We start from the raw sequence: 64,556 nt of genomic DNA, 5'->3' as shown, positions 1-64,556 counted from the left end.
AGAGAAACCAACCCACCACAAATAAGAGTCTGTTCTATGGAAATTGGCCTAAATTTACTAAAAATCTAAATATTTCAAAACTATAAAAGTCATGAACACAAAGTGTGCCATACTAGTCCAGCTCCAGCCGCACAAAATGATCTAACATATGTAACCCTATTGTCAAAACTGTTAGGCAGAGAGGCGGCGGGAAAATTTCTTCTAAAATAATATTATTTAAAAAACTATAATAATTATAAGCACCAAAAAGTCATAGCACACCATGTCCTGATCCAGCCGCTACAAAATGAGGGTATATATATGTGAAGCTTGTCTCAAAACTGCGGAGGTGATTAAGCTGCAAAAATTTCAAGTAGGAAACTGAATGATAATAATAATAATAATAATAATAAATCCGGCGAATAATAATATATTGTTGCCTCTTGTCATAGGCACACATAATAATAACTAAGCGAAATTTCAAGAAGAAATTTTATGTGTGCCTATGCCGCTGCTATTCGGTGTAGTTTGCCATTCATATATAGCTACCAGAGAGCAAAACTCAGAAAAGGCACCCATTCTCCACCGCGAACTATGGTGAAAAACAAACACAGCTCACGCTTCACAGATAACAGCTTACAGTTTTGTGTGAAAGATGAGATTGCCAGTACAGCGCCGATTTGCGGAGGCGGCTGTGCACACGGAATCATGAGCAGAAGTCCCATTGTACCACGGCAGATCCGACAATGTTTGCATGAACACGCTTTGAAAACATTACGTTATGGACCACTTTTCACACATGGTTGGGTGTGCCCAAACAGCCAGCTGTAGCTTTTTTCAACTCACAGCCCGACACACACCCAAAAACAGCGAGAGAGCTGAGACTAAGCCGAGGCGTGATTTGCGAAATGCCGGCTGGGTGGATTCCACCTCCTGCAGCGACACTGCAATTCACGCCCCGCCACACACATCAAATACGTGTTAAAAATAAATGTTTATGCACTTTTTGCATTCACTTTTTGTTTTATTATTTTACACAGTGTTCTGAATGATGAACAATGGTCTACAGCCAATCTTGTGTATATTATGCAAACTTTGGTTGTGAATTCAGATAACTATTTAATTAAAAGCTAAATATTTTATATATGAGAGTAAGAAAAAGAAAAAGTATATCTTTGTGTCCACCTTTCTCTGTTAATGCCCTACCTGGCCCCCTGGCCAGCTTTGCTAGATCAAGCCCCTGCACAGTTACCAGCTGTCAGCTACACAAAAAGGAGCCCAGTGTATGTTGTCTGTCAGGAAGCAACTCATAACTTCCCTTCAACTCATTTCATGTCACTAAAGGGTAAAACCTGTTTCTCCATCACCAGTTCCAGCTCTGGTAGTTCAGTAAGGACATCTCCTGATTTCATCTTCATGCTCCAGCAAACATCAGCTGTTGATACTAGAAATTAGAATCAAAAGAATTCTAACAACAACTGATCGAAAGCTTAAGCATGCTGCTGTTGTTTAGCCTTTGATAAACAAACAAGAGAAAAAGCCGATCATTGATCAGTTTCATGACTGAAGTTTCCAACAAGCGAGAGAATGACGGGAGAGGCTGTCATAAAGTTCAACATGTCGGTAGCTGTCGGTAACCGTAGCAGCACACAACTGTATACAAACTCCGTAGTGCTTTACAACTAACCGCGCCAATCACGAGGATTGTTGTAAAGTGATTAGAAAAAAGTCAGCGAAACGAAAATAAACTACACCCTAGCTTCGGTTTATATATATCGGCCCAAATAGAGTGCAGATCATAACTGCTTACCTGTGAAATTCAGTTCACCTCGCAGACTCCTGCCTTAACACCCCTGATCGCAGTTGACCTCCAGCGTTAGCAAACACCGGTCGATCGTACGGTAACCCTCACCACCGCCTTATGTAATGGATTAGCGGCATGTCCTTTCTGTCACCACACCGGTGGATAGCTGCCTATGTTGTGACTCCACCACCAAACAACTCAATTATTTTGCCACATGGAGCATCAGCTGATACTAGAAATTAAAGCAAATGAATTCCTGACAACAGCTGATCGAAACTAAACGATGCTGCTGTTGTGTAGCCCAGCGATAAATAAAGCGAACAACCCGATCATTGATCGGTTTCATGATTGGCGTTTCAACACGCGAGAAAAATGACGGGGAGGCCGTAACGAGCAGAATAGGCTCATAATGTTTTCTCTGAATGTGGGACGATTCCGTTTATCGCGGCCGCGACAACTCTATGAACTAACCCTAATGAATAAAATAAAGGTCCAACGTCAAAGGTAACTTAGTCGCTTACAGCTGTATATAAACTCCCGTGGCATTACGATTGCCAAAAGGTCCAGCGAAAATAAATTACACCTAAACTAGGTTTATGCTCGGTTTTTAACGAAGAAAATAAGTCCAGGTAAAACATATACAGCCGTGACGACGAGATTGCTGACGAGAGTTTCACCGCCTCAATACCAGTAGTACAGGGTGCTTTTCACGAAGAATTAAGCTAGCGGTAGCTGAGCTAACTATCTTCAAGCGGCGCTTCTTCTTCTTCCAACTATCAACAACTTTTATAAGAGAACTGCTGCTAAATAAACTACACCCCCTAAGCTTCCGGTTTATATCTGACCCAAATAGAGTGTGGGTCATAACTTCTTACCTGAAATTCAGTTCACCTCACGCTCCTGCGCTTCGCTTTCCCTGATCACGATTGACCTCCCGCGTTACTTAAACACAGGGGTCGTCAGGTGATCATGACATATCCCTTTCTGTCATACACCGTTGGATAGCTGCCCACTGTTGTAGCGCCGCATTATAGTACCGCAAACAACTCAGTTATTTTTCCACATCCAGCTGTAACTCCGATTCTGTGCGAGCATTTTGCGAGAACCGAGAAGGTGAAAGGAGAGAAAGTCCCCTCGCTTTGTCCATTTGCAGCGAAGTCGCGGCCGCTAGCTAGGTAACCCGGCTAGCTGTCGAGCAGGACCGGTGCGTCAAACATTGTGGCTAATATGGGATGTGTTGATAAAACAAGCAGATATTTGAAGTTTACACGCCTGTTCTCGCCTGAAAATGTCTTAAAGTTTATTTTGTGACCTAGAAACACTAATAAAGACATATAAAAGCGAAGTGGTGGCCGCCGTTGTTTAACTTTTCGGCGGTGTTGCTATGAATTGTGGGATATTGAGTTTTCCACCAAGCATTACCGTAACTTTTGAATGATTTGCGCCCAACCTTAAAAAATTCAATAGCTCCTGAAAGCTTAGCGGCGGCTGTGCGCACCGTTGAAGTTGTCATCGTGCTGACCAATCAAATAAGGGTAGACAGGCTGTACCACTCCCGGCATACCACTAGAGAAACCAACCCACCACAAATGAAGTCTGTTTATTTGGCTCCAAAGAGATGAATTGGCTAAATTTGCACTAAAATATTAATATTTAAAAAACTATAAAGTCATAAACACCAAAAAGTGTATACCATAGTAGTCCAGCTCCAACCGCACAGCAATTTCAGAAGAAATTTTATGTGTGCCCTATGCCGCTGCTAATCACTGTAGTTTGCCATTCATACGGCTACAGAGGCAAAACTCAGAAGAGCAGCCATTCTCCACCGCATGACTATGGTAAAAACAAACACAGCTCACGCTTCACAGATGACAGCTTACAGTTTTGTGTAAAGATGAAGTTGCCATTACAGCGCCCGATTGCAGGCGCTGTGCACACAGGTTCATGAGCAGAGTCCCATTGTACCACGGCAGACCCGACAATGTTTGCATGAACACGCTTTGAAGCATTACATTATGGACCACTTTTCACATGCATTCACTTTTTGTTTTTGTTATTTTACACAGTGTTCTGAATGATGAACAATGGTCTACAGCCAATCTTGTGTATTATTATACAAACTTTGGTTGTAAGATTCAGATAAGTATTTAATAAAAGCTAAATATTTTATATGAGGTAAGAAAGAAAAGTATATCTTTATGTCCACCTTTCTCTGTTAATGCCTACCTGGCCCCTGGCAAAAGCTTTGCTCGATCCGCCCCTGCACAGTTACCAGCTGTCAGCTACACAAAAAAAGAGCTTGGTGTTTACAGGGGTGCAGAATTATTAGGCAAATGAGTATTTTGTCCACATCATCCTCTTCATGCATGTTGTCTTACTCCAAGCTGTATAGGCTCGAAAGCCTACTACCAATTAAGCATATTAGGTGATGTGCATCTCTGTAATGAGAAGGGGTGTGGTCTAATGACATCAACACCCTATATCAGGTGTGCATAATTATTAGGCAACCTCCTTTCCTTTGGCAAAATGGGTCAAAAGAAGGACTTGACAGGCTCAGAAAAGTCAAAAATAGTGAGATATCTTGCAGAGGATGCAGCAGTCTTAAAATTGCAAAGCTTCTGAAGCGTGATCATCGAACAATCAAGCGTTTCATTCAAAATAGTCAACAGAATTGCATGAAGCGTGTGGAAAAACCAAGGCGCAAAATAACTGCCCATGAACTGAGAAAAGTCAAGTGTGCAGCTGCCAAGATGCCACTTGCCACCAGTTTGGCCATATTTCAGAGCTGCAACATCACTGGAGTGCCCAAAAGCACAAGGTGTGCAATACTCAGAGACATGGCCAAGGTAAGAAAGGCTGAAAAGACCACCACTGAACAAGACACACAAGCTGAAACGTCAAGACTGGGCCAAGAAATATCTCAAGACTGATTTTTCTAAGGTTTTATGGACTGATGAAATGAGAGTGAGTCTTGATGGGCCAGATGGATGGGCCCGTGGCTGGATTGGTAAGGGCAGAAGCTCCAGTCCGACTCAGGCGCCAGCAAGGTGGAGGTGGAGTACTGGTTTGGGCGGTATCATCAAAGATGAGCTTGTGGGGCCTTTTCCGGGTTGAGGATGGAGTCAAGCTCAACTCCCAGTCCTACTGCCAGTTTCTGGAAGACACCTTCTTCAAGCAGTGGTACAGGAAGAAGTCTGCATCCTTCAAGAAAAACATGATTTTCATGCAGGACAATGCTCCATCACACCGTCCAAGTACTCCACAGCGTGGCTGGCGAAAAGGGTATAAAGAAGAAAAAACTAATGACATGGCCTCCTTGTTCACCTGATCTGAACCCATTGAGAACCTGTGGTCCATCATCAAATGTGAGATTTACAAGGAGGAAAACAGTACACCTCTCTGAACAGTGTCTGGGAGGCTGTGGTTGCTGCTGCACGCAATGTTGATGGTGAACAGATCAAAACACTGACAGAATCCATGGATGGCAGGCTTTTGAGTGTCCTTGCAAAGAAAGGTGGCTATATTGGTCGCTGATTTGTTTTGGTTTTGTTTTGAATGTCAGAAATGTATATTTGTGAATGTGGAGATGTTATATTGGTTTCACTGGTAAAAATAAATAATTGAAATGGGTATATATTTGTTTTTGTTAAGTTGCCTAATAATTATGCACAGTAATAGTCACCTGCACACACAGATATCCCCTAAAATAGCTAAAACTAAAACTACTTCCAAAAACTTTCAGCTTTGATATTGAGTTTTTGGGTTCATTGAGAACATGGTTGTTGTTCAATAATAAAATTATTCCTCAAAATACAACTTGCCTAATAATTCTGCACTCCTGTATTTGTCTCTCAAAAATAGTTCATAACTTCCCTTCAACTTATTCATGTCACCTAAAGAGTAAACCTGTTTCTCCATCACCAGTTCAGCTCCGATGATTCAGTAAGGACATGTGCCGTTTTACAGCTGTAGCTCCAGCAAACATCAGCTGATACCAGAAATTAAAAGGAAATGAATTGAACAACAGCTGATCAAGCTTAAGCGTGCTGCTGTTGTTTCTTGCGATAAACAAACAAGAAAAGCGCCGATCATTGATCAGTTTCATGACTGAAGTTTCAACAGGCGAGAGAATGACAGGGAGGCTGTCATAAAGTTCAACATGCGCACACAGCTGTATAGAAACTCCGTCGTGCTAGCTAGAGCGCGATACGAGTTATTATAAGTGATTGAAAAAGTCAACTGCGAAAATAAACTACACCTAAACTCGGTTTATATCTGACCCGAAATAGAGTGCAGTTCATAACTTCTTACCAGAAATTCAGTTCACCTCACGCTCCTGCCTTCGCTTTCCCTGATCCATGATTGACCACCGCGTTAGCAATCGCCTGCCCGGCCTCATATGTCTCGTTGGCGGCATGTCCTTTCTGTCACACACGGTGGGTAGCTGCCCTCTGTTGTAGCTCCACCACCAAACAACTCAGTTATTTTTCCACATCCAGCTGTAACTCCGATTCTGTGCGAGCATTTGCGAGAGACCGGGGAGGTGAAAGCGACAGAGAGTCCCTCGCTATCCATTTGCAGCCAAGTCGGCGGCTAGCTAGGTAACCCGACTAGCTGTCAGGCAGGACCGGCGTAGTCAGAGCACTGTCGCTAAATATGGGATGTCTTGATAAAACAAGCAGATATTTGAAGTTTACACCTACATTCTCGCCTGAAAATATCTTAAAAGCTTATTTTGTGACCTAGAAACACGAATAAAAGACATATAAAAGCGAGTGGTGGCCGCCATTGTTCACTCTGTAGAAAGCGTGCTATGAATTGTGGGATATGGAGTTTTCAACACAAGGATAAATCTTTTTATTTGTACTACTCCCGGTATACCACTAGAGAGGCCAAGACACCACAAATGAAGTCTGTTTATTTGGCGCCAAAGATGAATTGGCCTAAATTTGCACTAAAATATTAATATTTAAAAAACTATAAAAGTTATAAACACCAAAAGTCATAACATAATAGTCCAGCTCAGCCGCACAAAATGATCTAACATATGTAACCCTAATGTCAAAACTGTTTGGCAGAGGGCGTGGGAAAATTTTCACTAAAATATTAATATTTAAAAACTATAAAATTCATAAACACCAAAAGTCATAGCACACCATTCCAGATCCGGCCGCACAAAATGAGGTAACATATATGAAGCTTGTCTCAAAACTGCGGGCGAGATTAAACTGCAAAATTTCAGGCGGAAACTGGAGAATAATAATAATAATAAATCAGGAATAGTAATATGTGTGCCTCTTGGCATAGGCACACATAATAAGAACTAAAAGAAAATTTCAGAAGAAATTTTATGTGTGCCTATGCCGCTGCTAATCACTGTAGTTTGCCATTCATACGGCTACAGAGGCAAAACTCAGAAGAGCAGCCATTCTCCACCATGAACTATGGTAAAAACAAACACCGCTCACGCTTCACAGATGACAGCTTACAGTTTTGTGTAAAGATGAAGTTACTTTGTACAGCGCCCGATTTGCAGGCGCTGTGCACACAGGTTCATGAGCAGAAGTCCCATTGTACCACGGCAGACCCGACAATGTTTGCATGAACACACTTTGAAGCATTACATTATAGACCACTTTTCACACATGCATTCACTTTTTGTTTTTGTTATTTTTACACAGTGTTCTGAATTATGAACAATGGTCTACAGCCAATCCTGTGTTATTATATACAAACTTTGGTTGTGAGATTCAGATAACTATTTAATAAAAGCTAAATATTTTATATGAGAGTAAGAAAGAAAAGTATATCTTTGTGTCCACCTTTCTCTGTTAATGCCTAGCTCCCCCCTCCCTAAAAGCTTTGCTAGATCCGCCCCTGCACAGTTACCAGCTGTCAGCTACACAAAAAGGAGCTTGGTCTTTGTCTCTCAGAAACAACTCATAACTTCCCTTCAACTCATTCATGTCACCTAAAGTGTAAACCTGTTTCTCCATCACCAGTTCAGCTCTGATGATTCAGTAAGGACATCTCCTGATTTCATCTTCATGCTCCAGCAAACATCAGCTGATACTAGAAATTAAAATCAAAAGAATTCTAACAACAGCTGATCAAGCTTAAAGCGTGCTGCTGTTGTTTAGCGCGATAAATAAGGCGAACAGCCGATCATTGATCAGTTTCATGATTGACGTTTCAACACGCGAGAGAATGACAGGGGAGGCTTCGTAACGACAGAATAAATCATAATGTTTTCTCTGAATGTGGGACGATTCCGTTTATGCGGCACGGCAACTCTATGAACTAACCCTAATGAATAAAATAAAGTCCAACGTCAGTAACTTAATGCGCACACAGCTGTATATAAACTCCCGTGGCATTACGATTGTAAAGGTCAACGAAAATAAATTAACCTAAACTCGGTTTATATCTGACCCAAATAGAGGCGACCGGGTGCTGACACGAGTTTCACCCGCCTCAATATAAGCCAAGCCTGGGTGCTTTTTCACGAAGGGTTGCTAGCGGTAGCGAGCTAACTATGCTAGCGGCGCTAGCTAGCTAACCGACTATCAGCAACACATAAGAGAACTGCTGCTAAATAAACTACACTAAACTCGGTTTATATCTGACCCAAATAGAGAGCGACCGGGTGCTGACACGAGTTTCACCCGCCTCAATATAAGCCAAGCCTGGGTGCTTTTTCACGAAGGGTTGCTAGCGGCGCGAGCTAACTATGCTAGCGGCTAGCTAGCTAACCGACTATCAGCAACACATAAGAGAACTGCTGCTAAATAAACTACACCTAAACTCGGTTTATATCTGACCCAAATAGAGTGCAGTTCATAACTTCTTACCTGAAATTCAGTTCACCTCACGCTCCTGCCTTCGCTTTCCCTGATCCATGATTGACCACCGCGTTAGCAATCGCCTGCCCGACCTCATATGTCTCGTTGGCGGCATATCCTTTCTGTCACACACCGGTGGGTAGCTGCCCTCTGTTGTAGCTCCACCACCAAACAACTCAGTTATTTTTCCACATCCAGCTGTAACTCTGATTCTATCACGAGCATTTGCGAGACCCGGGAGGTGAAAGCGACAGAGAGTCCCTCGCTATCCATTTGCAGCCAAGTCGCGGCAGCTAGCTGGGTAACCCGGCTAGCTGTCAGGCAGGACCGACGTGGTCAGAGCACTGTCGCTAAATATGGGATGTCTTGATAAAACAAGCAGATATTTGAAGTTTACACACCTACATTCTCGCCTGAAAATATCTTAAAAGCTTATTTTGTGACCTAGAAACACGAATAAAAGACATATAAAAGCAGTGGTGGCCGCCATTGTTCACTCTGTAGAGGCGTGCTATGAATTGTGGGATATTGAGTTTTCCACCAAGCATTACCGTAACTTTTGAATGATTTGCATAACCTTAAAAATTCCAATGGCTCCTGAAAGCAGCGGCGCTGTGCGCACCGTTGAAATTGTCATCATTACGGTAATCCAAATAAGGGTAGACAGGCTGTACCACTCCCGGCATACCACTAGAGAGAGCCAACACACCACAAATGAAGTCTGTTTATTTGGCGCCAAAAGATGAATTGGCCTAAATTTGCACTAAAATATTAATATTTAAAAACTATAAAAGTCATGAACACCAAAAGTCATGACATAATAGTCCAGCTCAACCGCACAAAATGATCTAACATATGTAACCCTAATGTCAAAACTGTTCGGCAGAGGAGCGGGAAAAATTTTCACTAAAATATTAATATTTAAAAACTATAAAATTCATAAAGACCAAAAGTCATAGCACACCATTCCAGATCCGGCCGCACAAAATGAGGTAACATATATGAAGCTTGTCTCAAAACTACGGGCGAGATTCGCTGCAAAATTTCAGGCGGAAACTGGAGAATAATAATAATAATAATAATAACTAGAAAGCGAAAATTTCAGAAGAAATTTTATGTGTGCCTATGCCGCTGCTAATCTGTGTAGTTTTCCATTCATACGGCTACAGACAGCAAAACTCAGAAGAGCAGCCATTCTCCACCATGAATTATGGTAAAAACAAACACCGCTCGCGCCTCACAGATGACAGCTTACAGTTTTGGGTAAAGATGAGGTCACTTTGTACAGCCCGGATTTGCAGGCGCTGTGCACACAGGTTCATAAGCAGAAGTCCCTCTGTACCACGGCAGACCCGACAATGTTTGCACGAACACACTTTGAACCAGTATGCGTTATGGACCACTTTTCACACATGGTTGGTGTACCCTCCCAGCCAGCTGTAGCTTTTCAACTCACAGCCCGACACACACCCAAAAAACAGCCGAGAGAGCACAGACTACGCCCGAGAGGTGTGATTGCAGATGCCCTCAGGTGGGTCCACCTCCCCTGCAGCGGCACTGCAGACCACGCCCGCCACACATATCAAACACGTAAAATAAATATTTATGCACTTTTGCATTCACTTTTTGTTTTTGTTATTTTACACAGTGTTCTGAATGATGAACAATGGTCTACAGCCAATCTTGTGTATTATTATACAAACTTTGGTTGTAAGATTCAGATAACTATTTAATAAAAGCTAAATATTTTATACAGGGAGTGCAAAATTATTAGGCAAATGAGTATTTTGTCCACATCATCCTCTTCATGCATGTTGTCTTACTCCAAGCTGTATAGGCTCGAAAGCCTACTACCAATTAAGCATATTAGGTGATGTGCATCTCTGTAATGAGAAGGGTGTGGTCTAATGACATCAACACCCTATATCAGGTGTGCATAATTATTAGGCAACTTCCTTTCCTTTGGCAAAATGGGTCAAAAGAAGGACTTGACAGGCTCAGAAAAGTCAAAAATAGTGAGATATCTTGCAGAGGGATGCAGCAGTCTTAAAATTGCAAAGCTTCTGAAGCGTGATCATCGAACAATCAAGCGTTTCATTCAAAATAGTCAACAGGGTGCAAGAAGCGTGTGGAAAAACCAAGGCGCAAAATAACTGCCCATGAACTGAGAAAAGTCAAGCGTGCAGCTGCCAAGATGCCACTTGCCACCAGTTTGGCCATATTTCAGAGCTGCAACATCACTGGAGTGCCCAAAAGCACAAGGTGTGCAATACTCAGAGACATGGCCAAGGTAAGAAAGGCTGAAAGAGCGACCACCACTGAACAAGACACACAAGCTGAAACGTCAAGACTGGGCCAAGAAATATCTCAAGACTGATTTTCTAAGGTTTTATGGACTGATGAAATGAGAGTGAGTCTTGATGGACCAGATGGATGGGCCCGTGGCTGGACTGGTAAAGGGCAGAGAGCTCCAGTCCGACTCAGGCGCCAGCAAGGTGGAGGTGGAGTACTGGTTTGGGCTGGTATCATCAAAGATGAGCTTGTGGGGCCTTTTCGGGTTGAGGATGGAGTCAAGCTCAACTCCCAGTCCTACTGCCAGTTTCTGGAAGACACCTTCTTCAAGCAGTGGTACAGGAAGAAGTCTGCATCCTTCAAGAAAAACATGATTTTCATGCAGGACAATGCTCCATCACACGCAGCGTCCAAGTACTCCACAGGCGTGGCTGGCAAGAAAGGGTATAAAGAAGAAAAAAACTAATGACATGGCCTCCTTGTTCACCTGATCTGAACCCCATTGAGAACCTGTGGTCCATCATCAAATGTGAGATTTACAAGGAGGAAAACAGTACACCTCTCTGAACAGTGTCTGGGAGGCTGTGGTTGCTGCTGCACGCAATGTTGATGGTGAACAGATCAAAACACTGACAGAATCCATGGATGGCAGGCTTTTGAGTGTCCTTGCAAAGAAAGGTGGCTATATTGGTCGCTGATTTGTTTTGTTTTGTTTTGAATGTCAGAAATGTATATTTGTGAATGTGGAGATGTTATATTGGTTTCACTGGTAAAATAAATAATTGAAATGGGTATATATTTGTTTTTGTTAAGTTGCCTAATAATTATGCACAGTAATAGTCACCTGCACACACAGATATCCCCTAAAATAGCTAAAACTAAACACAAACTAAAAACTACTTCCGAAAACATTCAGCTTTGATATTAATGTGTTTTTTGGGTTCATTGAGAACATGGTTGTTGTTCAATAATAAAATTATTCCTCAAAATACAACTTGCCTAATAATTCTGCACTCCCTGTATGAGAGTAAGAAAGAAAAGTATATCTTTGTGTCCACCTTTCTCTGTTAATGCCCTACCTGGCCCCTGGCAAAAGCTTTGCTAGATCCGCCCCTGCACAGTTACCAGCTGTCAGCTAAATAAAAAAGGAGCTTGGTGTTTATTTCTCTCAGAAACAGTTCATAACTTCCTTCAACTCATTCATGTCACCTAAAAAAAGGTAAACCTGTTTCTCCATCACCAGTTCAGCTCTGATGATTCAGTAAGGTCATCTCCTGGTTTCGACCAGCCGCTTCTACAGCTGTGGCTCCAGCAAACATCAGCTGATACTAGAAATTAAAATCAAATGAATTCTAACAACAGCTGATCAAGCTTAAACGTGCTGCTGTTGTTTAGCGCGATAAACAAACAAGAGAAAAAGCCGATCATTGATCAGTTTCATGACTGAAGTTTGAACAGGCGAGAGAATGACAGGGAGGCTGTCATAAAGTTCAACATCAGTAACTTAGCGGGCACACAGCTGTATAGAAACTCCATCGTGCTAGCTACCACGCGGTCACGAGTTATTATAACTGATTGTAAAAAGTCAACTGGCGAAAATAAACTACACCTAAACTCGGTTTATATCTGACCCAAATAGAGTGCAGGTCATAACTTCTTACCTGAAATTCAGTTCACCTCACGCTCCGACCGGCAGCCGCCTGCTTCTCCTGCCTTCGGTTTCCTGATCCACGATCTACCACCGGTCGATCGGCGGTCGCCTCGCCGCCTCGTTCCCGCATGTTCTTTCTGACACACACCGGTGGATAGCTGCCCTCGGTTGTAGCTCCGCGTCAGCGACTTCACCAAACAACTCAGTTATTTTTCCACATCGACCAGCATCTGGACAATCCACCGCCTTTCACTGTTTGTACCGTTACTAAAAAAAAAACCTCATCGGCTCATAAAAACGAAAAATAAGTCCAGCTATGACCCTGAGTCAAAAAAGACAGCCAGCTCGGGTTAGCTAGCTACCTGTCTAGCTCTTTGCAGGCACCGAAAACATCAGAGCTAATATGGGATGTCTTGGTAACACGAGCAGATATTTGAAGTTTACATCTGGCCAATCCACCACCTTTCACTGTTTATACCGTTACTAAAATGAATAAATAAATAAATCATCGGTCCATATAAGCGAAAAATAAGTCCAGCTAAAACACATACTGTCGGCGACGACCGGGTGCTGACACGAGTTTCACCGCCTCAATATAAGCCAAGCCTGGGTGCTTTTTCACGAAGGGTCGCTAGCGGTGCTAGCTAACTATGCTAGCGGCGCTAGCTAGCTAACCCGACTATCAGCAACACATAAGAGAACTGCTGCTAAATAAACTACACCTAAACTCGGTTTATATCTGACCCAAATAGAGTGCAGGTCATAACTTCTTACCTGAAATTCAGTTCACCTCACGCTCCTGCCTTCGCTTTCCTGATCCACGATTGACCTCCGCGTTAGCAAACACGGTCGATCGGCGGTCGTGACATGTCCTTTCTGTCATACACGGTGGATAGCTGCCCACTGTTGTAGCTCCGCGTTATAGCACCACCAAACAACTCAGTTATTTTTCCACATCCAGCTGTAACTCCGATTCTGTGCGAGCATTTGCGAGACCGGGAGGTGAAACGACAGAGAGTCCCCTCGCTATCCATTTGCAGCCAAGTGCGGCAGCTAGCTAGGTAGCCGGCTAGCTGTCAGGCAGGACCGACGTCGTCAGAGCACTGTCGCTAAATATGGGATGTCTTGATAAAACAAGCAGATATTTGAAGTTTACACACCTACATTCTCGCCTGAAAATATCTTAAAAGTTTATTTTGTGACCTAGAAACACGAATAAAAGACATATAAAAGCGAAGTGGTGGCCGCCATTGTTCACTCTGTAGAGCGTGCTATGAATTGTGGGATATGGAGTTTTCAACACAAGGATAAAATCTTTTCGGCTGTACTACTCCCGGTATACCACTAGAGAGAGCCAAGACACCACAAATGAAGTCTGTTTCTATGGTGCCAAAAGCAGAATCTTTCTCAGGAGCCTAGAAATTGGCCCAAATTTGCACTAAAATCTAAATATTTCAAAAACTATAAAGTTATAAACACCAAAAGTCACACCATACTAGCCCAGCTCCAGCCGCACAAAATGATGTAACATATGTACCCCTATTGTCAAAACTGTTTGGCAGAGGAGGCGCGGGAAAATTTTCACTAAAATATTAATATTTAAAAACTATAATATTCATAAACACCAAAAAGTCATAGCACACCATTCCAGATCCAGCCGCACAAAATGAGGTAACATATATGAAGCTTGTCCAAAAACTGCGGGTCGAGATACACTGCAAAATTTCAGGCGGAAAAAGGAAAATAATAATAATAATAACTAGAAAGCGAAAATTTCAGAAGAAATTTTATGTGTGCCTATGCCGCTGCTAATCACTGTAGTTGCCATTCATACGGCTACAGACAGCAAAACTCAGAAGAGCAGCCATTCTCCACCATGAACTATGGTAAAAACAAACACCGCTCACGCTTCACAGATGACAGCTTACAGTTTTGTGTAAAGATGAAGTTACTTCGTACAGCGCCCGATTTGCAGGCGCTGTGCACACAGGTTCATGAGCAGAAGTCCCATTGTACCACGGCAGACCCGACAATGTTTGCATGAACACGCTTTGAAGCATTACATTATAGACCACTTCACACATGCATTCACTTTTTGTTTTTTTGTTATTTCTACACAGTGTTCTGAATTATGAACAATGGTCTACAGCCAATCTTGTGTATTATTATACAAACTTTGGTTGTGAGATTCAGATAACTATTTAATAAAAGCTAAATATTTTATATGAGAGTAAGAAAGAAAAGTATATCTTTATGTCCACCTTTCTCTGTTAATGCCCTACCTGGCCCCTGGCAAAAGCTTTGCTAGATCCGCCCCTGCACAGTTACCAGCTGTCAGCTACACAAAAAAAGGAGCTTGGTGTTTACAGGGAGTGCAGAATTATTAGGCAAATGAGTATTTTGTCCACATCATCCTCTTCATGCATGTTGTCTTACTCCAAGCTGTATAGGCTCGAAAGCCTACTACCAATTAAGCATATTAGGTGATGTGCATCTCTGTAATGAGAAGGGTGTGGTCTAATGACATCAACACCCTATATCAGGTGTGCATAATTATTAGGCAACTTCCTTTCCTTTGGCAAAATGGGTCAAAAGAAGGACTTGACAGGCTCAGAAAAGTCAAAAATAGTGAGATATCTTGCAGAGGGATGCAGCAGTCTTAAAATTGCAAAGCTTCTGAAGCATGATCATCGAACAATCAAGCGTTCATTCAAAATAGTCAACAGGGTCGCAAGAAGCGTGTGGAAAAACAAGGCGCAAAATAACTGCCCATGAACTGAGAAAAGTCAAGCGTGCAGCTGCCAAGATGCCACTTGCCACCAGTTTGGCCATATTTCAGAGCTGCAACATCACTGGAGTGCCCAAAAGCACAAGGTGTGCAATACTCAGAGACACGGCCAAGGTAAGAAAGGCTGAAAGGCGACCACCACTGAACAAGACACACAAGCTGAAACGTCAAGACTGGGCCAAGAAATATCTCAAGACTGATTTTTCTAAGGTTTTATGGACTGATGAAATGAGAGTGAGTCTTGATGGGCCAGATGGATGGGCCCGTGGCTGGATTGGTAAGGGCAGAGAGCTCCAGTCCGACTCAGGCGCCAGCAAGGTGGAGGTGGAGTACTGGTTTGGGCTGGTATCATCAAAGATGAGCTTGTGGGGCCTTTTCGGGTTGAGGATGGAGTCAAGCTCAACTCACAGTGCTACTGCCAGTTTCTGGAAGACACCTTCTTCAAGCAGTGGTACAGGAAGAAGTCTGCATCCTTCAAGAAAAACATGATTTTCATGCAGGACAATGCTCCATCACACGCAGCGTCCAAGTACTCCACAGCGTGGCTGGCAAGAAAGGGTATAAAAAGAAGAAAAACTAATGACATGGCCTCCTTGTTCACCTGATCTGAACCCATTGAGAACCTGTGGTCCATCATCAAATGTGAGATTTACAAGGAGGAAAACAATACACCTTTCTGAACAGTGTCTGGGAGGCTGTGGTTGCTGCTGCACGCAATGTTGATGGTGAACAGATCAAAACACTGACAGAATCCATGGATGGCAGGCTTTTGAGTGTCCTTGCAAAGAAAGGTGGCTATATTGGTCGCTGATTTGTTTTGTTTTGTTTTGAATGTCAGAAATGTATATTTGTGAATGTGGAGATGTTATATTGGTTTCACTGGTAAAATAAATAATTGAAATGGGTATATATTTGTTTTTGTTAAGTTGCCTAATAATTATGCACAGTAATAGTCACCTGCACACAGATATCCCCCTAAAATAGCTAAAACTAAAAACTACTTCCAAAAACTTTCAGCTTTGATATTAATGAGTTTTTGGGTTCATTGAGAACATGGTTGTTGTTCAATAATAAAATTATTCCTCAAAAATACAACTTGCCTAATAATTCTGCACTCCCTGTATTTGTCTGTCAAAAATAGTTCATAACTTCCCTTCAACTTATTCATGTCACCTAAAGAGTAAACCTGTTTCTCCATCACCAGTTCAGCTCTGATGATTCAGTAAGGACATCTGCCGTTTTTACAGCTGTAGCTCCAGCAAACATCAGCTGATACCAGAAATTAAAAGCAAATGAATTCTAACAACAGCTGATCAAGCTTAAACGTGCTGCTGTTGTTTTTGCGCGATAAACAAATAAGAGAAAACGCCGATCATTGATCAGTTTCATGACTGAAGTTTCAACAGGCGAGAGAATGACAGGGGAGGCTGTCATAAAGTTCAACATGCGCACACAGCTGTATAGAAAGTCCGTCGTGCTAGCTAGAACGCAGTGCGAGTTAATGTAAGTGATTGAAAAAGTCAACTGTGAAAATAAACTACACCTAAACTCGGTTTATATCTGACCCGAAATAGAGTGCAGTTCATAACTTCTTACCTGAAATTCAGTTCACCTCACGCTCCTGCCTTCGCTTTCCCTGATCCATGATTGACCACCGCGTTAAGCAATCGCCTGCCCGGCCTCGTATGTCTCGTTGGCGGCATGTCCTTTCTGTCACACACGGTGGATAGCTGCCCTCTGTTGTAGCTCCACCACCAAACAACTCAGTTATTTTTCCACATCGACCAGCATCATCGGCCCATACAAACGAAAAATAAGTCCAGCTAAGACACAGACCCTTGCCGAGCGATCGGGCGATTAAACAAATTTTAGCCACCTCACTATCAGCCAAGCCTGGGTGGTTTTTCACGAAGGGTCGCTAGCCGCGCTAGCTAGCTAAGCTAGCGGCGCTAGCTAGCTAACCAGCCGACTATCAGCAACACGTAAGAGAACTGTTGCTAAATAAACTACACCTAAACTCGGTTTATATCTGACCCAAATAGAGTGCAGGTCATAACTTCTTACCTGAAATTCAGTTCACCTCACGCTCCTGCCTTCGCTTTCCCTGATCCATGATTGACCTCCGCGTTAGCAAACACGGACGATCGGCGGTAGCCTCACCGCCTTGTATGTCTCGTTCGCGGCATGTCCTTTCTGTCACACACGGTGGATAGCTGCCCTCTGTTGTAGCTCCACCACCAAACAACTCAGTTATTTTTTCCACATCGACCAGCATCATCGGCCCATATAAGCGAAAAATAAGTCCAGCTAAGACACAGACCCTTGCCGGCGATCAGGCGATTAAACAAATTTTAGCCACCTCACTATCAGCCAAGCCTGGGTGGTTTTTCACGAAGGCGCTAGCTAGCTAAGCTAGCGGCGCTAGCTAACTAACCGACTATCAGCAACACTTAAGAGAATTGTCGCTAATATGGGATGTCTTGATAAAACGAGCAGATATTTGAAGTTTACACACCTACATTCTCGCCTGAAAATATCTTAAAAGTGTATTTTGTGACCTAGAAACACGAATAAAAGACATATAAAACGAAGTGGTGTCCGCCATTGTTTAACTTTCGGCAGAGGGTGCTATGAATTATGGGATATGGAGTTTTGTAACAAGCATACAGATTTTCAGCCGTACTACTCCCGGTATACCACTAGAGAGCCAACCCACCACAAATGAAGTCTGTTTCTATGGAAATTGGCCTAAATTTGCACTAAAATCTAAATATTTCAAAAACTATAAAAGTCATAAACACCAAAAGTGTATACCATACTAGTCCAGCTCCAGCCGCACAAAATGATCTAACATATGTAACCCTATTGTCAAAACTGTTTGGCAGAGAAGCGGGAAAATTTTCACTAAAATATTAATATTTAAAAACTATAATAGTTATAAACACCAAAAGTCATAGCACACCATTCCTGATCCAGCCGCACAAAATGAGGTAACATATATGAAGCTTGTCTCAAAACTGCGGGGCGAGTTTACGCTGCAAAATTTCAGGCGGAAACTGAAGAATAATAATAATAATAATAAATCCGACGAATAGTAATATGTGTGCCTCTTGTCATAGGCACACATAATAATAAGAATAATAAATCCGACGAATAGTAATATGTGTGCCTCTTGGCATAGGCACACATAATAATAATAATAATAATAAATCCGAGGAATAGTAATATGTGTGCCTCTTGTCATAGGCACACATAATAATAAATCCGAGGAATAGTAATATGTGTGCCTCTTGGCATAGGCACACATAATAATAATAAGAATAATAAATCCGAGGAATAGTAATATGTGTGCCTCTTGGCATAGGCACACATAATAATAAATCCGACGAATAGTAATATGTGTGCCTCTTTCCATAGGCACACATAATAATAATAATAATAATAATAAATCCGAGGAATAGTAATATGTGTGCCTCTTGTCATAGGCACACATAATGATTTCAATAATGTTTAGCACCCATAGACATATGCTATAAAATTCACATTATGCATGTGTTCTCATAAAGTTTGATTAAAAATTATTAAAACTGTTATTTATTGTCAAAGCTTACATACAGAGACAGTACTGCAAGTACTCTAGCATAATGTCTATTGACACTGATTAATTTATTTAAGCTATTGATGAGCTGTTAAGCCAACACATAAGTGCACTAATAAAGCTCTGCATTGGCTAGTATGAAAGCCAGATTTAGTAAATAGCTTGATAACTGGATCACAGGCAGAGCAAGAACATTAGATTATCTTACTTGTTAAACATTAATGGTCTGTTCTTTTTCCAAGAAAGAGAGATCCTAAATCTAGAATTCCCTTTATATACCCATTTTTTTCCTACAGCTGTACACCTGTTAAAAAACAAGTGTGGTGACTGTATTGGAGCCAGATGGACTATTTCCACCATTAAACACTAGCACTGAGTATTGTCTTTTACACAGTTATTTTTCTGAACTGGCTTCACATGAGGCTCACATTTTTAAAAATCTAAAATTTCATCAGATTTCATCAAAATATTTCAGATTTGAATTACGGTATTACTTCATGTTTTAAGAGTGCTGACTGAGTGGATTCTGGTCAAACTCATCTATAATGAATGCTGCAGGAAACTAAGAATGATGTCTCATGTGCTGTGTTCAGACCCAAACCTATGAGAGAGAAAAGTCAAAAGAGTTGTAAGCAACACTGAAAAGGTGAAACATGATTCACCTGTCTTGCCACCTGTCAAGTATTCAGGAAACACTTTAAAACTGCAAGCACAGGGAAAGCAGAGCAAGGAGAATGCACAACAACATGAATGATGCGACAGAGGACAAAGAAAAACTGAGAAAATATATATAAAAGGTAAAGAGAGGTGTGGAAACAGATGGCAAATACACCTGAAGACAACATAATGAAACGAGGGTTGAAGTAAATCAACACACAGCACAGAGAACAATAGCTACCAAAATAAAACAGGAATGTAGACACAATTGATCAGGCAGGATTAACTTAACAAAACTAAATAGAGGAACAAGAAAGAACAAAAGATAAACACACAGACAAGACTGACAGAAGAAACAGAATGGGAACACAAAAGGAAACATGAAGGAATAACTGTGTGAATACAAAGCTAAATTCCAACAATAACAGAATGCTAATCCAAAAATACAAAACTAGAAAGAATCTTGAGCCCCAAAACTAAAAAAAACTTCAAAACCCAGGCACTATGACACTTCTGCACATTTGTCAGAATTACTTAAATTTAGTCACTTCCTGTTATGTTACTTTACATTAAATGGTTCTTGAATGGGGACTACAACCCTGATCATATTCCAGGAAGGAAATGAATACATGTTGCATGTTGACAGTGGACTTGGATCTGTTTCTGTATGTTCTACAATTAGTAATAAGAGTCTTTAAATGAAAGATGAAATGAGTTCAACAATGAGTAAACACAATAATACAACTACCTTGCAGTCAACACACCAAAACAGCAGGTGTATATAAAAAATAATTGCCCCTGTGGGCGGTCTATCCTTCAAGCTCGGGTCCTATATCAGAGGCCTGGGAGCTTGAGGGTCCTGCGTAGTATCTTAGCTGTCCCTAGGACTGCACTTTTCTGGACAGAGATCTTGGATGTTGTTCCTGGGATCTGCTGGAGCCACTCGCTTAGCTTGGGAGTCACCGCACCTAGTGCTCCGATTACCACTGGGACCACTGTTACCTTCACCCTCCACATTTTCTCGAGTTTTTCACTGAGCTCTTGGTATTTCTTGAGCTTCTCATGTTCCTTCTTCCTGATGTTGCTGTCATTCGGTATCACTACATCTATCACCACAGCCATCTTCTTTTGTTTGTCTACCACCACTATGTCCAGTTGGTTTGCCACCACCATTTTGTCATCATTTTTGGGGTGGGGTTTACGGGTTTTTTGGAGGTGTGGTCCTAAACTCTTGATCAGCCTGTTTCAGTTTAAGCATTGTTTTCAATGATTTGCATGCTCAAAAACTGTTTTGTTTCACTCCCATTTCTTCTTGTTGATGCAAAATATGATTTTTTGCCATTTTGCATGTGGTTTTAAACTTTTGATCGGGACTGTACTGTCTGCTACTACAGTTAAGTTACAAGTACAGTACAGTACAGTTACAGTAAGTACAGTTACAAAAATATGATAGGCTTAGGACAAATGAGACAAATAAAGACTTTAGTTTTTTGGCAAACAGTATGCTTGCACACAGTCATTCATCACATTCATAGTTTCTAAGTTTCTGTTTCGTGTCTACGTGATGAAACTGAGTCACATAGACAGATGTATGAAGATATGGAGATATGAATGCCATGAACTTACCTTAACCCCTAATATATCATTTAGGTACATTAAAAAAATGTTTTAAATTACACAATAGAGAAATTTTTAAACTTCAAATAGAGCAGAAGAGATGCACTATTGCATGCCACGGCTTTTTCACAGTTGACATTTTGACTTCTGTCATAGCAGAAAAGAATAGAGATAGAGCTATACAACTGTAGCTTCCCATTTGTGCATTCCAGTAAACCACCCAACACTGAATGCAGCCATGCTAGGAATTAGCTCCCTGCAATCTGTTGCTGAGTTCATTTAAAGTCTTATTTGGAAATTATATTTCAGCTTTAATGTTTATTCAAATGATTTAGTATAAGGTTTTGTTTCTTTAAATAATTTCATACAGCTAACACCAGAACATTAAAACCTTCTTCCTAGTAAGGTTGTCCCTCCAAAACTGCTGTGACACACTAAGTCTACCGATCCTTTATTGTGGCATCAAGATATCAGCAGCAGATACCTTTGTGTGTACGTTTTGAAGTGAGATAATGTACTCTGGTGTTGACCAGAGTACATTATTTCACTGAAAGTGTGTCATTAACATTACTACCTTTGCCAGAAAGGGTTGCACAAGTGTTCCAGAGTGTAGGTGCTAACTGTAACATTGATATCTATAAGATCCGCATGAATCTTGGAATCTAAGTTTTTCCAGCAGATTATTGCCCATAGCACCGCACTATCACCAACCAGCTTGCCTTCTACTCCAAATGCATCTCTCCCTGTGTCAATGAGTGCTGACGGCAGTGAGTTTGCACTCTGCTTTTGTAAATTAGCATAAATTACTCAGTCTGAACCAGCTTGCAATTGTTTATTGATATATTTCTTCCAATTGGGGGATCTATGCAGTGCAGTTTTTTTTAATACCCAACCTCATTGCAACTACTTGCAATTGGTCACCAAATTAAGAAAAAATCAATGCAATCACCTGGCTACCACTGATTTTTCCTAGTCATGAGGAGCTTGCTGTCCCATTTCTAATCTAGTGTGACTGAGTCCAGAAACGTGCTATTTTGGAGATACTTTCACCCACCAACTTTATAAACTGACTTTTTTATTTGCAGACTATACTGCACTCCATAGCTGATGTAGCAAGACACCCATCAATTAGATTTTAAAGTTTCACCTGATTCATCCTTTCAAGATGGCTGCTAGGGTGCAGACACACAGCTTGGCAGGTCCTGTGCTTTTGCCAAAAAACCCACCTAAAAAACCATCTAAAAACCCCTGGATCTTGACATCAACTTGTCTTTTTGTTTTTATACATTTTTATCTTCTGTGGAGTTCGACATGTCCAAGAAAGCTGGATAATTATACCACACCACCACCCCCAGGTAAACATGAACAATCAAATATACCACAACTGTTGCTGGAGATTCTGAAACTTGTTCTGATGCTACTTTTGGCTGGTGATATAGAACTAAATCCTGGACCTAATTCAAACATCAGTGATTTGGACTGGCTACAACAATTAGCCTAGTTAGCCTATGGGCACAGCTATCTCTGCATTGCTTTCCACCTCAACTAACTGTGCTCCAACCACCGTCCCAGTTAGTAAGGCTACACCTGCAGCTAATAGTGTTTACGCCCCTGTTGTCCGGGCCTCCACTTCTGCTGTTTGGGTTACCACCTCAGCTGCTTGGGCCTCCGCCTCAGTTGCCTGGGTTTCCGCCTCAGCTTCCTGGGCCTCCACCTCGGCTGCCTGGGCCTCCACCTCGGCTGCCTGGGCCTCCATTTCAGCTGCCTGGGCCTCCACCTCGGCTGCCCGGGCCTCCACCTCGGCTGCCTGGGCCTACATTTCAGCTAGCTGGGCTTCCACCTCAGCTGCTCGGGCCTCCACCTCAGCTGCCTGGGTCTCCACCTCGGCTGCCTGGGCCTACACCCCGGCTGCCTGGGTCTCCACCTCAGCTGCCTGGGCCTACACCTCGGCTGCCTGGGTCTCCACCTCGGCTGCCTTGGCCCCCAATGCGGCTGCCTGGGCCCCCATCTCGGCTGCCTGGGCCCCCACCTGCTGTACCCAAACTACAGTGTCCGGTAAAGGGTTTCTCATCATTAAATGCTCATAGCATTGTCAACAAAAGGACAAAAAATCCTGCTATTAAAAGTTACAGAGGAACAAAGATCTGCAAGACATTTAATCAGGCTAAAGTAATCTGGGACACTAAAAATAAACCAAAGGAGCTTCTATGTGGACACATTAACATTCGCAGTATGTTACCAAAGCATGAGCAACTGGAACATATTCTAAGCAATTCCAATATTTCTATTTTGGGTGTCTCTGAATCTTGGCTCACAAGTTCTTCTCCTGAGTCTGCGGTTGTCTTTCCAGAGTACACAGTATTCAGAAGGGATAGAATTGGAACAAGAGGAGGAGGAATACTTGTGTATGTAAAAAAACACCTGGATTGCTCTTTACTTAGTTCACCAATAGATGTCAAAATAGAACATATTTCTGTTAAAATCACTCTTTTCCCAGAAATGTCATTTACGTTGATCTGTTTATATCGCCCTCCTTCCGCAAAGAATATTTTTTATGAACAACTACAGATATTACTTAAATATCATACTATAAATAATAAGTCTAATGAAATAATTGTAATGGGAGATTTTAATGTCAACTGGGACTGTGAAAAGGACAGAAAAACACTCAAGGACATAATGGAGACTTTGAACTTTACTCAACACATTGAATAACCCGCAAGAATAACGAGACACTCTAAAACTAAAATAGATCTTGTTTTCAGTAATAAGCCCGAGCGAATTATTAAATCTTATAATTTTATCACTGGTATTTCAGACCACAATTTTATATTATTTTCTAGAAAACTTATAAAATCACGGGTTAAGAATCACTTTCAAAGTTCATCTAATAGATCCTTTTATGAATTTATACCAAGAAGTCAGCGACAAAATATAGCAGAAGCATTAGCATCAGTTAACTGGGAGCCTTTATTGTATAGTGATGATCCACAATTCTGTAGCAGTCACTTCACTGACATTGTTAAGGATGTTATATCAACATACTCCGTTAGAGGTCGACAAAAAATAAAGACAACATCTAATTTGCCCTGGTTAAACAAAGAGTGCAAGAATTTAATGAAAACAAGAGATCAATTACTAAAACAGTTCCTGAAAACAGGTCTAACTCTGGATAGACAGAGATTTACTTCAATGCGGAACAAAATAACAAGAAGTTTGAGACAGGCCAAAGCAAATTTTTTTATAAATATAATTGAAAGAGCCAAAGGTAATGGTAAAATTATCTGGCAACACTTAAATAAATTACTTGGCCGTCATTCAAACAAAAGTAAAAATACAATTGAACTTTATGTAAATAACTCTATTGTTAGAGAGCCTCTATTGCCAGTAACTTAAACACTTTCTTTATTTCATCTGTTAAGGAGATCAGTCAGAGCTTTGACTCAGTCGTATGCTCTGATAATGTGAATGATGTTTGTCAAAATTTGTTCACCATCACTCATATTTCAGACACTGAAGTTGCTAAACTAATTACAGGTTTAAAACAATCAAAAGCACTTGATGTATATGGTATTAACACAAATTTCCTAAAGGAACATATGGATTTGCTTGTATGTCCAACCACTCATGTTTTGAATATGTCTTTCAAACACTCCATTGTTCCAACAGATTGGAAAATTGCTGCAGTTACACCAATTTTCAAAGCAGGTGTGAAGACTGACATGGCTAATTATCGCCCCATAAGCATACTCCCGGTCGTATCTAAAATAGCTGAGAAGTGGGTGGTTAAACTCCTCACTGCTCACCTAGAAAACACCCAACCCTCATTACATCCATTGCAGTTTGGCTTTCGGGCACATCACTCCACAGATACTGCCCTGTGTATGTTAGTGGAGAACTTGAAGAGCTTGCTGGACAAGAGTCCCTGTGTTGGAGCTGTATTTTTAGATCTGAAGAAGGCTTTCGATTCTGTAAACCATCAGATATTGTTTTACAGATTGACTCAGTTTAATATCTCCAGTCAGGCTCTTCAGTGGTTTGTCTCATATCTCTCACACAGGAAACAGTGTGTAGTGTTGGACAGGGTTAAATCTCCATATTTAGACTGTGATACAGGGGTTCCTCAAGGATCTGTTCTTGGGCCCTTATTGTTCTCTCTTTTTATCAATAACTTACCTGAACTCTGTCCAAATATATTTGCTCAAATGTATGCGGATGATGCAGTTATATATACGCAAGCAAATAGTGTCCAGCAGGTGGCAAAAGATCTTACAGCTGCTTTAGCATTAATGCATAGCTGGCTGGAGGACTCATGCCTAATGTTGAACACCTCAAAAACTGTCTGTATGTATTTTTCCAAACGCCCCTTAAACTTGAAGCAGTCAAACATATTCCTGGATGGAGTAGAGCTTGAATTAGCTCAAGAATTTAAATATCTTGGGGTCATTCTAGACCCAACATTATCCTTCAAGAGTCACATAAATAAAGTGTCCCAGGTACTTAAATTTAATAATCGAAATTTTAATCATATACGTAATAATTTAAATATGAATGTTGCAAAAACTTATTTTTACTCAATGATCATCTCTCATATGGACTATTGTTTGACGTCCTGGTCACTTGCTTGTCCAACAACACTTAAAACTATTGAAAACATTTATAAAAGAAGTTTAAAACTACTTGACAAAAAACCGACTTCCCACCACCACTGTCATGTGTTAAAAAAACATATTACTGAACTTCAATAACTTAGTGAAACTTAAAAGAGTCTGTTTAATATATAAAGTCTTACACTCCCTTGCTCCACCACCACTAAAGCAGTTCATTAGGCATAAAGAAAGCTCAGACAGGACCACTCGATCCGAGGAGACTTGTTTATACCCCACAGACGGACAGCATTTGGGCAGAACGTCCTCTCTGTCAAGGGTGGCCATCTGTGGAACAGTCTTCCTTAACTCATTAGAGAATGCTCTACATTCAATTTGTTTAAGGCAAAGCTTAAAAACTGGTTATGGACAAATCAAGTGTGTGATCATGTATGAGTTGTATAGTTTTAATGTTTTATTTGGGAACAGAATGGTGTGTATGTGTAAGTTTTGGTGATGGAGTGTTGATTATGAATGAATGATGAATTTTTATGAATTATTATGTCTATTTTTTTATGTTTAAGGACAACAGATGGAAATTAGCCTTTGGCTATAATCTGGCATGTTTACATTCATGTAATTTTTTTTTTTACATTTATGTTCATTAACATGCACTGTCCTAAATAAATATTAAATATTAAATATTAGCTCACGCACACATACACATAAAACACACGCCTCTATTGAATGAAAAACCTTTAAATTTATGTCTTACTCTAATAATATTACCCATCGTAATTAAATTAAATAATTGATTAATAATTGATAATTATGTATTAATTTGTAGATCCTGATTCCATCTTACAAACAGTAAATTATTCTTGTAATAAAAAAAAACTGTAAACAGAATTAAATCAAGAGCAACTATATGACTGATTTAGGTAGCAACTTTTACTTGACAATACATTTATTTAAAAAAGTTCAAGTTCCTTGAAAAGTGCCTAGTGTTTTTAAAAGACTGAAATGTTGCAGCAAACTGACATGTTATCTTCAATAATATTGTTATCAGTTTTGCTCTTTTTTTATATTAGTATATATGGTAAGAGAATGTGTTTAAAAACATTCAATATGTCATCAAAATGAAAATCAATGTAATAACTTTAAGTGGAAAAATATATAAATTTGACTTGTAGGAATATTCTGGAAAAAAAATCCCCTAGACTTCATTTAATGCATATTATCCTTTACTTCAGTTTATCACTGAGGTATTTGATACCGAGACCACACCACTCACTTCAATTTAAAACAACATTAACAACAACAAAAAAATCCTGATAATCAACTTACTCATATTTTCACATAACATTTTTTATAATATGATTCACATAATAATCATCTGGAAAACAAGGAGGCTTTTTTTTACTGCTGATATGTATAGCTTTTGTCAGTATGTTCAGTACATGAATGAAATCTTTATTTGTCACATGCAAGGTTACACGAACACGTTACCTGCAGTGATAAATTGACCTCTTTCGACCATACATACATAGCACAAACATTAACCTTGTTATAATGTATCCCAATAGGTAGATGTCTTCGATGTCCTCAATCGACAGTCCCGCCAGGCACACAACGCGCCAATTCTGCCACCCATCCTTTGTGTATCTAGCAGGGAACATCCCTCCAGGACAGTCGGGCTCTCCCGAACCCAGGATTCTCATCGAGAAGAGCATGTCAATTGCATTAAGGGACCAGTTGATCAAATCCATAATTCTTCTTTAATTTTTAGAGAACAAGACTGAGAGACTCTCTGAGGGTTAGAGGTAGATGAGACTAGACAAAAGACATGAGAAGCCAAGCAGGAAAGATAAGGAAGGGGGAGGGGGAGAGAGGGAGAGGATGCTACTGCCTCCGTCAAGAGCCGGAGTTGATCTGGATATACAGGTAAAACATACATTTAACATACAGGATGAGCACAGGGTTGAGGATAATATCGGCTTGCACAGAGATGCCTTGCTGCTGTCGCTTCAGTAGAATGTAAACTGTAGTTCTGCTTCACATGCGCTTGTGGATGTGGATTACGCTGTTACAGGTGGGGCAGGAATGCTCCACATCCTTGCAATCACTGACGAAGAAGGGGATCACATAGCAAGGCCAGCATCTGGTTTGAACCAACAGAATGGCATCAAAATAACTATTACATCACATGTAAATCATCCAGAGCAGGTTCAACATATAACTGAAGTTCCCTGTGTGAATCATCGGTTATTGGGTGAATGCCCAATAACACGTGTGTCATAGTAATCACTTTGCGTTTTGCTTTTCAAATATATATGATGCCATTTATTTTTAAACAGCAAATTTACAAACAACAGGAACTGACATAAAGTGCTCTCGAGTTATCTAATATACAGCTGAATATATTTTTGTACACATATTCTATTTGTATTCATATTCCATATATTCTTTCTACATGAATTGGGTCCTAAATTTAATTAGTTTACTGTAAAAAGAAAACTTCAGCATAGACCAAATCCTGTTTGTTTTTAAATTTGAAAAGCCTTCTGTAGACCTGAATGAATTTCAGGTGCATCACACTTTGTAGAAACTGCTTTTCACTGTCTTGCTTTTTACTGAAATATTTATACTATCTTTATATGTTACTGAGAAACGTCTCCTGTATGACGTTTTGCAGTGTGTATGGGTTTTTTGGTCATGTGTGCTGGGGTTTTTAACTCACCCTATGAATAGTAATACACCAAAAATTAACCAGGTGAGGAGCCCAATTTTGTACTCGGTTTTAGTCACAACTTCGGTTTGGCAATGAGGACACTTCATCTGTCCAGAAACATCTTTTGGGAGATGACCCTGCATCACCACCACCTGACTCACTGCAAAAACAATACGGCACACCCTTCTGATGACTTTAATAATATGAATACTTTTTAAATAAAACAACACAAAGACTGGAGGTGGAACTCTCTCAGTTTTTGCTTAATTTTGCAAGTTCATATTGTACTGAAGAAAGACACTCACTTGGCTGTACGACCTGAGGTTGCTGTATGTTGTATTGGTATGCAGGTTGTGTACTGGTAACTGGACATAAAGAAACAGACATTTAACTTGAAAAAATCATAACAAAAGCTGAAGAAAACCTAAAACTAAAGTGAAAAATGATGAAAGAGCGAACTATTTAAATAAAATGACTGGTAGCTTTTGATCTCTCACCAATGTGAACAGCTGGCTCGAGAACAGGCTGGACAACAGGCTCGAGAACAGGCTGGACAACGGGCTGGACAACGGGCTGGACAACAGGCTGGACAACGGGCTGGACAACAGGCTGGACACTTTGCTGGTAACCTTGTTGGGAGACTCCTGCATTGTAGTCCAGAGGGGGGCCAGGGTAAGGCGGGGCTGGGATTTGGATTCCCTTTTCCATGGTGTCTGTTTATAGAAACAGAAATAAAGAAAATAGAAATTACAGTAAAGCTCTGAAATCCAAAAATGTCTCAGTCTTGTTTTTCTTCTCTCTCTGAATTTAGCAAAGTAAAAAAAGTTAAACCACCAAGCAGGACAAGAGGAATGGGGTTAAGTCGAGACTGAAACCTGGAGTCCCTTCGCTCAAATGTTTGAAAACTTGCTTATCAGGTTGAAGCAATGAATCACGTCATACTCTTTCCACATATGCAAGTGAGCAGGTTTGTTTGCATTGTAAGTTTTTTACAGGAAATCGTACAAACTGCTCTCACATGACTAAAGGCCTGTTTCTCAGATTTGAAACACATGTCCCAGTTTTGTCAGAGATAAACTGTGATAATAGTGTAATAATGTAAGTTTTATCATGTTCTAGGAGAAGATGTGTTGCGTTGAACTTATTTGCATGAGCAATTTTGGCTGAGTAGATTATGGTAGCCTATACTAAGTCATCCATAATAACTATAGTAGGAAACGTCATGTGATGTGTAACCTTTAGTTAACTTCTGAGCAAGAAACCATAGAAGCAAAATGCATCACATTATGGCATACGTGTCATCATGCATCCCAGTAAACAGCACACAAGTCAGAATGCTGTCTTGATGATGATCATGAAATAATTTTTATGCTGAATTTCAATTACAACTAAAAAGGAAAAGCTTTTAACTTCCTCAATTATTAATTACTTTTTTATAAGTGTATATTTAAGTTTACAATGTGCATCAAAACACTAAATGCCTTGGAGTTTTATTTATAGGTACTATATGTTTGGTTTAATATGTCATGGTGCTGACTTCATTTGCATGTGTGTTCTAAAACACGGTGTTCAAAATGCAAATCTTGTTCGACCTGTCCGCGAGTTCTATCAATGTGAGTTGCATTCACATAGAGTCAGACTGAAGCCATTGTGTCAGATAGATTATAATAATGTTCAGTGAGCGTAGTAAAAAATTACACTTATCAGTTTCACACGTAATGAGCCCATGTCTCTTTAAAAGTGGTACAAATCCAATGTCAGTTGAGTTTTTACAAAAATACAAACATAAAAGCGTTTCACTTTTATTAATTTACTTACTTTTTATTGAGTAATTGATATTTTCCATATAATAAATTTATTTGCTTTTTGAATATCTGCTGCAAAGGTTCTGCCTTAATAATTTGACTCGCTCATTACCTGGTAGATGACTCTTTTTGAATCCAGAAAGACAAAGTAAACAACTTTCAATGGACTGTGGATCAATTTTTTTTCATAGTCTACTGAAAATCCCCAATTGACCTAACCCCACACATATCTTTGGACTGTGGGAAATAGCTGAAGTATCCAGAAACAACCGATGCAAACACAAAGAGAACATGCAAACTCCACACAGGAAACACCACAAAGACCTCAGTGGTAACTACTGCATCACTGTGCCGCCTGCCTTTTGATTTTATTTAAAGAAACAACAACAAAAAAAACCTCACCTTTTGTTGAGTTTCATAAACCCGGCTTAAAGGTATACCACTAACTAAAATTAAAAAAAGAGTGATTTATAACTAACCTGAATGAAATGTTATACCTTGCTTCATAAAATAGGGAAGAAAAAATGGTTTGTTAGGGACATTTTACCAACAAAAATTTCTGCTTATAGCTTTAATGTTACAGCTTTTTAATTTTTTCTTACTCTTACTTACTTTTCTTACTTTTTTCCCCTCCACTTGTATAATTGAATGTTTTTCTTAACCTGAGAAGAGATCAAATGCCTCTTACCTTGATAAGTAGGTCAGAAGTATGTGGATGGCAGTGTGGTCCTGCTTCTTTCTCAGTGTGACAGTAACTGTATTAAACACACAAATGCAACTGCATTGTGTCAAAAAGAAGGTGGAGCTGCAACACTATGAATAGGCAGGTGATTAGGTAGGTGTGTCAGTATTTTTGTAAAATTTCCAAATGTCATTGTCTTGGTTTAGTGGGCGCATGCACATACTTAGATGTACTTCAACACTGTAATCATAGAATCCTGAGAAATGAAGGCAAAAGGAATTCTTTAAGTTTGCGAAAACTTTCATCTGTCAGTCATGGAGAGAGGTGAAACTTTTAAAGGTACCATTTATTAATCATGAGCGCATCACATGAGCAAAGGGGTGTGGGTTATTATCATCGGTGGAAGATAAGGATGAAACCACTGTGAGACAGCCCCATTCTATTATGTGACCTATTGAGGTCATCTAATGCAAGGTGTGAGTGGAGGTTCAAGCACCTGGGATGGTATGTCAGGACTGCATTAGAGGTGGTTGATAGCTGATGTTATAAGTCACTACCTCTGTTCAACAACGGTCATTCACAGTGGACATTATTGGACTCGTCTTTCAAACCACCTGCCTTCTCGGTCCAAAATGTGAACATTGGCATCCTCAAAAGAGTGTCTTGTCCTGTGTCTCAGTCTTATCCTGTTGATGTGGCTCTTCTGTGTTTTGCCATGTGTTTGTGGATCTAACTGCATCCCATTTTTTTAATAAACATATTCAACAAAGCACCTATATGCTTGTTATGCTGACAAATTTAACTAAATGTTCAAATACCAAAACTAAAACCACCACATGTATAGTTTTAATTTTATGAGTTGAAATTTCATATTAGTTACTGAAAAGAAATTTAAACAAAATTTAGTGAACTACAATAACCAAGAAACTTCTACTGAAAGTAATCTAAAATCTGTGTTTATTAATGAGCAGGAATTAGGCATTTGCTGTAGATCATTCAGTCAGTACTTTTACTCCTTTAATTTATGGCAATCATACAGAAGCCCAAAATCAGTAAGACTAAGAATTTTTTTTATCATGCCTTTTTTACTAAAGTAACTTAGTAAGTAACACTGAATGTTTACTTAACCAAAGTAAAGAAGAAAGAAATTAAAAGTAACATAAATCCTGAATGGGCATGGAATGCAAAGGTTAAAAATGTAATTAAAAGACAGTGAAGTCCTTAAATAAGGATAAATCAGTGAAATCAGGAAAAAAACAGATATCCATCCATTTTCTTTCACTTATCTGTGTCTGGGTCGTGGGGGCATCAGCCTAAGCAGAGAGCCCAGGCCTCCCTTTCCCTTTCCAGTTCCACAGACTGTTCCACAGACCATTCCAGGGCCAGTCTCCTTGGGATTGTGTCTGGCTTATCCATCATGTTGCTCTGATGAATTGCTAGGGTCTTCATACTTGTGGCACTTCTGTACATGCTTTGTGACTCCTCTGACTGCCCTCACCTCCCATTTTTTTATGCAGTGTAAGCAGTGTGTTGCTTTGATTAACGTGTAGGTAGGAAGTAAAAAAAACTTAAAATAAATGTATGCAAATTATATACAAAGATTCATATAATAAAACCAAACCTATAAAAGACAGAATAAAGCATTAACTTTATTAACTACTTCTACCCCATAACACCCGAACCACCTCAACTGGCTGCTTTCTATGTGGAAGAGTAGCGGTACTCTGAGCCCCTCCCAGGTGGTTGAAGTCCCCATCTTTACCAGCTGAGGACCATGGACCATCTCATTCCCGCCGCTTCACACTCAGCTGCGAACCATTCCAGTGCGAGCTAGAGTCCACCGCCTGATGAAACCAAAAGAACCAGATCATCTGTGAAAAGCAGAGACAAGAGTCTGAGACTGCCCAAGTAGAAGCCTTGCGCCACTTGGCTACGCCTAGAAATTCTGTCCATAAAAATTATGAACAGAATCAGTGGCAAAGGGCAGCCCAAGCAGAGTCCAATGCCCACCGGGAATGAGTTTAACTTACTGTCAGCTATGTGGACCAAGCTTTTGCAATGGTTATATAAGGATCAAATGGCTTGTAGCAATGAGACAGACTCCCGAAGCACATCCCACAGAACACTCTGGGAGACATGGATCTTGCGGACCAGGGTCTCTGCCAGGCTTTCCAAGTGTATCCTGACCTTACTTTTATGCGAGCCTGGTCTGTCCAGCATCCTCCCCTGCCACCTGATCCAACTCACCACCAGGTGGGGATCAGTTGACAGCTCAGCATCTCTGTTCACCTGAGTGTCAAAATCAATCATGAACTTATGACCTCGTATGTTATGGACACCCTCATGTTCGAACATGGTGTTTGAATCAGCATGAGTGAGCCACAGGTGTGTGTTGGTGTGTGTTGAGGGTGGGTTCGGAGGGTTCAGAGGCGGGGAAGCAAAGTCCAGTTACGCCCTGGTGGGAGAGGCGAAGGCACACCACACCCTCTCCAGAGGGAGATTTTTGCCTTGAAATTTGAGGGGTCTCTGACTATGAGGGAAAGTCTTCTTCACGTTGTTCTTCTTTTACATTGTCTTTCCTCCTTCCATTTCAAGTACAACACTGATTATTATATTGATTATTCAATGATTAATCAAGTAATTAGATGAAAAAAAATACTTTTAAGTTATTAATGAGCACTAATACATCTTCAAAAGAGAAAAAAAATATTTAGTCTTTTAAAATAAAATGCTCATTGGTTTCTCTTTTAGATATTGCAATGTTTTTAATGGTTCAACTGATTACAGCTACATGTATCGAAAAAAATGTCATAATGTCACAAGTCATAATAAAATAACATTTTTTGAAGAAAATATTTCCTTAAATGTTGTATCATTGTGTAAGATACATTTGGTGTGCGTTCATGTGTATGTGTGTGTGTGTGTCTACATGGTCCTGGTGAATGAGTAAGTATGTGTTTAAAGGGGAATGTGGTGGCTGCAATGAAGAAAAGCAAGAATATCAACATTCTCAGAAGTGAGGTTAGAGGCGGAATGCACCGTGTGCAGAGCACATACATTTGTGAGTCTAACAAAGGTGCCGGAGATCTTGTTGCTCAAGTGGACACAGAAAAACAAAAATGCCGTATGAAAATTAATCTAGTAAGTTGACTGAGTTCTTTGTTACACCTGGGAAAAACGAGGATGCTGCGGTATCTGCAGCAGATTGCACTGGCAATTCATACTGTGAAGCATCACAATAGCTACAGATCCATGTATTGCACTAGTGTGTTGCTTAAAAAAGCATTTCCAGACTCTAACACAGCTAAAAAGTTCAGCAGTGCCCGCACCAAGACTGAAGCTCTTGTCAATGGTGTGATAACGCCACATTCAGTGAAGTCACTTGTAATGAAATCCAGTACTGTCGCGTTTGTACAGACGGAAGTAACCATGGAGCAGAGAAAATATTCCCAATCATAATTCAGTACTTTGACTGGAAGAATAGTGGCGTGCAAACAATAGCGGTTTTTGATATCGTGGTGGGGGCGGCATCATGGCATCGGCAAAAAAAAAAAAAAGTCGCTCGCACCCACGCTGCCCAGACATCACGCCAGCGCATTTTGGGGATTACATGGGCACCGATTTTCTATTGCCCATTTGCGGGGAGCAAAGGCACCCTCCGTTTGCGAGGTGCACCTTCTCCTTGCCACACAGGGAGGACAGGGGCTGGACGGCGGGGGATTCTCTGGCTGGCTGGAGCGGCATCTAATAACCAGCTCGCAAAATAAAACAAAATAAAAACAAGCCAACAAACTAGGGCTGTCAACGTTAACGCCGTCATTACGATTAACGTGATTAAAATTTTTAAGCCAACGTGTGCGCGAGGGTCCTCGGCGACGTCGGCGTGCCTGCTTGCTGCTGCTGCTGTGCTGAAGTCTCACAAACAGTAGAAAAGGGAGGGGCGGGCTGCTTCCAAATAGTGCACATTTCATTCATAATACTGTCAATCCAAGCCCATTATGTATTAATTATTTTTCCTGGGTTGTGTGAAAGCCCAGAAAAAAACAAGGTGTGGGTCTATTAGTCTGTTAGTTTATGTTGTGGTGATTCTCTGGTTGGGGGATGGGTGTTGATACTGGAGTGCAAAATTACTGATGGAAGATGGACAAGAAAAGGTCAAAGCCATCAGGTCCTCGGTTCAGAAAAAAAAATGAAGAGGAGAAACAAGCAAAAGATAGAGGTAATCAGATGTGTCCTGAGACAAGATAACATTCATTAGTAGGGATTGGGAAAACTTCTGTTTACCTTTGCTAGCCACTTGGCCATGATAGTAAACAGTAGGTAGACAGTAGACAGTGATGTTGTCAGGGTCCTGGGTCTTTAGACCCAGTGTTTTGAGTTTCTTGTGCCTCAGTGTTTTAGTATTACAAATTTATGTTCTAAGTTTTCTTTGTTACCCTAGTTTATTCAGAGCCTAGTGTTCTAGTTTGAGTTTCTTGTATTCTGTTTGGTTCCCTGTATTTGGTTCCCTCCTGTAGTTGCCCTCTGTGTCTCCCTTTGTGTAACTGTGTTTATATTGTGATGTTAGTTCTGGTGCCTTGTGTTCCGTATTTTCCTCACCCCCGTCATGTGCTGCTCCTTGTTCTCTCTCTCTCCCTCCAGGTTGCCTCTGTGTACCTCCTGTGTTGCGTTTAAGGTTCGTGTCTGGTGCCAGCATTTTCAGTTTCCGTGTCTTTGCCGTCCTGTCACGTGTAATTATCCTCAGCTGTGTTCTCCGTGTGCTTCCACTTTCCTCGTTACCTTCTGGGTATTTATGTCCGAGTCTCCCTCTGTTCCGTGTCGCGTCGTCCCTCATACCTGTGTGTGATTCTCCCTGTGTTTCCTTTTGCATATTATAATGAGTTTTTCCCAGTTTAGTTTCCTATTGTTGTATTGCCTGTTTCCCAGCAATAAAGCTGTGCTTTTAAGTTTAAGTTCCGTTCCGTGAGTTTGCGTTTGAATCCAATTCCCGCTTGCCACACAGCTGAAACATGACAGATGTGGCTTATTGAATCTTTTGGACTGTGTTCAGCACAATATTAATTAGTCATTAATTGGAAGAGGTGTATTGCTGATTTGTCTGCTATTCTAAATGTATGATGAAATATAATGGCTGTTTGTTAGCCATTTGCATCATTTGTATACTCTCTCTTTCACTATGTAAAATATTTATCTGGTTAAATTCAGTATGGTTCCAACAACAGTCGGAATATGTTTTGTGTGTGTGTGTGTGTGTGTGTGTGTGTGTGTGTGTGTGTGTGTGTGTGTGTGTGTGTCAGGGGGGAGTTCCCCAGGGTATCAAGCAGACTAGGACCGCCCTAGGTTTTGTTTTTTTTTTGCACTTGTTGGCTTGTAAAAGTCTATATGACATTTTTAATTTTCCCATTCATTAACCACACAGAGATGGCATAATTTAACTATGTTAAAAATGTCTTTAGACAAACAGTATTATTGAAGTTTTTCATGACTGGACCAAGTGTCCTCTTTTTTGGAAATCAAAATATGGTCACCCTACTTTAGACACTCTCTCTTGCTGCAGGCATCACTGAGATAAGTAGGACAGTTGCCATACAAAAAAAATTTCCCAGTTCGTTTTACTCTAAATAAGTCACTAGAGGACAGCAAAGGACAAAAAAAAACAAACTCTATAGCTCTACTATAAATGCACATGAATCTAAATGTAAAGTTTTAACTTCATACCTACATTATACTCTGTTATTTAACAGAACATTTACATGTAAACTGTATTTATAGCGTATGAACATATTTACATATCTCTTGGTGTATACAATGGATGCACAAACCATGTGGTGGTTAGCTTACTAATGTGACTAGCCACTCTGCACATTAGCAATTTAGGAGACAATAACTATAACAAGTATAAATCTTAACACAAAAAATATTCACTAATATCCATTATAAATAACAAATGAAAAAAGTGAGGTGAGCGCAGTTAACATACACTCAGTACAGACTACAGCAAGTATGGATGCATGACAGGGTTACACTACCAGTGTGTATGTATTGATGTAGAAGAAGAGCTATTGGTCAATAAATCCAATAAGGGCCTATCAGAGAGCTCGAAAATGAGCAAATCAAACCGTAATGAAGCAATTTTCCACATCTCTGTTGACTTAGATGAGAATATGAATTTAACTTTGTGGTTGACAGGCTAAATTGTCTCACTTTGGAAGTTAATTCGTTTATTACCTCTTGCTATTTGAAAGCTTACATGCTAGCTTGTTTGATGCAACACTTTCCTTCAAATCCCTTCATGGTTCAACATAAACCCTTTCCTCTTATTATTATTATTATTATTATTATTAATATAATTTGGACTGCTGTCTTTAGCGACCAGTAGAGCAGATCATCTGCATCTACCTTGTCCGTTGCATCCTCTTCTGTCACACCAACATTCTGCATCTCCCTCTCACTACATCCACAAATATTCTCTAAGGTCTTATTCTTTGCTTCTGCATTGCAACACCATCTTCATTATTGTTTGCCCAATTTAGCCACTATTCCTCCTCTGCACACATCTAAACCTTGCTTTTCTTTGTCTCCAGGCTGCTCACTTGTCCCTCCGATACATACATTTCTAATCCTGTTCCACCAGGAAATCTCAGCATCTTAAATTCTGCCATCTCCACCTCCTGTCTTTTTGTTAATGCCACCATTTCCAAACGTTCATATCACGTCTTGATACCATCTTTTAAACCTTCCCTCTCATGCTTGTTGTCACAAATCCCCCTTGCCATAATAGCGCCAATATCACATAGTTAGAATTTAACTTAATAGAGAACATAAATTATTTGCCACTGACCTAAAAATGTTTGACAAACCAGCACTTAACCATGTTATCTTTTGTATGTGTGCGTCCTATTCTGTCCCAGTGAATATTTACAATGCTTAACAAATTTAAGCATTATTATATAATGCTTATAATCAAGCATTATATGTCACTGAAAAGAGGGATCCAGGCGCGGTTCTCTTCAACAGCAAAACAGTGCGTTTATTTACAGTGAAACAAAACAGGTAAGTCCAACAATTCACTCAAAAGTGCAATTTTCAAGCAGTGCTCGTCCTTTGCTCCCCATGTGCTCTGTGCTGAGGCTCCGTGAGTGTGTGTGCTCCCCAACTTGCTTCTCCACCCGACTCTCCTGGAGGAAGAAGGAAATCCACAACTAGCAATTCGCTAGCCGAATACCAAAAGCACACTTCTCGCACAAACTCTACCAGTTAGGAGTAATAATCCCACATCGACTGTCGCCACGAGCCCAGGTTAAATACCTCCGACTGGCAAAGGAGGATAATTACCAACAGCTGGGCAGGTAATCAGATGCAGGTGGGCCGGCGACAGCGAGGAGGGACTCCCGATGACGAAAGTCGCCAGGTCACGCCTTCCCTACGGCGCGCACTTCCATAAACACAGCTCAGAGGACCCGGGGAGAGAGAGAGAAGTGAACAGACACACACCAAAATAAAAACAAGCAAGGTCGTCTGGGGAGGACCGTCCAACCGTGACAGTACCCCCCCTCTAACGTGAGCCTCTGGGAGACCTGCTAAACCTGTCTGGATGCCGGAAGCAGAATTCTCTCACCATGCGATGATCGAGAATTGTGGACCGCAGCACCCAAGAACGTTATTCCGGACCGTACCCTTCCCAATCCACTAAAAACTTAAAGCCCCTACCGCGACGCCTGGCATCCATTATGCGAGTAACGGAGTATGCCGGGGCGCTGTCGATAACCCGGGCGGGGATTGGGGGCCCAGAGGGTGGGCACAAAGGGCTGGTCTGGACGGGCCTAATCTGAGAAACATGGAAGACGTTATGTACCTTCATAGCAGGCAGCAAGTCCAGCCGGACCGTCACAGGGTTCAGGGCCTCCTGGATGGAAAAGGGGCCAAGAGACCGAGGGGCCAGTTTCTTCGACTCAGTCCGAAGGGGGATGTGTTTGCTGGAGAGCCACACCTGCTGGCCGACCTGGTAGTCCGGGGCGGGGGTGCGACGGTGATCCACCAGTGCCTTGTTCCGTTCTGCCGTTCTCAGGAGCGCTGCTCGGATGGTCCGCCAGACCCGACGACAGCGTCTCAGGTGGTGCTGGACAGAGGGAACGGCCAGCTCTCCCTCAGAGATGGAGAGGAGGGGGGGTTGGTACCCCAGCGATGCCTCGAAGGGCAAGAGTCCGGTTGCCAATGAGGTGCTCGCGTTGTGGGCGTACTGCACCCAGGCCAATTGGTCGCTCCAGGTCGATTGGTTAGATGAAGCGACGCATCGCAACATGGCCTCCATCTCTTGGTTTGCCCTTTCAGTCTGACCATTAGTTTGAGGATGGAACCCGGAGGACAAACTGACCTGAGCTCCCAACTCCGAGCAGAACTGAGGGCCTCGGTCAGAAACTATGCCCTGGGGTATGCCGTGGAGCCGGAACACGTGCTGCGTCAGTAACTGGGCCGTCTCCAGGGCAGAAGGGAGCTTGGGCAGAGCGATGAAGTGGGCGGCTTTGGAAAAACGGTCAATAATGTTTAGAATGGTGGTGTTACCTGAAGAGGGAGGCAAGCCGGTGACGAAGTCCAGGGCGATGGGCGACCACGGACGTTTAGGAGTGGGCAATGGTCGCAGGAGACCAGAAGCAGGTGAGTTGGAGGTCTTGTTCCGTGCGCACACTGGGCAGGCCGCAACTGGACATCGAGAATGAGAGAGGGCCACCAAAACAAACGTTGAAGGAAGGAAATGGTACAATTTTTACCTGGGTGGCATGAAAACTTGGCGGTGTGCGCCCTGTGAATGACCTGACTGCGTGCTGCGGCCGGAACATACAGTTTTCCCCTTGGGCCAGTGCCAGGGTCAGGTTCCTGTCGCTGGGCGTCCCTGACCACCTTTTCGATTTCCCACGTTAGCGCACCCACAATGCAGGTGGGGGGCAGGACAGGTTTCTCATTTTCGTCCTCGTCGGTCTCCGGTGCGAATTGGCGTGACAACACGTCGGGCTTAGTATTCCTTGACCCGGGCCTGTAGGTAATGGAAAAGTGAAAACGTGTGAAAAACAAGGCCCACCTGGCTTGTCGGGCGTTGAGGCGCCAGATTTTTATGGTCCGTCCACACCACGAAAGGCTGCTCACTGCCCTCCAGCCAATGCCGCCATTCCTCGAGTGCCAACTTGATGGTGAGCATTTCCCGATCGCCCACATCATAATTTCTTCAGCCTGAGACAGCCTACAGGAGAAAAAAAGCACAGGGATGTAGCTTGCCTTTGATCTGTTGGGAGAGAACCGCCCCCACACCCGAGTCGGACGTGTCCACCTCCACGATGAAGGGCCGGCTGAGGTCCGCCTGGACAAGGACCGGAGCCGAGGAGAACAGGTGCTTGAGCCGATCGACCGCTTGCTGGGCTGCGGGAGACCACTGAAAAGACAACTTAGGAGAAGTGAGGTTGGTTAGAGGAAGGGCTACCTTGCTGAAATCCCTGATGAAGTGTCGGTAGAAATTGGCAAAGCCTAAGAATCTCTGCAGCTCCCTGTGGGTTTTGGGAATCGGCCATTCCATTACGGCTTTGACCTTGGCCGGGTCTGCTCACAAACGCCCCTGTTCCACAATGAATCCCAGAAAAGAAACCGTTTGCACATGGAACTCACACTTTTCTGCCTTGACAAAAAGGCGATTCTCCAACAAGCGACACAGAACCAGACGTACATGGTTGATGTGCTCAGTCCGGGTCCTGGAAAAGATCAAAATGTCATCCAGATACACAAAAACAAAATGGTTAATAACGTCTCTGAGCACATCATTGATCAGGGCCTGGAAGACAGCAGGGGTGTTAGTGAGACCGAAAGGCATTACTAAGTATTCGAAGTGCCCGAGGTGGGTGTTGAAAGCCGTCTTCCACTCGTCACCCTTGCAGATGCGTACCAGGTGATAGGCGTTCCGAAGACCCAGTTTCGTGAAGATGACTGCCCCTGTAACAGTTCGAATGCCAGGGCAAGCAGAGGAAGAGGATATTTATTTTTAACCGTTATCTTGTTCAACCCTCGAAAGTCAATACAGGGGTGCAGGGTCTTGTCCTTTTTTTCCACAAAGAAGAATCCTGCTGCTAAGGGTGAGGTTGTCAAACACCCCTTAGCCCAGTCGATTTGGGGGTTGTGACGTTGGAGCCAAGGAATCCCAGAGGCGTGTGGGGGGCTTTGAATAGCAGTAAACTGATTGTCTCTGAGTGATTTCCTGAAAGAATGAGAGTAATCTCCTGAGTGCGGTGGGTGACGGAGGCTAGATGGCCGCCATTTAAGGCTGAGACCTTAAGAACCTCCGGGAGAGGAATTAGAGGCAGGCCTAATTTTGGGCTACCTCTTCATCTAGGAAATTTTGTTCAGAACCGGAGTCAATGAGAGTGCAGCAGGAGTGAGTGAGTGAGTGAAACATTAGTTTAGCAGGGCAGCTGAGGTGAGGGAACACATCAGTTGTGGCACCCGCCAGTATCCCCACAATTACTGACGGGCCAACTCTTTTACTCAGTCTGGGCAGGAGTCAACAAAATGTCCTCTTTTTCCACACAAAAAGCACTCACCGGTCCGTTGTTTGCGCCCTTGTTTAGAGGAGGAAAGCTTGGCTTGCATAGGTTGCAGGGCCAGCCGGACCGTCACAGGGTTCAGGACCTCCTGGATGGAAAAGGGGCCAAGAGACCGAAGGGCCAGTTTCTTCGACTCAGTCCGAAGGGGGATGTGTTTGCTGGAGAGCCACACCTGCTGGCCGAGGAGGGACTCCCGATGATGAAAGTCGCCAGGTCACGCCTTCCCTACGGCGCGCACTTCCATAAACACAGCTCAGAGGACCGGGGAGAGAGAGAGAAGAGAACAGACACAGACACCAAAATAAAAACAAGCAAGGTCGTCCGGGGAGGACTGTCCGACCGTGACATTATATTAAACCACTAAAACTGTTGGGGGGTTTTTTCTGTAAATAACTAACTTGGCATCTTACAGTGGGCCGGTGGTAGTCTAATAATTTTGTTAAGCACGGCAAATGTTCTGACAAAAGACAAAAGAAGACAGAGATGGAAGATAACAGGGTAGAGACATGCTGAAGGAACTCATTGATCTTAATCTGCGTCAATAGTGACTACGGGTACATTCAAAAAGGATTGGGGAATCTCGCAAAACTAGCTTTATACCTCTTCCGATCTCTACCAACAACTGTTTGCTTACAGTGAAGAGTTTAGAGTGAGTGAAAACATTGAAGGATTTTAAAGCAGTGAAGCTCAGCACGGTTCTGCGATGGTTAGTGCTGTTGCCTCATAGCATGAAGGTCCTGGGTTTGAATTAGGGGAGGGAATTTAATGCGTTAATTGTGATTAATTAAAGGGGGAGCTTCTGTCAATGCACGATTTACTGGTATACCAATTAAACTGATGCACACATCAGAGCTACAAAGAAGCCTTGTTAGGACTGCTCGGAGGCAAATTTCATTTCAAAAGAATACCCGACGAAAGCCTTGATAAAAGAGTGGTTTTGTGCAAACTGTACAAAAGGGAGTATGCATACCACTGAAGCACTTCAACCTTATGGTACCATTTAAATGCAAAACATGTTAGATGCATTACAGACAGCCCTGCTAATAAGGAGGAACTACACTAGGAGCAAACAAGACTTGTGCAACAGAAAGAGCCACTCATACAGGATGTTTTCACACGGTGGAACTGAACACTGGATATGGTTTCTCGTCTATGAAAGAATCAAGAGGCTGTTTTAGCTGCTTTAGACAAACAAAATCACAAGCTAGTCATTTTAAGTCCATCAGAGCTGATAAAACTCCAAAAACTGGCGATTGTCCTTGATCCATGCAGGTAAATAACATTATTTTATAACTTATTGTTACCGTTTCTTCAAAAAGCTCTATAGTTGACAGTTTTGTGTAGATTAATAATTACTTTCTTGAACTGTTTACTACAGGTTTGTGACTGAGCTTCTTGGAGGTGAGACATATGCCACATGTTCAGTGATTTTACCTGCTTTCTGCCACCTGCATCACACCATGGAGGTGTCAGATGATGACTCAAACTACATGATAAAATTTAAGATTGCCTTCACAAAGGACCTTTCCCAACATGTAGCTACACTTAATCATCAGTGGCTCCAGATAGCTACTCTGCTTGACCCACACTTTAAGGATTTAAAGTATCTTGCAAGGGGAGAGCTAGAAGAGGTTTGGACCAGCCTTGTGGCCCGGCTGCAGGAACAATGTAAAGATGCCACCACAAAGGAGCCAGCAAAGACAAAGAGCCTCCTCCTCTTTTCATTGTTTTCAGACTCTGATTCGGATGAGGAAGTCCAGTGTAACAGGGCCCTGAGTTTGTACAAAGCAGAATCCACCATCAGCAATGCGATTTCCTGAGGTGATTTCCTGAGGTCAGATGGCCCTGGATGTGGCTTACTCACATCCAGGGCCATCTGAGCTCAGGAACTCACATGATAGGGTGGGGCTAGGTTTCACAATGAGCTCACCCGAAACCTTGGCTGATTGTGACCTACACCCATTTTCACACCTTGGCTCATGTGATTAGGTAGAGGATCATTAGAGGGTCCATTGTCCCTCTCAGGGGTTACTCCCACAGAGCTTAAATCTGGGACTCTCCACCATTTGACCCAAGAACTGAAGAAACTTCTCGGATGAGAGGTGAAACGTCTTCAAGCAACTTAAAGTCCAGACGCTTAGACTACGATGACCTGGATGACTGAGAACCTTCGCAGATAATAATAATAATGATAATAATAATAATAATGATAATAATAATAATAATGATAACAATAATAAAACGCAAAACGCTGCTAGTTTGTCTAAGTAACTAAAACAGACGGACAGTAAATAAGCATGGAGGTATTGTTTGTTATTTTTTGCACTAAAATGTTTGATGATCAAACTGTTTTAGCCTAATGTACAAAATAATTTTGGCTAAGGTTACTAAGAGTTTAAAGGTGAAGCTGCTCAAATAACCTTTTATTATCAAGTCCCACCTGTCCTCACATGAGGCTTGAATTTTAGTATTACTAAAAGTAGTAGTAAAAGTATTACTACTAGTAAATTTTGGTCAAACTCATCTATAACGACTGTTACAGGAAACTAAGCATGTTGTCTCCTGTACTGTGTTCAGACCCAAAACTATGAGCGAGAAAAGTCAAAAGAGCAACTGGTTGTAAGCAAGATCGATAAGGTGAAACATGAGTCACCTGTCTTGCAAAAATCCTTTTCATTCAAATGCATGTGCATAACAAAATACTAATACCTGCATCACCTGCATGGAATGAAGTAGTTTTTCATCACTGGAAAAACAAAAGTCAGCCATGCTTATCCAGGCAAGATGTCAGGAACAATGTCCTTACAGTATTATATGGCTCTAATACCTGTCATCAGTTCAATTCAATTCAATTTTATTCATATAGCGCCAAATCACAACAACAGTCGCCTCAAGGCGCTTTATATTGTACAGTAGATCCTATAATAATAGATACTATTATAATAGAGAAATAATAGAGATAATAGAGAAAAACCCAACAATCATATGACCCCCTATGATCAAGCACTTTGGCGACAGTGGGAAGGAAAAACTACCTTTTAACAGGAAGAAACCTCCAGCAGAACCAGGCTTAGGGAGGGGCGGGGCCATCTGCTGCGACCGGTTGGGGTGAGAGAAGGAAAACAGGATAAAGACATGCTGTGGAAGAGAGACAGAGATTAATAACAGATATGATTCAGTGCAGAGAGGTCTATTAACACACAGAGAGTGAGAAAGGTGACTGGAAAGGAAAAACTCAATGCATCATGGGAATCCCCCAGCAGCCTACGTCTACTGCAGCATAACTAAGGGAGGATTCAGGGTCACCTGGTCCAGCCCTAACTATATGCTTTACCAAAAAGGAAAGTTTTAAGCCTAATCTTAAAAGTAGAGATAGTTCACCACTATGTTATCCATAAATGGTAGAAAAATTTAATTTTAAATGGGTACCTAGAGGGATGAAGTATCTTGGGATTAGGCTAAGCCAGGATATGGAGAACCTACCCCAACTTAATTTTGACCCAGTCCTTCTAAAAATAAAAACAAATATAGAAAAATGGGGCAAATTAAAAATCTCATTGTGGGGCAAAATAAATATTGTAAAAATGATCATAGCTCCCCAGTTTAACTATGTAGTAATGATGTTACCAATTGCGATACCGTCCGGTCTTTTTAAACAGTATGAAGACTTAATTAAGCAGTTTCTGTGGGATGGGAAAAGGGCAAGAATCAAGCTAAGTAAATTATATGCTCCTAGAGAGAAGGGTGGGTTAAGTTTACCCGATCCAAGATTATATTCAGTCTCATTCGAGATGGCAAAATTGGTTAATTACTGGGGAAAAAATCAAGCAGGACAGGAATGGCTAAGTATAGAGTCTGAGATTTATACTCCTTTTGATCCAAAAGGTATGTTGTCTCAAAGCTGCACTTCAACGAACCCAATTTTGTTTTATTCTAGACAGGTTTGGCTCAATATACATAGAATTCTTAAAATATCACCTCATGTGCAGTTTTACTCATCTCTTTGGAACAATCCAGCTATTCGTATAGGGGAAAAAATTGTGTTTTGGAAACTGTGGCAGTCTCATGGCATAAATGTTATTAGTGGCTTATTTAAAGATGGCGAAATTATATCCTATAAAGACCTTGTTCAAACATACAAATTGGAAGGGAAGGAAAATTTCTGGAGATATTTGCAAATTAGACATTGTGTGATGTCGAAGTTCAGAAGGGGACATGAAAATCTTGTTCTAAACTTTATAAATATGCCTCAGGAGCACCACATAGCATCATGTTTTTATAGGTTGGTAAACGATAATAGAAGTGGGGAATGTTCGAACATTAAAACCTTGTGGCAGAAAGATTTAAATGCACCAATTTCAAATGAAAAATGGATGGGCATTTTGGCGGAAAATGGGAGTCATGTTAAGGAGGCGAGGAGCAAATGTATACAATATAAAATTCTGCATAGATATTATCATACTCCAACAAGATTACATTGTATGAAGCTTATGCCTGACTATCTTTGTTGGAAATGTAAAACTGAGGTGTGGACTTTCCTACATTGTTTTTGGGAATGTTCCCTTATAGCTCCTTTTTGGAAGGAAGTCATCACACTCTTAAAAGGTTGGTCAGGATTAGAAGTGCCCCTAACTCCTGAATTGTGCTTGTTAGGAGACCGTTCTCATATTCCAAGAATTCATAATAATATTTTTACGGTTGTTATGGTCGGACTGGTAACTGCATCGAGGATTATCCTTAGGCACTGGAAGACTACAGTACGTCCTGAACTGAAAGACTGGATCAGAGCAATGGTAGAGACTGCTTCCTATGAGTCCATGCTGAATAAACTTAAAAATGATACAGAAGTCAAAGATGAACAGTGGGACTACTTCTGGAGCTATTTGAAGCAAACAGGAAATCATGACCATATTATCGTAATTTGAAGGACTTTTAACTGTGACCAATTTTATTTGCTTATTTCTGCGTTTCTTTTGTTGGAACCCATTGTTACTTACCCTTTTCTTTCTTTTAGACTTGTAAGGGCAGGGGTGAACACCAGCAGTTTTGTTGTTGTTGTTGTTGTTGTTGTTGTTGTTTGTTGTTTGTTTTGTTGTTGTTTTTCTCTCCTTCCTCTTATATATAAGTTTAAGTATGTGTTGCAAAATCAATAAAAAACTTAAATGTCAAAAAAAGTAGAGATAGTGTCTGTCTCCCGAATCCAAACTGGAAGCTGGTTCCACAGAAGAGGGGCCTGAAAACTGAAGGCTTTCCCTCCCATTCTACTTTTAAATACTCTAGGAACAACAAGTAGGCCTGCAGTGCGAGAGCGAAGTGCTCTAATGGGGTGATATGGCACTACAAGGTCATTAAGATAAGATGTGGCCTGATTATTTAAGACCTTGTATGTGAGGAGCAGGATTTTGAATTCAATTCTGGATTTAACAGGAAGCCAATGAAGGGAAGCCAAAACAGGAGAAATATGCTCTCTCTTTCTCTTGTTAGACGTCTGTGTGTGTGTGTGTGTGTGTGTGTGTGTGTGTGTGTGTGTGTGTGTGTGTGTGTGTGTGTGTGTGTGTGTGCGTGCGTGCGTGCGTGTGTGTGTGTGTGGGTGGGGTCAGAATGTGACCCCATAAACGACTTCCCTAAACCTGCTGGTCTGGAAGTCCAGCAGTCCATCTAAACAAAAGGCACTTATACTAAAACAGATATAGATGTCTTTCCTATACCATATATCAGTAAGAGAAGATATAACCTCTCTCATGACCTTAAGCTGTGAGTGTGCATGCCAGAACACTCTGGAATGCACACAAAGTCTTTGCAGACTACTAAGGATCACACATCCTATCACTACACAATCGATTATACACCTCTAAGCATATATGGTTAAATATTTCTAAGCACAAATGACAATCAACAATATAACCCTGACAATTACCAACAGCTGGGCAGGTAATCAGATGCAGGTGGGCCGGCGACAGCGAGGAGGGACTCCAGATGACGAAAGTCGCCAGGTCACGCCTTCCCTACGGCGCGCACTTCCATAAACACAGCTCAGAGGACCGGGGAGAGAGAGAGAAGTGAACAGACACAGACACCAAAATAAAAACAAGCAAGGTCGTCTGAGGAGGACCGTCCGACCGTGACATAATATTAAACCACTAAAACTGTTGGGTTTTTTTATCAGTAAATGACTAACTTGACATCTTACAGCGTGCCGCTGTAGCATGACCCTTACACTGGGTGGTAGTCTAATAATTTTGTTAAGCACGGCAAGTGTTCTGACAAAAGACAAAAGAAGACAGAGATGGAAGATAACAGGGTAGAGACATGCTGAAGGAACTCATTGATCTTAATCTGCGTCAATAGTGACTACGGGTACATTCAAAAAGGATTGGGGAATCTCGTAAAACTAGCTTTATACCTCTTCCGATCTCTACCAACAACTGTTTGCTTACAGTGAAGAGTTTAGAGTGAGTGAAAACATTGAAGGATTTTAAAGCAGTGAAGCTCAGCACGGTTCTGCGATGGTTAGCGCTGTTGCCTCATAGCATGAAGGTCCTGGGTTTGAATTAGGGGAGGGAATTTAATGCGTTAATTGTGATTAATTAAAGGGGGAGCTTCTGTCAATGCACGATTTACTGGTATACCAATTAAACTGATGCACACATCAGACCTACAAAGAAGCCTTGTTAGGACTGCCCAGAGGCAAATTTCATTTCAAAAGAATACCCGACGGAAGCCTTGATAAAAGCGTGATTTTGTGCAAACTGTACAAAAGGGAGTATGCATACCACTGAAGCACTTCAACCTTATGGTACCATTTAAATGCAAAACATGTTTGATGCATTACAGACAGCCCTGCTAATATGGAGGAACTACACTAGGAGCAAACAAGACTTGTGCAACAGAAAGAGCCACTCATACAGGATGTTTTCACACGGTGGAACTGAACACTGGATATGGTTTCTCGTCTATGAAAGAATCAAGAGGCTGTTTTAGCTGCTTTAGACAAACAAAATCACAAGCTAGTCATTTTAAGTCCATCAGAGCTGATAAAACTCCAAAAACTGGCGATTGTCCTTGATCCATGCAGGTAAATAACATTATTTTATAACTTATTGTTACCGTTTCTTCAAAAAGCTCTATAGTTGACAGTTATTGTGTAGATTAATAATTACTTTCTTGAACTGTTTACTACAGGTTTGTGACTGAGCTTCTTGGAGATGAGACATATGTCACATGTTCAGTGATTTTACCTGCTTTCTGCCACCTGCATCGCACCATGGAGGTGTCAGATGATGACTCAAACTACATGATAAAATTTAAGATTGCCTTCACAAAGGACCTTTCCCAACATGTAGCTACACTTAATCATCAGTGGCTCCAGATAGCTACTCTGCTTGACCCACACTTTAAGGATTTAAAGTATCTTGCAAGGGGAGAGCTAGAAGAGGTTTGGACCAGCCTTGTGGCCCGGCTGCAGGAACAATGTAAAGATGCCACCACAAAGGAGCCAGCAAAGACAAAGAGCCTCCTCCTCTTTTCATTGTTTTCAGACTCTGATTCGGATGAGGAAGTCCAGTGTAACAGGGCCCTGAGTTTGTACAAAGCAGAATCCACCATCAGCAATGTGATTTCCTGAGGTGATTTCCTGAGGTCAGATGGCCCTGGATGTGGCTTACTCACATCCAGGGCCATCTGAGCTCAGGAACTCACATGATAGGGTGGGACTAGGTTTCACAATGAGCTCACCCGAAACCTTGGCTGATTGTGACCTACACCCATTTTCACACCTTGGCTCATGTGATTAGGTAGAGGGTCATTAGAGGGTCCATTGTCCCTCTCGGGGGGTTACTCCCACAGAGCTTAAATCTGGGACTCTCCACCATTTGACCCAAGAACTGAAGAAACTTCTCGGATGAGAGGTGAAACGTCTTCAAGCAACTTAAAGTCCAGACGCTTAGACTACGATGACCTGGATGACTGAGAACCTTCGCAGATAATAATAATAATAATAATAATAATAATAATAATAAAATGCAAAACGCTGCTAGTTTGTCTAAGTAACTAAAACAGACGGACAGTAAATAAGCATGGAGGTATTGTTTGTTATTTTTTGCACTAAAATGTTTGATGATCAAACTGTTTTAGCCTAATGTACAAAATAATTTTGGCTAAGGTTACTAAGAGTTTAAAGGTGAAACTGCTCAAATAACCTTTTATTATCAAGTCCCACCTGTCCTCACGTGAGGCTTGAATTTTAGTATTACTAAAAGTAGTAGTAAAAGTATTACTACTAGTAAATTTTGGTCAAACTCATCTATAACGACTGTTACAGGAAACTAAGCATGTTGTCTCCTGTACTGTGTTCAGACCCAAAACTATGAGCGAGAAAAGTCAAAAGAGCAACTGGTTGTAAGCAAGATCGATAAGGTGAAACATGAGTCACCTGTCTTGCAAAAATCTTTTTCATTCAAATGCATGTGTATAACAAAATACTAATACCTGAATCACCTGCATGGAATGAAGTAGTTTTTCATCACTGGAAAAACAAAAGTCAGCCATGCTTATCCAGGCAAGATGTCAGGAACAATGTCCTTACAGTATTATATGGCTCTAATACCTGTCATCAGTTCAATTCAATTCAATTTTATTCATATAGCGCCAAATCACAACAACAGTCGCCTCAAGGCGCTTTATATTGTACAGTAGATCCTATAATAATAGATACTATTATAATAGAGAAATAATAGAGATAATAGAGAAAAACCCAACAATCATATGACCTCCCCATGATCAAGCACTTTGGCGACAGTGGGAAGGAAAAACTACCTTTTAACAGGAAGAAACCTCCAGCAGAACCAGGCTTAGGGAGGGGCGGGGCCATCTGCTGCGACCGGTTGGGGTGAGAGAAGGAAAACAGGATAAAGACATGCTGTGGAAGAAAGACAGAGATTAATAACAGATATGATTCAGTGCAGAGAGGTCTATTAACACACAGAGAGTGAGAAAGGTGACTGGAAAGGAAAAACTCAATGCATCATGGGAATCCCCCAGCAGCCTACGTCTATTGCAGCATAACTAAGGGAGGATTCAGGGTCACCTGGTCCAGCCCTAACTATATGCTTTACCAAAAAGGAAAGTTTTAAGCCTAATCTTATAAGTAGAGATAGTGTCTGTCTCCCAAATCCAAACTGGAAGCTGGTTCCACAGAAGAGGGGCCTGAAAACTGAAGGCTCTCCCTCCCATTCTACTTTTAAATACTCTAGGAACAACAAGTAAGCCTGCAGTGCGAGAGCGAAGTGCTCTATTAGGGTGACATGGCACTACAAGGTCATTAAGATAAGATGGGGCCTGATTATTTAAGACCTTGTATGTGAGGAGCAGGATTTTGAATTCAATTCTGGATTTAACAGGAAGCCAATGAAGGGAAGCCAAAACAGGAGAAATATGTTCTCTCTTTCTAGTCCCTGTCAGGACTCTTGCTGCAGATATTTTGGATTAACTGAAGGCTTTTCAGGGAGTTTTTATTACATCCTGATAATAATGAATTACAGTAGTGCAGCCTGGAAGTAATAAATGCATGAACTAGTTTTTCAGCGTCACTCTGAGACAGGATATTTCTAATTTTAGAGATGTTGCGCAAATGGAAGAAAGCAGTCTTACATATTTGTTTAATATGTGCATTGAAGGACATGTCCTGGTCAAAAATGACTCCAAGGTTTCTCACAGTGTTACTGGAGGCCAAGGTAATGCCATCCAGAGTAAGAATCTGGTTAGATACCACATTTGTAAGATTTTCAGGGCCGAGTACAATAACCTCAGTTTTATCTGAATTAAGAAGCAGAAAATTAGCGGCCATCCAGCTCTTTATGTCTTTAACACATTCCTGCAGTTTAACTAATTGGTGTGTGTTATCTGGCTTCATCGATAGATAGAGCTGCGTGTCATCTGCATAGCAGTGAAAATGTATACTATGTCTTCTAATGATACTGCCTAAGCGAAGCATGTATAATGTAAACAGAATTGGTCCTAGCACTGAACCCTGTGGAACACCATAATTGACCTTAGTGTGTGAAGAGGACTCTCCATTTAAATGCACAAATTGGAGTCTATTAGATAGATATGATACAAACCACTGCAGCGCAGTACCTGAAATACCTACAGCGTGCTCTAATCATGCTAATAGAATATTATGGTCAACAGTATCGAACGCTGCACTAAGGTCTAGCAGGACAAGCACAGAGATGAGTCCACTGTCAGAGGCCATAAGAAGATCATTTGTAACCTTCACTAAAGCTGTTTCTGTGCTGTGATGAGCTCTGAAACCTGACTGAAACTCTTCAAATAAGCCATTCCTCTGCAGATGATCTGTTAGCTGTTTGACAATTACTCTTTCAAGGATTTTTGATATGAAAGGAAGGTTGGAGATTGGCCTATAATTAGCTAAGACAGCTGGGTCTAGAGATGGCTTTTTAAGTAAAGGTTTAACTACTGCCAGCGCTTTCAGAAAGACATCTACTGTGATTAAATCTACTCCCCACTGCTGTGTTATCAATTATTGTAAATGTAAATGTTATCAGGAAATGATCAGACAGCAGAGGGTTTTCAGGAAACACTGTTAAATGTTCAGTTTCTATGCCATATGTTAAAACAAGATCTAGAGTGTGATTAAAGTGGTGGGTGGGTTCTTTTACATTTTGAGAGAAGCCAATTGAGTCTAATAACAGATTAAATGCTTTGTTGAGGCTGTCATTTTTAGCATCTACATGAATGTTAAAATCACCCACAATAATTATTTTATCTAAGCTGAGCACTAAATCAGATAAAAAGTCTGAGAAATCAGACAGAAACTCAGTGTAAGGCCCAGGTGGACGATAGATGATAACAAGTAAGACTGGTTTCTGAGTTTTACAGCTGGGTTGGACAAGGCTAAGCATCAGACTTTCAAATGAATTAAAAGTCTGTCTTGGTCTTTGGTTGATTAATAGGCTGGTGTGAAAAATTGCTGCCACACCGCCCCCTCGGCCTGTGCTACGAGGTTTCTGGTAATTAGAATGACTCGGGGGTGTTGATTCATTTAAACTAACATAATCATCCAGCTGCAACCAGGTTTCTGTAAGGGAGAGTAAATCGATCTATTGATCAATTATTAGGTCATATACTAACAGAGACTTGGAGGAGAGAGACCTAATATTTAATAATCCAGATTTGATTGTTTTACTCTTTGGTTCAGATGTGGATACTATATTGTTCTTTCTTTGTGATTTTTTTATGTTTAAGTTTTTTATTACTGGTTTTTAGTTTGTTTTTTGTCTGTTTGGGAGCTGACACAGTCTCTATGGAGATGGGGTTTTGGGGGGGACAGGAGGAGAGAAGCTGCAGAGAGGCGGCCAGAGCGTCAGGTTTACATGTAAAGTATGGCAATGGAAAAGCGCGATGACACGCGATTGCGCGTCCGGCGAAAATTCGGAAATAGATTTGCGTTGCGAAAACGCCAAAACTCGTGAAACGCGCGTCAGTGTACCACGTCTGGCGCGTTGGACTCGCGAAAAAAATCACGTGCATCAGTTTTTGTGTTGCATTTTGTGCATACGCGTTTCGCCTCTACCGCTCGAGTTGGAAAACTCTGAACTCCAGCGTCAAATCGCGCCGCAACAACCAATCAGGAGCCTGGTGATGTGGCTGTAACTAGGTCAAAGGGGCAGATCCAGCCAAAGCCCTTCATTCTTCAATGGAGGGAAGGCTAATCAACGCTGTAGCAACAGGGGCGGATCTAGAAGGGTGGCATGGGGTGGCAAGTGCCACCCTAAAATGATCCCTTGCCACCCCAAGTGCCACCCCAGTTTTGCATATGACAGTGTTGTTTATTAAAATAAGATAGCATTAACAGTTTGAGCGTAGTTACAGTCAACAGTGAATATAAATGCTAAAACGGAATATATTGCATAGTGTTCCCCCCCTCCACCATTAACAAATGGTTCAGCCCATAGCAGGACCAGCTTTTTTCTTGTTTTCAGTAACAAGCGATGCTTATGATTGTGCCAGAGCACATTTTGAACAACACCATGGGAATTTCGGATTTTACACATTTGGTTGGATGTTACACTCTGGAAATGGAAGGAAGGTGAGTGTTATTAACCCTCTGTGGTCCACGGACACGCTCCACCTCCAAATCACATGACTGACGTAGCAACAAGCTGCAGCCACGCTGAGTCTCTATTTCAGCCCACATTGAAAGTTCGGACTTCAAAGTTTTTAAATTTTAATTACAAGCCAGTAAATCCAGAGTTATGATAATATATTGTGGCGAGCTCAGTCACGGAGGAGACAGGTTTCTTTGGGAGCACCCGTTTATTTTCATCGGCTGAGAACACTGCCCGAGCTAACTGCCAGCGCGGCTAAAAACAGAACAACAACACAAAAGGCGCTCTCTCATCGGAAACACACTGTCGCAGAGAGAGCGTCACCTGTAACCATGGCAACATGACAACAGAACATAACTGTCTATAACAGAACCCCGAACACAGCCCTGACCCGCTACATAGCCCCCACCTAAGGGGTCAGTTGTCCCCGACAGCCCCATTACCCCACACAAAGTCCTGTAAGTGTCCAGGTGCCTTCTTCAGGCGCACCGGCCGGTCTCGACCGGAGGGGGAAAAGCCACTCGGATCAGAACCTGGGGTGTCACCAGCAACCCCTGCCCCGGCGTCCGTCGGAGCGAGCGGTCGATACGGTGAAAGCCTGTCCCGGTGCAACACCACCATGCGCCCCGGGCCCGGCATGCGGATACGGTACACCACTTCTGTTAGCCGCTCCACGACCTCCGCCGGCCCTTACCAGTGACTGCACAGTTTGGGGGACACTCCTCTCTTGCGAACCGGGCAGTACACCCAAACCTTAGCGCCAGGCACAAAAGCCTCCCCCCGGCACCTGGTGTCGTAGGCTCTTTTCTGCCATACTCCGGCGCTGGCCTGGGCCTGGCGGGTGTAGTCGTGAACCACCTGCAGCCGCTCCCTCAGCCTCCTGTAGTAGTCCATCTCTGGCCCACCGTCAATCTCCGGCTCAGGGGGGGACCCAAACACCAGATCCACAGGCGTCCGGAGCTCCCGCCCAAACATCAAAGCGGCAGGCGTGCACTGGCTGGACTCCTGAACCGCAGTCCGATACGACCAAAGGACCAGGGGCAGATGTCGGTCCCAATCCCGCTGGTGGCGGCTGGTGAGAATGGCGAGCTGGGTAGCCAGTGTGCAGTTAAAACGCTCAACCAAGCTGTCGCTTTGCGGGTGGAGTGGTGTGGTTCTTGTCTTCTCCACCCCCAGCCGCCGGCAAATCTCCCCGAAGACCTTCGATTCGAAGTTGCGCCCCTGGTCACTGTGGAGCTCAGCCGGGACCCCAAAACTGGCGAACATCTCCTCCACCAGCCTCTCTGCCGCCGCCGTCGCACTCTGGTCCGGCACCGCGTAGGCCTCTGGCCACTTTGTGAAATAGTCCATCGCCACCAGCACGTACCGGTTCCCTGACTCCGTAACGGGGAACGGCCCTAGGACGTCCACTCCCACTCGCTCCATCGGGGCCCCCACCAAGTACTGCTGAAGGGGGGCAGTGGAGCGTTGAGTGGGGCCCTTCTGCGCCGTGCAGGTGTCACAGCAGTGCACATGAAGTTCCACATCCCGTCGACAGCCAGGCCAGTAGAACCGTCCCCTGAGGCGGCGGAGAGTTTTGGCGGTCCCATAGTGGCCTGCCCCCACCGAGCCGTGGACAAGCTCAAGCACCTGCGACCGCAGCGACCGAGGCACCAACAGCTGCAGGAGATCTCTGCCCTGACCGGGGGCCCGCCATCTCCGGTACAGGAGGCCGTCGTGGGTCTCCAGGTTGTTGTGCTGGGAGTAGTAGGCCTTCACCTCGGGCTCCTGACCCGACACCCCCGTCCAGTCTGGGCGTTGCGTAGCCTCCGGCCAGGCTCCCACCTGACCCAACGTCGCGTCGGCCTCCTGCTCCCGCTTCAGCTGCTGCGTTGTCAGTGGGAGCCCCCCCCCTCCGCTGGCTGTGGCCTGAGCAGTAGCCACTGCCAGCGCCTCCTGAGCCCGCTCCTCCTGTCGCAGACAGTAGCGGCACTTGACAGCCATGCAGGGCCGTCTGGAGAGGGCATCAGCGTTGGCATGCTGCCGACCGGCCCGATGCTGGATCTCAAAGTCGTAGCCCTGAAGGGCCTCAAGCCAGCGGGCCACCTGACCTTCTGGGTGTTTGAAGTTCAGGAGCCAGGTCAGAGATGCATGGTCAGTGCGCAGGAGGAACCGGCAACCGTGCAGGTATGGCCGGAAGTGCCACAGCGCTTCACTTTTCTGACCAGCAGCTCCCGCCGGGTCACGCAGTAGTTCCTCTCGGCTCGCCCCAGAGCACGGCTGAAGTATGCCACCACTCGTTCTCCGGCCTCGCCCTGCTGGGAAAGGACCGCCCCGACTCCGACATTGCTAGCGTCAGTGTCCACAATGAAAGGTTGCCGGGCGTCGGGGTAGGCCAGAACTGGGGCTCTGGTGAGGGCCTCCTTCAGCTGTGCAAAAGCCGCAGCGCAGGCATCACCCCAGCCAAACAGCTGGCCCTTGTCAGTCAGGCGGTGGAGGGGGCTGGCTATCGTCGCGAACCCCTTGATGAACCGACGGTAGTAGGAGGCTAGGCCCAGGAAGCTCCACAGTTCCTTGACGTTCGAGGGAGTCGGCCAGTCCCAGACCGCAGCCACCTTTGCGGAATTGGTGGCGATACCTTGAGCGCTGATCACATGGCCCAAGAACGTAGTCTCTCTCGCCAACAGCCGGCACTTCGCAGGGTTGAGCCGCAGCCCAGCTTGACGGATGGCGCTGAAGACCTCGCTCAGGTGAGACAGCGCACTGTCGAAGTCGCCACCGTGCACCAACAGGTCATCCAGGTACACAACACAGTGGCTACGAGGGATGTTCACGAGCACCCTCTCCATCAGCCTCTCAAACGTCGCTGGCGCATTGCAGAGCCCAAATGGCATGACCCTGAACTGCCACAGCCCCTGTCCAATGGTGAATGCAGTCTTAGGCCTTGCTTGGGGCTAGCTCCACCTGCCAGTAGCCGCTGCGTGGGTCGAGGGAGCTGAACCAGCTGGAGCCGGTAACGTAATCCAGGGCCTCGTCGATCCGTGGGCGCGGTGCAGTCCTTCTTGGTGACTGCATTGAGACGGCGAAAATCCACGCAGAACCTCGGGCTGCCATCCTTCTTCCCCACCAGGACCACGGGTGCCGCCCATGGGCTGTTGGACGGCTCGATCACCCCAGCCGCAGCCATCTCACGGATCTTTTCCTCTGCCACCTGCCGCTTGGGAGAGGGGCAGCCGGTGTGGGCGCAGGCGGATGGGTTGAGCAGAGCCGGTGTCGATGGTGTGCTGGACCAGCCCCGTCTGCCTGCAGTCTTTGTCACTGGCGGCAAAGATGTCCACATTCTCGTCCAGGAGGCACTTCAACCGCTGGCGCTGGTCAACGTTGAGACCTACGCTGCTGCGCTGCCACAGGTCACCAACAGCCTCGGTTGTCTCGGTCGAGGCAGATTTATCGGGCTGAGAGGCCGGGGCTGAGGTGCGTAGAGATGACCCAGAGCCACCGGCACCCGAAATCTGCTGAGCGGCAGCCGCCCGACGCCTGTCTCGTCTGGCTCGGGTTCCCTCCACTCCCTGCTTTTGACCGCACTGGAGGGCAAGAGTCTCTGTGCCAAGAGTGATAGCCCGCTTTGCGGTGTCGACGCAGGCCCCCCAGCGGGTCAGCAGATCAAGGCCGATGATGCACTGGTCTTGAATGTCAGCAAGCCAGAAGTCGTGCACCAGCTCCAGGTCCTTCACTCGGACCCGCAACGGTTTCTTCCCCCGCATATCAGCCCTCTCACCCGTCACCGTCATCAGCTGGGTGTCGGTGGGCGACCAACCCTTCACCAATGGCCCGGACGTTCCAGGGAGCACACCAGGTCGTATCAGGGAAATGGTGGACCCCGTGTCCACCAGAGCCTGGCATGGCAGGTCCTCAACACAGCAGCTCGGGTAGAGTCCCTTGAGGTGCCCCACTCGGCCCACCACCGTGCATCGTCCTTGGAGGGGGGCAGGAAGCTGGAGCGGTGGTCCCCTCGCTACACCGCTCCCACCCCGTTTCCCTGAGGCTTCGTAGTTCTGGCCGTCGGGGCAGGTGCTGGGCAGTCACGCGCCTCGTGGCCAGGCTCATTGCACCGGTAACAGCGGTCGGTGGGTCGACGAGGACGCGTCCGGGGCACTGAGGGCTGCAGCTGGCATATCTCCGCAACCTCTCCCTCCCCGTCGCAGTCTGCGGCTCTGATTTGGGGGTAGTTTGGGGGGGGCACCTGCTGGTTAGGTGGCGAGGCGAGCACCAGCTCGGCCCTTTCAGCCTCAAGGAGCGCCTCACGGAGAGTTTGAGGCATGGCCAGGCGGACGTGTTGGCGTAGTCGCTCTGGAAAAAGTCCTCGCAGGAAAGCATGCAGGCTAAGCTCCTCACGGGCTGCTGCTGGAAACTCTGGGTAGCCACGACGAGCATACAGCAACACATCCGCTGCAAAGGTGCCCAGGCTCTCCCCCGGCCTACGGCTCCGGTTGGTCAGCTGCTCCCTGCTCTGATCAGTGGAGTGCCGCTGCCCAAATCGCCTCTCGAGTGCTATGGTGAGGGCCTGGAGCTCACGCTGCTCTGACGCGGCTAGGTCAAGGAGTACCTGCAGTGCATCCCCTTCTAATGCTAGCGCTAGGTGTGTAGCAGCCTCTTCGTCGCTCCAGCCATTATGTCTCGTGGCTAGCCGTACTTGTGAGAGGTAGGGCTCTAGCGGGGTTAGCCCGTTATATTTCGGTACCTTAGCTGGCGTTGCAGGCATCACTGCTCGCTGTCGGGGGCCCGGTGTGTCGGCCGACGGAGACAGCCCATGAAGCATTGCCCTAGCGTCTGTCGGGGGACTTATATGGCCGCTCGCTTCCTCTCTCCTCGATCGCCAGCTTCCCAAGCAGCGGATGCTCTCCTCAACAGCTTGCTCCAGCCTCCGAATGTCTCTCTCCATTATGGCGAGGGTGAGCAATCCCACTTCTGACACCAATGTGGCGAGCTCAGTCACGGAGGAGACAGGTTTCTTTGGGAGCACCCGTTTATTTTCATCAGCTGAGAACACTGCCCGAGCTAACTGCCAGCGCGGCTAAAAACAGAACAACAACACAAAAGGCACTCTCTCACTGGAAACACACCGTCGCAGAGAGAGCGTCACCTGTAACCATGGCAACATGACAACAGAACATAACTGTCTATAACAGAACCCCGAACACAGCCCTGACCCCGCTACAATATATATAATCCATGCTTTTTTCTAAATACTGTCGTCACGTTTTTTATGTGTGTGTGTGTATTTTAAGCGTTTTCTAACGAAAGCGCGAAAACAGTAAAGAAAGGAAAAGAAGCCACCTCTTTCCTATCGGTGGAAAAATGTACCATGTCAACCAATTTTTAAAAAAAGTCAACACGTGGGATTTGGTTGTTTAAGGAGAGGGGAGAGTTTTGGGAGTGACGGTAACGGCAGCGAGACAGAGCGAGCGAGTGAGAGAGAGAGCGAGAGAGAGAGAGAGCGATCGAAAGAGTTTTTAGATGTGGGAGATTTGTGACGTTTAGTGTGGAGTGTACAGTTAGTGTGTTGTGTTGTCTTGTGTAGTTGTTCTGTTGTGTAGTCGTTTTGTTTTGTGTGTCAGTGAGGGCACTAATGAATGTCACAGAGGCACATTTGCAATGTAAACACTGTCACTAAGTAGAAAACCAGCGGAGTGATACACCTCCTGTTGTCAGGCCTGCAGGTTTATCCCTGTGCTGTTCTGTCTTTTGGTGGACAAACTTTTTTTTTACTGGCACACATCATTTGTGGGGCATCTTATTGCAACACCTGATTGTTCTCTCATTTTGGTTTTAGTAATATTTTTAAATGGTTGTACAAAATGAAAGAAACGGCAGGTGTATTGGCTGCATTTTTAGATAAATAGTTGTATATGTTTACAAAATGTACAATTTATATTTGCATTTCAAGTTATAAAAATTTACTCAACATGTCTGTGGTTTTTTTTAGAGTAAAAAATACTACTAGGATTTTAAGTTCTTTGTGTGATTTCAGATCAGTAATACTAATGCAGTATGTCAGTGAAAAAACACAACTAAATTCAGTTGAGCTGAAAAGAATGATACCAAACAAGGCAAGGGGAAAAAATAAAATGAAACAATTTGAGGGTGAAATACAAATGTAAACTCAAAAGGAGTCAAAAATGGCCGGTTGTATTTCAGACCTCAGTGGGTTAATCTAACAAATCATGAAAAATTAGGTTTAAATTTTTGTTCATGACAGTGCAGATTTCTGACATTTTGTGTAATTTAAGCTGTAACAATGTGATTGATTTCTAACAAAAAACAGTGTGAAACTTAAGTTAGGCTTGTGTTTGTAAATGAACCGCCCCATGTTGTGTAGCTTTCTGGGTTTTATACTTCTTGGGCTACATATTTATTTATTATACAGGCTATACAGTACATAAGATCAAAACTCACATGTTTTATGTAACTAAAGTGTTTAATTATGTGGGCTACAGACAATAATTAAGTTATAGACTATATTTATATGAAAAACGTGTATACTTACTGCATTTGAATCATTTTAACCATATGTAACCCCCTGCATATGTGTTTGGGAAAAAAAAAAAGGCTTTGATTTTGCCACCCCATCTGATTTCTTTGCCACCCTCATGCCACCCTAAAAAAATTTCTCTAGATCCGCCCCTGCGTAGCAAACAACCCGGAGCTGTACGACACCAGCTGCTTTCTGTACCGAGACAGGACTATAAAGGACCAAAGCTTGGAGGAAGATATGTGAAGAGATCGGGTAACCTGGTAAGTTCATTCATTTCTCTTTTGAAATTTTTCACTGACCCGAGGAAGCCGCACAAAAGCTAGCAAGCCACCGCTATTTTCCCACTGATGTACAAAAACCGTTCTGCTTTTATGCATGTTGTCATATAGGAATATATTTTGTTTATTAATAAACAGCACACAGTGGTCCCGCTCATCCGTCACTGCCTCGCTTTTTAGCTGATTTTTTTTTTTTTTTTTTGCACAGTACAGCATTGCATTCTGCAGCCTGATTGACAAATCTCCTCCGTGCTGTGTCTCCTGTGCTTGTCAAATTTATCATGTTTTGTTTTGATAACCATCACGTCCAATAGATAAAACAGCACAAAACACCCATAACTATGACCCTCATTCGGAAATAGACACCTGCACCGCGAAGGAAAAAGGCGCACGAAAGTGGCAGGCAGATAAATAAATAAAAATGGTAAATGGCCTGTATTTATATAGCGCCTTAACAGTCCCTAAGGACCCCAAAGCGCTTTACATATCCAGTCATCCACACACTGGTGATGGCAAGCTACATTGTAGCCACAGCCACCCTGGGGCGCACTGACAGAGGCGAGGCTGCCGAACACTGGCGCCACCGGGCCCTCTGACCACCACCAGTAGGCAACGGGTGAAGTGTCTTGCCCAAGGACACAGCGACCAAAACTGTCCAAGCCGGGGCTCGAACCGGCAACCTTCCGATTATAAGGCGAACTCCCAACTCTTGAGCCACGATCGCCCCAAACAAGTATGCTGTGTTTGAAGACAAAACACGGCATAATACTTTTACGTTTTGCAATCTACAAAGGTTTGCACTTTGAGAATCAACTTGTGAGAACTGTGACTCATGTTCATGTGTGTGGGGAAAAAAGTGTATAAAGTGCGTGGCGAGGGGCTAGTTATTCTGACAACCCCTGCTGCAATAAATGAGGGACCACTGTATATACTGTCTCTATGATTATTGTATTCAACCTGTTAACATTTCATATTGTCTTGATAGAACCAACTGATTCTGCGGCAGAGCATCCCCTGTTGCTTCTCCTTGCTCCCCAGTCCCTGAGCTCCTGCTGCTGCACCCACAGGTATGCAATTGTAGCACCAGATGTACAGCAAGCACTGATAGCTTTTTACTCGGTGGGATTCCCTTGTGATCACCTTTACTAAATATCTACAACTAATCTGATTATATCCTGGTTTTTGGGGGGGGGGGTTTCCAATGTTGAAATTAAAATCTAGTAGCAGCCTTCTCATTTCTTTGTGTTTTGTGCTGTTTTACAGGCCCAGAGAGGAGGACAGCTCCGAGGCAGATGAGGGACTGGTCCCAGGACGGTCCATCGGTGGTGGAGCTGGCCATCCTGGTGTCCCTGAAGAGGCCACGCCAGTCTCCAATGGAGCATTTCCTCCTCGGCCTTGTTCCTGCTCTGGAGAGCAGCTGGGTCCTTTTTATTCCTGTCTCTCTGTAAATACTTATATTTTATATATTTATGTTTAATGTTTTCTGTTTGAGAATTTTAATATTATTTCAAATAAATTTTTATAATGACTAATGTCTCAGTTCTACTACACAGCAAATGTTGGCACACGACTTGACACATGTAGAATTTATTTCATATTATACTAATGACAGAATATACTAATACAGTGGGATGCAAAAGTTTGGGCAACCTTATTAATAGCCATTATTTTCCTGTATAAATCGTTGGTTGTTACAATAAAAAATGTCAGTTAAATATATCATACAGGAGACACACACAGTGATATTTGAGAAGTGAAAAGAAGTTTACTGGATTTACAAAAAGTGTGCAATAATTGTTTAAACAAAATCAAGCAGGTGCATAAATTTGGCACCACAAAAAAAGAAATGAAATAAATATTTAGTGTATATCAATGTGTGTGTCTCCTATGTGATATGTGGGGTGCCTTTGTCTGGACGTGCTTCCCATCCAGAGCTCACAGCAGAGAGGGAAGTTCCAGCGCTCCTGGAATCCCTCTGTGATGGACCGCCAGTCTCCAGGTGAAGGCACAGCCATGAAGTCGTCCACTAGACAGTCCCAGATGGCCGTCGCTACCTGGGGGGTGATCGGGCACACTGTGGACACACCGACTCTGAAACTGAACGCTATGGTCCTGAAGGAGTCCCGGTGGCAAGGAACCTGGACAAAATTGTTCAAAATTAGTATTATGTGTACTGCAGTTACAAAATACATTATTCAAATTCCAAAATACTTTTGTGATGTCAGATTTAAATTACAAAACATAAATCTTACATAAAACATTTTGTAATTATAAGGATAATTACATAATATATATTAGATATAATATAAAACAGTCAGTTGTGTTTTGTTTTAACTTTCAAATATCATAATTTGATTGGTAGCAACTTTTACCACTACAGTGAGCCAATCACTCATAATTCCTAGACATGTCAATCAGGTAGGAATGAAGTAAGACATTAATAGAAATAAAGAGTTGTATGTTGACATGTAGCCCTTTCCTTGCTTAAATCATTGTTAATATTTTTGAAAAATTAACCTGTGATAAGACATAGCTTATCAAGATAGAATATGCTAGATAGAACCATATAACTAAAGATGAACCAAACTGTTCACAATTTTATCTAGCTCTCAGTTTTAAGAAAGGCTGCTGACCCCTGTTATAGAGTCTGACAGCTGCGGGGATTATATACAAATATTCAACTATACCAGAATTAAACCAGGTCTAAATAAAAAAATAAAAAAAAGGAGTGAGTATCACTACAAAGATTAACCCACAGTGGTCCTCATACCACAGTTTGATATCAGCAAACACCGAGAGCATACATTGATAGACACCACAGCCATGCTATCATTGCTAACACTGATAACATAGCATAAATTGAATTAAATCGGGACTTGATGAGAACTGTCGAGTATCACTAGAAATATTATAAACAGTCGTTTCCATACCACAGTTTGCTATCAGTAAACACCGATGGCATTCACTGTTAGCATACCACAGCCATGTTAGCAGTGTATAAACTATAGTTTAGCATATATTAGCACAGGTATCAATAAAGGACTACCGTATTAAACACTTTTACTAACCTCAGGCAGATGGACAGGTGCTCTGCAGGTGGGATTGAGCGCCTGTAGTTGGTGTCTAGGCGGGACCGACGCGGGACAGCAGGTCCTCAAACTGGGCGAGTGAAAGACGGTGATATCGCTGAAATCGGCCGATATCCAGGCGCTGCTCCTCGAGCAAGTGGTGAAACTCACCAAACTGCTCACGCCTCTGGAGGACCTGATGGACCCAGGTACGGCGAGGACGTCCTTAACGCCGCTGCTCTGCTCTCCACAGTAAATAGAGAAGGGAGACTCTCTCTTCAAACGCTAGCTCGACAGCTGCCATCTAGCAAAGATACCGTCTGGCACAACTTCCTCCCACATCCCTCCCACATTTCCGGTTCACGCGCGTCGCGATGGATTTTTCTTGGACTCGCGTTGAGGTGCGAATGTGCACGCGTCAAATTAGGGGCGTTTGGGGCATTTTCGCTCGCGTCTATCGCGTTCGGTGTGAACACACCGTAAGACTGCAACTCTGCTTCCTGGTCCCAACTCTGGATAGTCATATTTTGGGGGGTTTAATAAATTTGTCCATATTTCTAGAAATGAGAGCTGCTCCATCCAAAGTGGGATGGATGCCATCTCTCCTAACAAGACCAGGTTTTATCCAGAAGGTTTGCCAATTATCTATGAAGCCCACATCGTTTTCTGGACACCACTCAGACAGCCAGCAATTTAAGGAGAACATGCGGCTAAACATGTCACTCCTGGTCTGATTGGGAAGGGGACCAGAGAAAACTACAGAGTCCGACATTGTTTTGGCAAAGTTACACACCGATTCAATATTGATTTTAGTGACCTCCGATTGGCGTAACCGGGTGTCATTACTGCCGACGTGAAGTGGAGATATCATCTGAATTTCAGGAGCGGGACCACTCCTCCTTCACGCCCCCTCCGGCCTCAGGCTATAAAAACCCCCCTTCTCCAATACCTGC

The 64,556-nt window shown here is 43.0% G+C and overlaps 1 protein-coding gene across 1 annotated transcript; it reads right to left on the bottom strand.

The window, feature by feature from the left end:
• Positions 1 to 26,747: 26,747 nt before the first annotated feature.
• Positions 26,748 to 31,139, bottom strand: LOC116315434 (lipopolysaccharide-induced tumor necrosis factor-alpha factor homolog). Its single transcript, XM_031733737.2, has 5 exons — positions 31,039 to 31,139; positions 29,043 to 29,258; positions 28,851 to 28,910; positions 28,555 to 28,705; positions 26,748 to 27,975 (listed from the first exon to the last, which is right to left on the bottom strand). The coding sequence occupies exons 2-5, from the start codon at positions 29,251 to 29,253 to the stop codon at positions 27,870 to 27,872; spliced, it is 528 nt and encodes a 175-aa protein (XP_031589597.1). The 5' UTR covers positions 29,254 to 29,258; positions 31,039 to 31,139; the 3' UTR covers positions 26,748 to 27,869.
• Positions 31,140 to 64,556: the final 33,417 nt, after the last annotated feature.

The sequence above is a fragment of the Oreochromis aureus genome, linkage group 6 (assembly GCF_013358895.1).
Source record: "Oreochromis aureus strain Israel breed Guangdong linkage group 6, ZZ_aureus, whole genome shotgun sequence".
NCBI classification, from domain to species: domain Eukaryota; kingdom Metazoa; phylum Chordata; class Actinopteri; order Cichliformes; family Cichlidae; genus Oreochromis; species Oreochromis aureus.
The sequence above is the reverse complement of the archived record's forward strand: the minus strand, read 5'-3'. Positions and strand labels throughout refer to the sequence as shown.

Bases quoted from the DNA above. Each gene is read 5' to 3' on its own strand.
- LOC116315434 (XM_031733737.2), bottom strand. From the start codon at position 29,253: ATGGAAAAGGGAATCCAAATCCCAGCCCCGCCTTACCCTGGCCCCCCT. The intron at 28,911-29,042 runs GTGAGAGATCAA...CTTTATGTCCAG, and splicing joins CGAGCCAGCTGTTCACATTG to TTACCAGTACACAACCTGCA. The intron at 28,706-28,850 runs GTGAGTGTCTTT...TTGTTTTTGCAG, and splicing joins ACCTCAGGTCGTACAGCCAA to TGAGTCAGGTGGTGGTGATG.